General features: G+C 37.9%; 7 protein-coding genes across 8 annotated transcripts; 2 read left to right on the forward strand and 5 right to left on the reverse strand.

The window, feature by feature from the left end:
• Positions 1-458: 458 nt before the first annotated feature.
• On the reverse strand, positions 459-4,280 carry LOC306877994 (interferon-stimulated 20 kDa exonuclease-like 2). Of its 2 annotated transcripts, none has more exons than XM_079430071.1 (4): positions 4,189-4,280; positions 2,797-3,451; positions 1,819-2,019; positions 459-1,564 (listed from the first exon to the last, which is right to left on the reverse strand). In XM_079430071.1, the coding sequence occupies exons 2-4, from the start codon at positions 3,406-3,408 to the stop codon at positions 1,460-1,462; spliced, it is 918 nt and encodes a 305-aa protein (XP_079286197.1). In that variant the 5' UTR covers positions 3,409-3,451; positions 4,189-4,280; the 3' UTR covers positions 459-1,459. The 2 variants fall into 2 exon arrangements, with proteins under 2 accessions (XP_079286197.1, XP_079286198.1); XM_079430072.1 differs by having other exon boundaries at positions 522-1,560; positions 4,189-4,277.
• A 281-nt stretch (positions 4,281-4,561) lies between these two features.
• LOC306877612 (methyltransferase-like protein 25B) lies at positions 4,562-13,746 on the forward strand. The gene is made up of 8 exons (XM_079429472.1): positions 4,562-4,824; positions 4,972-5,090; positions 7,628-7,844; positions 7,983-8,045; positions 8,121-8,255; positions 9,915-10,732; positions 12,489-12,673; positions 13,100-13,746. Exons 1-8 carry the CDS (start codon positions 4,723-4,725, stop codon positions 13,192-13,194), a joined length of 1,734 nt encoding a protein of 577 aa, XP_079285598.1. The 5' UTR covers positions 4,562-4,722; the 3' UTR covers positions 13,195-13,746.
• Positions 13,747-14,647: 901 nt separating this feature from the next.
• On the reverse strand, positions 14,648-15,009 carry LOC306877550 (protein S100-A1; the record flags this gene model as incomplete). Its single annotated transcript, XM_079429381.1, has 2 exons — positions 14,648-14,797; positions 14,869-15,009. 2 exons carry the CDS (start codon positions 15,007-15,009, stop codon positions 14,648-14,650), a joined length of 291 nt encoding a protein of 96 aa, XP_079285507.1.
• Positions 15,010-18,969: 3,960 nt separating this feature from the next.
• On the reverse strand, positions 18,970-23,496 carry LOC306878554 (toll-like receptor 2; the record flags this gene model as incomplete). Its single annotated transcript, XM_079430985.1, has 3 exons — positions 18,970-19,416; positions 20,582-21,758; positions 22,547-23,496. The coding sequence occupies 3 exons, from the start codon at positions 23,494-23,496 to the stop codon at positions 18,970-18,972; spliced, it is 2,574 nt and encodes an 857-aa protein (XP_079287111.1).
• Positions 23,497-29,620: 6,124 nt separating this feature from the next.
• Positions 29,621-33,617, forward strand: LOC306877938 (uncharacterized protein). Its single transcript, XM_079429992.1, has 2 exons — positions 29,621-29,740; positions 30,958-33,617. The coding sequence occupies exons 1-2, from the start codon at positions 29,657-29,659 to the stop codon at positions 32,815-32,817; spliced, it is 1,944 nt and encodes a 647-aa protein (XP_079286118.1). The 5' UTR covers positions 29,621-29,656; the 3' UTR covers positions 32,818-33,617.
• A 191-nt stretch (positions 33,618-33,808) lies between these two features.
• Positions 33,809-35,460, reverse strand: LOC306877571 (uncharacterized protein). The gene is made up of 2 exons (XM_079429410.1): positions 34,637-35,460; positions 33,809-34,296 (listed from the first exon to the last, which is right to left on the reverse strand). The coding sequence occupies exons 1-2, from the start codon at positions 35,186-35,188 to the stop codon at positions 33,967-33,969; spliced, it is 882 nt and encodes a 293-aa protein (XP_079285536.1). The 5' UTR covers positions 35,189-35,460; the 3' UTR covers positions 33,809-33,966.
• A 1,993-nt stretch (positions 35,461-37,453) lies between these two features.
• On the reverse strand, positions 37,454-57,066 carry LOC306878405 (semaphorin-7A-like; the record flags this gene model as incomplete). The annotated part of the gene is made up of 14 exons (XM_079430742.1): positions 37,454-40,510; positions 47,579-47,634; positions 47,733-47,905; positions 48,128-48,243; positions 48,799-49,000; positions 49,166-49,274; positions 50,284-50,459; positions 50,544-50,683; positions 51,529-51,636; positions 52,253-52,349; positions 53,141-53,236; positions 53,864-53,926; positions 54,287-54,426; positions 56,988-57,066. 14 exons carry the CDS (start codon positions 57,064-57,066, stop codon positions 40,164-40,166), a joined length of 1,902 nt encoding a protein of 633 aa, XP_079286868.1. The 3' UTR covers positions 37,454-40,163.
• Positions 57,067-58,651: the final 1,585 nt, after the last annotated feature.

The raw sequence follows: 58,651 nt of genomic DNA on the forward strand, positions 1-58,651 counted from the left end.
CAATGCAGATGACCTGAAGGCCGCTATCAAAGCAACCTGGGCTTCCATACCACCTGAGCAGTGCCACAGGCTGATTGCCTCCATGCCACGCCGCATTGATGCAGTAATTCATGCAAAAGGAGGCCCAACCAAGTATTGAGTGCATATAGAAATGAACATACTTTTCAGAAGCCTGACATTTCTGTTTAAAATATCCATTTTATTGATCTTATGTAATATTCAAATTTTCTGAGACACTGAATTTTGGGTTTTCATCATCTGTATGCCATAATCATCAAAATTTAAAGAAATAAAGGCTTGAAATATTTCACTCTATGTGTAATGAATCTATATAATATATGGGTTTCACTTTCTGAAATGAGTGACAAAACATATTGACCTTTTTCACGATATTCTAATTTTTGAGATGTACCTGTATATGTTTAATACTCCAACATTTCAATTACATGTTAAAATCTGATGGCAATCCAATTTATTTTTTAATGTGGTGTCACAATCAAACTTAACATTGGTATGAGAGATAAACAAGAAAAATGACAAATTTGGCACTGTCAAAAACACCCATTCTTTAGAATAAGGCTGAGGCAAACCTCATGGATAATATAACAGTAGTCACCAAGTGAGCCCTTTGGGACTGCACTAAGGATTAATACAGCCATTCTAAATGTGTGGTCCTAAATGATATATGTTGAATCAGTTTTGCATATTTTAAAGAATACTTATCCTTAATCACACAAAAAAGAAGCAAAAAGTGAGATTACTTTATGTGATGCAAGTATCAGACTGTGTTCTACAGTATGTTAGATTGAACCTTTCTGCAAAAGAGAATCCCAAATAAGGCTAAAAATCAGTCCATCATGAGCTTGTTCAACTGCTGGGAAACTGGTGGGCAAGGAACATCCAGCTGCTTCCCAAACATCACCAAAGTGGTGCAACTGGACTCTTAAAAACCGACTGACTGATGATTGAGTGGGTTTGGAAGGAAAAGAGCTTCGACTGTAATCTCAAGGATAACAGTAGAGGCCCTGTTCATTTGGACAGTTAAATACAGGAGGAGCTTTACTTCATGTGGCGGTGTTGAATTCAGAGTAGAAGAGGAATGCTGACTCGTCCTGTTCGTCAGACATCAGAAAGACAGACAACCAGAGAGCAGTGAGTTTTTTTTTTTTTTTTTTACTTTCTGTAAAGGTTCTGAACAGAACTCAAAACATCATGTGGACAGTTTATCATAATGTCCAATTATTTGCAACTTAGTTGCTTTAAACAGCCAACACAGCCAATATAGTTAACTTGAAATACTTTTTTCTTTCTTTTTTTTAAATATAGAAATTGAAGAGCCCCCTAGTGGTATTTAAACCCAAGCATAGCTGAGATGTTTAGCTGATAAAAAAGGCGGGAAGTAAAAATCCTATCTTTAAAAAGCTTCTATGTTTTTTGATTCAGAGCTAGATCCATTGCTTTAGCTGAAAGCTGAGAGTTTTTGCTCCCACATGCTTTCCACTACTTTGAACAGTTCCATGGTGGCTTTGGCATCTTCTACTGATGAGTGGCCTCCCTTCCCTGTCTGAAAATATAAGAAGAGAGAGAGTTTTTCAGTGGAAAAAATTCAAAGCCATGCCCGTCTTTATTTTCTTTATAAAAAATAGTCTGACTCGTCGTCTCTCAATCCTAAGATCCAAGGGCTGCTTTGAACTGACTCCATATATATCGTCTTCAATATCTGAGAGCTGAACTCCTCTAAGCACTCTGATCTCTGGCACAGGTGAAACTGACATCCGCTGAGCCACGTTACAACGTTTTGTGCGGAGTTAAACCCACCTGTATGTCCTTTTTGAGAACAGCCTTAGTGAGCCTCTTCAGAGACACCATTTCATTCACAGGCAGTCCAGCTTTCTGGTTTAGCAGCGGAATCCGCGCTGTATCTCGTGTTTGGCAAGCAGGATGGAAATATTTTAAGGCCTTGAAGTCATTATGGATGGCATGGCCCACAACCACTTTCCCTGTTATTATCTTCACAATCTGTGGACAAAATGTATAATAACGCTTAGTAGACTTACAAAATCAATCTGTCTATTACTGGTTTATCATTACTTGGTTTATTTTGAGCACAATGAATAAATGGATTATATTTTTGTTGAAATAATTAAAAATAAATCAATAAAATTATACAAAACAATAAAATCTAAAATCAGTCATTTTAAATGCTGTGAATTTAGGCAGAAAACTTGGCTGATAACTGATAAGATATTGTTCTACCAATATATACTGCATCCAAATTTTTAAAAAGATTTGAAAAGATGATTTGATGTTTCTATGGTGATATTTTTACTGATCCACTAGGAATGTTATATATTATGTTACATATTATTAAGTAATATGTCCACAAACAAATTATAACATTATGTGATCTTATGTGATCTGAAAAAACTAAAAACTACCCAAGCCTTAAAGCCTTCATAAAATGTAATGGATATGCAATGTTTTAAAAATATTTTAGCATTTTCCATTTTCATTAAAGGTTTAGTAATTAAGTTTTTTTATTCATTTTTATTTTTTATATGTCTATATAATTTGTAATCATTTTTATTCCAGTTTTAGTTATTTTATGACATCAAGTTAAACTAAATGGAAATGGGAAAGAATGCTCTGACAACTAGCTGAAGTAAAAAACATTTCAGTTAACATTCATTTCAAGTGACAACAATAAAAACAGCTGATTTGCTAGATAAAAGTGTCTTCTATACATATAAATGCAATATATAACATGATCACTTAAGTAGAGAAGCTCTTTCATACCTCTTTCTGTGCCTGATCAAAGGGTATGGCATGGAGTAGGTCCTGCCTCCTGATTCCACTCCAGGGAGTGCGGAAATCTGTCACAGGATCGATGGGTTTGATATATTTATCATAAATCACATCACCCTCGTAGGTGACGATACTGCAGCGGGCGAGTTCATTGCGACACCCCTTCGGTCCTGTGCCCACCATCTCACAGTCCATCGCTACATATTTTAAAGGTCCGAGAGTGCGGGGTGCCGCTTGGTGTGTCGGATGCCACTGAGATGTGGAGGCAGTGGATGGAAATGAAAATGTGGATTTCCTTGAAAACATCTGTGCAGAACTAGAAAGCTCATTGGTCTTATTAGGCAGATAAGAGGTAAATTTAGGAAAAATAGCACCTGGTTTTGATTGGTCACCTCCATTGAGCTGCGTGTTTCTTGACGTGTTTTTATTTTTCTGCTTGTTCTTTTTGTTTCGCTTTTTATTTTGTTTCTCTTTTAACAAACCCTTGTGCTCCAGGTAATGTCTCTTTCCAAGGAAACGTTCATGCTTGGCATTTCCTCTGGATTTAACTGATTTATCTCCTCGACTAGGCTCACAAACCAGGTTCAACATAAGCCCTGACATTCTTGTACACAGATTACAGCAGTCTTCTTGATGTTCATTTACTCTTAAATAGAAACAAAGGAAAAGAAAACTGTTAAGACAAAGAACTAACGTGACCACACACAATGATTGTGATAATCATTCTGAAGAAAAGTGTAAAAAATGTTTAAATAATAAATTATTAACATAAGATAAATCTATTCAAAAATTGACTCAATAAATAATTGACTAAACAATTTAAAAAACAATTAAATAATTTTAAAAAAGCATTACAATAACTAATAAAAATCTTAAATAAATACAGTACAATACTACAATGAATAGTAAAAAAAATAACTAAATATTTTACACATCTTTATAATAACGTTTCACTGTATAAAATGGGTCTTTATACATTGAAATATATAGATGCCTTTTAAAATAAGCTCAGACGACGAATCATATTGGTTGAACGAGGCATGTAAAAGTTTGAAACCACCTTCATAAACAATGTTTTTAAAGCTATGCAAAGACAAGACATCTATTCACAATATAGTGAGAGTTAACAGTTTTACTAGTTTAGACCTGACATTTTCAGTTTTGTTACAGTTCCCGAGTCTTGTTAGAGTTGGATAAAAATATCAGGTCTTTTAAATAACTGATTATGAACATTGCATATCAGAGCACATTTCTATGATGGACAAGTCAAGCTATCTAACGTAACGTTAGCCAATTCTCTGAGTATTACACTGTGCATAGAGAAATAAATTGTGCGATTGTATTACATATCGACATCAACTTTCAAAATTGCCGAACACATACCATTATTTGCTCCAAAACCTCGACCATTGATATTTTTTTTCCTATTATTGTGTTCAAAACAAGCATGTCGGACGTGTGACTGCATATGTACTTCCGGGTTGGAGTTTAACGGTCATGGGATGTTCGACTCTTTCGAACAGTTCATTTCAAAGAACCGGTTCAAAACATGCTTCAGTAAAGGTTCCTGTTTACTGTTTATTAAGTTTTCAGTGCCGTAACGTGATTATGGTATATCGTAATTTTAGTACAAAAAAACATACACAACTGCATTGTTCGTCACCAAGTAAGAGTCAACTCCCAATCGTGAATGAATCGTTTAGGTCGGTTTTGTGAATCAGTTCAACCGAGTCATTGATTTGTTCACGAATCGGACATATCTAGTAGGCGGCGCACCTGCGAACACGTGTGGAAGGATTGTTACATGTAAACACCAAAGAATTAATACGTTCCCAATTAAGTTTCTATATTAAATGACTACTCGGAATATTGAGGGGCACCCAGTTGAACCTGCATGGTGTTTTTAGTGCCGAAGAGATGTTTGTGGCGGCTTTTTCAGAGCAGGAGCAGCGAGAACTAGCTGAGAAGCTGACTTCGCTCCTGTCAGCCTACAGACACATATCAGACTCCTACATAATAGTAATATATCAACAACCTATTGTACTATTTCAGTGTGTGTGAGTGTACCAGTAAACGGATAATCCCGTGTGTTAAACCATGGGGTTTCTGTCAACTGAAATATTTATGTACATGTGAAAGTGCATCTGTGTTTGTGCGTCCACGCAGGAGTTCTTCAGTGAGAGTTTGTGGGACACTCTACCTGTGAGCTGGCAGGACGCCCTCGGTGATCTTACACCCCCACAGATCGCTGATCTGCTGCTGGATAAAGAGATTAAGGACAGGCGGTAAATGAGTTTATTCTTTGTATCTGTCTCTGGTTGCCTTAAATTAAGATAATGTTACAAAGCCAGAACATTGCTCAAAATTCAAAAAAGCTTTGAGATAAATAGATGAAGAGTTCAGATGCAAAAGCCTCTAAGTGCCGTCTGAAATTTTCTTCTAGAATGAGCATTTTTTTTTATCAGGCTCCTATATTTAGTTATTCCACTTTAATTGCATAGAAAAATGACCTATGCATTGCCATTAGAGTAAAATTACTGAACCTAAACATAGGAGCCTGATAATGCTCATTTATGAAAATTTAAGACAGCACTTAGAGGCTTTTACATCTGAACTCTTCAGATAGAAATGCATGAAGTGATCAAATATATACTTAGAATGCAAGGAAATTTCTTGTCTGCAAAAAACCTTTTTGCATTGGGACCAATATTTTACATTGGACATCAAGTGGTGATCGAACACAATACCAAAATTGCTTATTGTACCAGTGTTATTTTAGTATCATTGTGATGCTTTCTTTGATTTTATTATTATTTTAAATTATGTTATGTTTCTCTTATCATTTTAAATTAGTTTAAAATTGTAGTATTTTTTTTTTTTATTAGTGTTTTTTCAATAATTTTTTATTATAAGTTTTTGTGTATTTTATTTCAGTTAACATTTTGTTTCTTTCTTGGCTTTCGTTTGTTAGCTATAATAAAACTATTATAAAATTCTTTGAAATCAAATGTATATTCCTTCATAATCAAACACTCATTAATATACCATGAACTACATGCGTAAAATATTCACAGGCACATACAGTGCCCTCCAAAAGTATTGGAACAGTAAGGCCAATTCCTTTATTTTTTGCTGTAGACTGAAAACATTTGGGTTTGACATCAAAAGATGAATATGAGATGAGAGATTAACAGTTCAGCTTTTATTTACAGGTATTTTCATCTGGATCTGATACACAACTTAGAAGATAGCACCTTTTGTTTGAGCCCACCCATTTTTCATGTTACCAAAAGTACTGGAACAGATAGAATTAACAGATTAAAGTGAAAAAGACGTAATATTTAGTTGCAAATCCTTTGCTTTCAATAACTGCATCAAGCCTGTGACCCACTGACATCACCAAACTTTTGCATTCTTCTTTTGTGATGCTTTTCCAGGCTTTCACCGCAGCCTCTTTCAGTTTTGGGGGGTTACTCCCTTCAGTCTCTTCTTTAGCAGGTAAAATGCATACTCTACAGGGTTTAAGTGTGGAGATTGACTTGGCCAGTCTAAAACCTTCCACTTCTTGCCCCTGATGAACTCCTTTGTTGTTTTGGCACTATATTTTGGGTCATTATCTTGCTGCATGATGAAGGATCTCTCAATCAGTTTGGTTGCATCTTTCTGTAAATTGTCAGACAAAATATTTCTGTAGTCTTCTGAGTTAATTTTGCTGCTGCCATCATGTGTTACATCATTAATGAAGATTAATGAGCCTGTCCCAGAAGAAGTGATGAAAGCCCAAGCCATTACATTACTTGTGTAATGTGTACTATAATGTACACCTGTGTACACTGTGTTTCAGATGAGCTTGTATGTTTGGGATCATGAGCAGATCCTTTCTTTCTCCAAGCTTTAGCCTTTCCATCACTTTGGACCATAAAATCAGTCCATGAAACAGAATTTTTGAGGCTCGTTTCCTATTCTTCTTGCTAATGAGTGGTTTTCATCTTCTGGTGTAGCCTCTGTACTTTTGTTCATGAAGTCTTCTGCGAACAGTAGATTGTGATACCTTCACTCCTGCCCTCTGGAGGTTGTTGTTGATGTCACTAACAGTTGTTTTAGGGTCTTTCTTTACAGCTGTCACAATGTTTCTGTCATCAACTGCAGATGTTTTCCTTGATCTACCCGTTTGAGGTGTGTTACTTAGTACACCAGTGGTTTCTTTCCTCCTCAGGAGATTCCAAATGGTTGTACTTGCTATTGCCAGTGTTTGTGCAATGGTTTGATTGATTTTTCATCTTCTCTCAGCTTCACAATTGCTTGTTTTTTCACCCATAGACACCTCTCTGGTTTTCATGTTGCTTACACGTCTAACTAACTATAAATGCATTCTGCATGGATCTGAAACTGAGCGCAGACATTCAGTGCTATTTATTGTTTTAATAATCAATTAATAGGACACACCAGGGCAACAAAACACACCTGTCAGTCACATGTTCCAATACTTTTGGTAACATGAAAAATGGGTGGGTTCAAACAAAAGGTGCTATCTTCTAAGTTGTGTATCAGATCCAGATGAAAATACCTGTAAATAAAATCTGAAATGTTAATCTCTCATCTGATATTCATCTTTTCATGTCAAACCCAAATGTTTACAGTCTACAGCAAAAATAAAGGAATTTGCCTTACTGTTCCAATACTTTTGGAGGGCACTGTATGTGTTTCTGTGTGTCTTTCTTTTAAAAGGTTCAACATACGATATATATTTTGAAACTATTTAATATAGTAAACATATAAATGAAAGTAAATTCAAAGGTGTTGTATTTATTCTGTCTTTTAGGTACCCATCTGTGTGGCCTCTGTCCTTACTGGCACTGCGGACAGCAGCACATGCGCTGTCGTTTCCACGTAAAGCACCAGGTGGGCACAGTCAGGACACAGGTGCAGCAGTGCCAGAAGAGTTTCAGTCAAACCAGAGTCAGAGTTCTTTGTTAGAACACATTTTCCGTAAACACGTCAAGCCCAAGAAGCAGCACGAAATCCGACGACTAGGCACGGTATGGGTACATTATACTGCATGTAATGTCAATGGGGAAAGATTCTAAATGCCATTATTTAAAAATTAAGACTAGTTGATAATCTAAAAATCATTTAAAATGTTGTTTTTTTTTCTTCTGCCGAACTGTATCTCCTAGCTGGTCAAGAAGTTGTGTGATCAGACTAACTGTAGCTGTGTGGTTGATGTTGGGTCTGGACAGGTACAGTAATGTCTTGTTCAATTTTCTTATTCTAAATATGCATATTACTCACTTTAATTTGATCCATTCCTCCAGGGCCATTTGACAAGGTTTCTGTCTTTTGGACTCGGCCTAGATGTCACTGGAATCGAGGCTGACCCTAACCTTGTTTCCATGGCTACCAAATTTGATAGACAGTTTGTACTGACACTTGCCAAAGAGAATCAAAAGGTATGATCTTCACAAATTATTCTGTTATATAATCTATTAATATTATCCTTTACGTTATGCATTTTCTATTTCGTAACCATCTTTTGATATTACATTATGATTGATAAATTTTTAAGCTTGTATTATCGCTCTGACCAAGTTTTTTTTAAGTAATTTTTATTTTATTTCGTATTATTATTATTATTATTATTGTTGTTGTTGTTGTTGTTGTATTTTTAGTGTTTTTTTGTTTTGTTTTTTTAGTTGGAAAAAATAAATAAAAATTATATTTTATATATATATATATATATATATATATATATACACACACACACACACACACACTCACCGGCCACTTTATTAGGTACACCTGTTCAATTGCTTGGTAACACAAATTGCGAATCAGCCAATCACATGGCAGCAACTCAATGCATTTAGGCATCTAGATGTGGTGAAGACGACTTGCTGAAGTTCAAACCGAGCATCAGAATGGGGAAGAAAAAGGATTTAAGTGACTTTGAACGTGGAATGGTTGTTGGTGCCAGACGGGCTGGTCTGAGTATTTCAAAAACTGCTGATCTACTGGGATTTTCACGGACAACTATCTCTAGGGTTTACAGAGAATGGTCAGAGAAAGAGAAAATATCCAGCGAGCGGCAGTTGTGTGGACGAAAATGCCTTGATGTCAGAGGTCAGAGGAGAATGGGCAGACTGATTAGAGATGATAGAAAGGCAACAGTAACTCAAATAACCACTCATTACAACCAAGGTATGCAGAATACCATCTCTGTACGCACAACAGGAGAGAGTGTCGGTGGAGAGGAGAGAGTCGATGTTAATTCTTCCCTTGTGACAGTCGAACCCTGAAGCAGATGGGCTACAGCAGCAGAAGACCACACCGGGTGCCGCTCCTGTCAGCTAAGAACAGGAAACGAAGGTTACAATTCGCACAGGCTCACCAAAATTGGACAATAGAAGATTGGAAAAACGTTGCCTGGTCTGATGAGTCTTGATTTCTGCTGCGACACTCAGATGGTAGGGTCAGAATTTGGCGTAAAGAACATGAAAGCATGTATCCATCCTGCCTTGTCTCAACGGTTCAGGCTGGTGGTGGTGGTGTAATGGTGTGGGGGATATTTTCTTGGCATACTTTGGGCCCCTTAGTACCAATTGAGCATCGTTTAAACGCCACAGCCTACCTGAGTATTGTTGCTGACCATGTCCACCTCTTTATGACTACAGTGTATCCATCTTCTGATGGCTACTTCCAGCTGGATAATGCACCATGTCACAAAGCTCAAATCATCTCAGACTGGTTTCTTGAACATGACAATGAGTTCACTTTACTCAAATGGCCTCCACAGTCACCAGATCTCAATCCAATAGAGCACCTTTGGGATGTGGTGGAACGGGAGATTTGCATCATGGATGTGCAGCCAACAAATCTGCAGCAACTGCATGACGCTATCATGTCAATATGGACCAAAATCTCTGAGGAATGTTTCCAACACCTTGTTGAATCTATGACACGAAGAATTAAGGCAGTTCTGAAGGCAAAAGGGGGTCCAACCCGGTACTAGCAAGGTGTACCTAATAAAGTGGCCAGTAAGTGTATAACTGTATAAACCACAGTTTCTTTTGTACGTGCAGTGATAATTATCATCAGTGTTTCTGTTGTAGTCTGGAAATTCTCAAAGTCTTCATTCTGCACCTGGTCCTTCTCCTCGTCATGTGGTGGGCTGGGTCAACCCAAAGGCTTCATGGGATGTCTTCATTCAACAGCTTGGTGTGACAGCAACTGAAAGTGACAGTATTGGAGCAACCACTGGGCCATATGAAAAGAAACAGCGGGTGAAGGAGCTGAATCTAGAGCCGCATTCATGCCAAATCAAAGCAGAAGACTTACAAAATACACTGCCGACTCAAAAAACTGACATCAATACTTCAGACTCTGTAGCCCAAATAAACACGGGGGTTTTTCCATCAGGGATGGCGACCGAAATTCTTACCAGTAAAACCATACCAGTTACCGATTGTGGTGCCAAAAAACCTGGTCGTTTTGTGCTCACAGGTCTTCATGCTTGTGGAGACCTTAGCTCTACACTTCTGCGTCATTTCGCCAACTGCCCTCACGTTCAGGTCATCACATCGGTTGCTTGCTGCTACATGAAAATCTCAACCCAGGAGAACCCAAACCCTCCAGGTGTTTTCCAGCCCCCGTTTTCTGCAGACACAGTTGTGGATTCCTCTTCAGAATATGGTTATCCGATGAGTGACTGGGTACATGGATTACCAGGGCACCAGTTGTCGTATAAGGCACGTGAGGGAGCGTGTCATGCAATAGAGGACTATCTCCACCGACTGAGAGAGGAGAGCAGCTTACTGAGGACACACTGCTACAGAGCCATCTTAGAAAGCATCATCAGAGCGGAAAGGCCCGATATGCGCAGACCAGGAGTTCAGACTGTTAGGAAAGCCCACGCACTGTCATTTTCTGAGTTAGTGCCTTTATTTTTATATTTGAGAATAATAATATCTTTAAAGGGGGTCATGAACTGCCTCTGTTTATTATTTTGTACTGTTCTCTGAGGTCCACTTATAGTGTTATCAAGATTTTTACATCAAAAAACATCAAAATTATGTAGTAATTGGCAATTTTCTGTACTGTTTTTGACCCCCCCCATCAGAACACTGTTTGAATAGGCGTGGCGGATTGTTGACTCGGAAGTAAAAGCCCACAGCTATGATTGGCTAACACTTGTGTATGTTTGACAGTCTACATCCTTCATAGATGGACGCTATTGTGTTTTAGGTTAAAACCGCATAAATACTCATATCAAACAATCTGTTTAATAGATAAAGCAATAGTGATCATGTAATAAAAACAATTACTCACACTTGTTTGTTGCGATAGTAATATAGTTGGCACAGCATGGTCTTGTAGTTTCAGTTTTTCTGAAAATTCTTGTGCCTTGTTTGTAAACGAACCCGCGATAAAATGAAGAGAACAAAAGACAAAAGAGTTCTTACTGACATGGTCTAGAACTGACATGGTCTAGAACACTTTTTCCTAATGTTGGGATCAGAAGGAAAGCAATGTAAAGACTATTTTTTCCACAACTTGGCACTGCACAGCATCTTGTTGTCTTTAGAACCATGTTTATCATTTAGTTTCTGTGTAGACCTACGCGCTCGACGCTACAAATCGGTGGGGGGGCTAAACAGGCATCGATGTACAAGCAGGTGTTGATCTTCTTCTGCTTATCCACACTATTACATCATACAGTATGTTTACATGGACAACAATAATCCGATTTGAACACGATTAAGACAATACTCTGATTAAGAATCTACCATGTAAACAGAGATTTTTGATTACCTTAATCCGGTTAAAGTCATACTCGAAGTAAACACAAATCGAATTAAGACGTGGATTATTCCTATTTTAGTCGCATTAACAAAGTGCAGTATATACATGTACACACCTTAATCACATTATTACTGTTGTGTAGGACTTTTTGCCACATTATGCGACAGGATACAGTCACGGCAGTGGTCAACCATTTGATGGCAAATAAAAGAGCATGGCTTCAACAATGCTGGCTTCTGTTTGCACGTATAGCATGACAAATAATTAACTGCATTTGAAGCTTTTGTAAAATTAAAAATGAACCATCCAAAACTGTATATGGCAACATAATGAAGACAAACTGTATGTTTATGCGTGAAATTCTGGAGGGGACGTCAGATGGCATCACGTGGGGACATAATGACGCGTGCCATTAATCGATCTATGAACTATAACATGTAAAATGGGAACTTGAAAGGAATATTCTAAAAGCAGCTCATGTAAACACTTTAATCATAATGTCTTGTTTAGAATAAAGTAAATAATTAGATCATGGATGTCCATGTAAACGTAGCTGTAGAGTAGATCGTTCAAAAATCTGTCATTTTAGCAGACTGCCTTCAGTATACGTTGTTTGTAGACTGATGAGATTTGAGTTTTGAGTTCTGAAACTTACAGGATGTTTTTATAGTACAGTGACCTTTTATCTGTGAAATGACCCCTTTAAAGAACTGCCGTATCTGTGACTCACCCCTGAGCTTCAGTTCCTAGAACAGGAAGGACTTGAGAAACTAGTTCAGTAAACCTAAATGAAATAATCAAAATCTCTATGACGTGTTAAACTGTCAAGTACATCTGAGATACTAGACAACTGCATTATAATATTATCTTTTGTTTTATCACAGGTATGCTCGTTTGGCATTGCCACGGGTGGGCCTACCTGCTGATCTCCCATTTGACACTGTCGCTGTGGATGCAATGCTAGCGCACCAGGGTAAAGTGGTGGTGTACTTCAGCCTGGTTCTTCTCCTCACACCTGTGGTGGAAACTCTAGTGTTACTGGACAGAATGATTTTCCTGCAGGAGAGAGGTAAATAGAGCAGAGCCAGTCACTCATATGAAGAAATGAAAATGACCAAATGAGCTTTTTTCTTTTGCCATTTTTTTTTTTTTTACATGTTTGGTTGTTCATTTTTTATTATTTTAGTAATATTATTAATCATCTTTATAATTTGTGTTTTTTGTAGAGATAGAAGTCTCATAGAAGTTCGATTAACTTAATGATTAATTTATTCCTATTTATAATTGATTTACATGAGTTTTCTAGTAATTGATTACAGCTATTTATTTACTCAAAAATATCAGTATCTACAAAATAAAATATTTTAGAACTTACATTCATCCAAGTTTCCATGACCTTTTTCTATGATCACTTTTCCAGGTGTAGAAATTTTAGTAGTCTTTCAAAATTCCCTTATTGTATAATTATAATTCATCTTTGTATTTTCATATTTAGGTTTCCAGAGTAAACTCATCCCACTCTTTGATGCTGCATTTTCCTCACGAAACCTGGTACTGGTGGCCGTCAAGCCCAAAGAAGCACAGAGCTGAATGAAATAACATACACCAAGATATTTGAATCCAAATTCTGAATCACAACCACATAATTAGATTAACAGTAACATTTTATAAATAAAATGCCCTTAAATGAACCGTCACACAAACCATCTGACATTTGGAAACTGAAATTAGAGGTCTGATTTTCCAGAGTGTCCCATTAATGGCTCATTGCCAGTCATTTGTTTTCCCCTGTCATGCTTGCCTTCACTTAGAAGCAAAAACTCTCTCACATTTTAAGTGAGATTTTGTCTGAATTGGAGAGAGGGAAATTCTTCTTTTAAATTCAAAAATGTTAATATAGGATTTAAATTTTTAACTAATAAAAAGACAAGTTAAAACTTTTTTTCATAGTTGTCAGACTGGATTTATTGCATAACATTTTCTCTAATTATTGTTTTTAAAGCACAGGATTTATATTACACTGTGTAAAGTTGCTATCGTCTACGGTTCATCTCTATTACAAAAGACATATTCAGACCCAGAATCTACTGGCCGCAGGTGTATGAATGTTCTATTTGTAAATAAAAACAAAACAGTTTAATGAAAAGGCTGACATGTCTTTTTTAACCTATAGCTGGCACTCTTATTATAAAATCAGGTCAAACCTTCAAAGACAGTATTTTAAAGCCCCAATGATATTTCTAGTAAGTAAAGTATGCTGCAGTCACAAAGAGACTAATTTCTTTGCTCATTTCGACTTTATAGAAACTAAAGTGTTTATGTATTAATTAAGTTAAATTACTTTATTGAACCTAATTCTATTTTATGCCATAATACATTAACATTGTTTTTCAGGATTTACATCAATTAATTTGCATGACTTTACTAAATCACTTGTGATTACAGGGTTTAAACCTTTTTTTACCTAATAAAATATTTTAAATGTCAGTTTCTAAATTAAGATCTTTTAAGATTTGATAATTTCCATGACTTTTTCCAGGTCTGGAAATCACTTTCAAAATTCCCTCATATTTAGTTTTGTTTTTCCAAGACCGTGGGAACAATAGAAGAAATATGCCAGTTTAAATCAAGGGCGTCAAACTCAGTTCCTGGAGGGCTGCAGCCCTACAGTTTTGTTCCAACACACAAACCATGTAGTTTTCAAATAAGTCGATTAGCTGGATCAGGTGTATATAATTAGGGTTGCATCTAAACTCTGCAAGGCTCCAGCCCTCCAGGAACTGAGTTTGACACTCCTGGTTTAAATCTTGATAAAGTGTTTTAGCTCATTTTATGCTTATTTTGTCTTATTGTAAATCATTAAGTAATACTGCACCCTTCAGCTGCGAACCTCTGGCTCCAGACAAAACATCTTGTGCACACTTGACAGTTCACTTCCACAACTGTACTTTCCAACACACATTGTTTGCACATCAATAGAGTCTTTATTTCTGATAAATAACATTTACAAAATGTCACAGCTGAAGGGAGACATGGAAAAACATTAATTCTTCATGCTCTCGACAAAGAATTCATTACATGCCACTGTGAGAGCAGCCACCAGCACAACAAACTCCTGAAAGTCCACTTCTCCATCCTTGTTCTCATCCAAATCAGACATGATCTTTTCCACAACCATGGGGTCTTTACTCGCCTGCAAAAGGACACAGTTATTCTTTTATGCATACGGGATAGTTACTGCTACTTAATTGGTTTAAAACTTACTGCTAAAAAGTCACCGAGTTCTCCCTGAAGTAAACTCTTGAGCTCGGCTTTGCTTAGCTTGTACTTGTCTCCTTCTTTAGAAGAGTATGTGTGGAACACTTTAATCAGGCCTTCCATTGCGTCTTCCAGTTTTGAAACCATTTTTTTCTCTTTAGAAAATATACTCTGGAAAAAAAAGAAAAACACGTTGCAATCTCCAAGTCTAACCATCCACATGTGAACACCTGAGAATCTACGTTGGTTTTTTTGAGGACTACATGCTCATTCATTTGAATGCATAAATGCGTGTTTTGTGAAATTGCCCTTTTCGATTCTTAAAATCATGTAGTTTGCACAGACACCTGCTGACCCCAGGGGCCCCACCATCCCCCTAAGAATGGGGTTACACAGCCACGGAGGAATCTAATATCTGTGAGGGAACAGGCCTTTTGGCACTGGCAGGCTGATGACAATCATGAGGGAGATTGAAGACAGGTATACATCAATTATTCAATTAGTCTTTTGTATGAACTAAAGGCTCTGAGACCATTTATCCACCATGTAGGTCTTTTTTAAAAAAAAAAATATATATATATATATATATATATATATATATATATATATTCATATTCCATGGCTATTAAATCTAAAGTCTCATGTAGAAGAAATGAACATTGAATGAGAAATTAACATCAAAACATTTACACTGTAAAACGACCCACAAATGCGCTTATGAACAATAACTTTCCATCATCGCTATTAAAGTGAGTTTAATTAAAGTTAGTAGACTACAAGAATCACTCATATTGGTAACAAGATGCAAGTATGTAATAAAAACGGCCTTATTCGTATTACATGGAGAGTTATCGTGCCGAGTAATATTCTTAAATGAAAGGGTCTCATTACATGCATTAACCTTTGACATCATTAAATAATTATATTAAAGTGGCGTTTATTCTTAAACCATTGTCAACTTTGTTTACAAATAACGGCGTATAGACTAGATTTCCAGAAAATTATCAGTATAACATCAGTAAGTCTACAAAAACAAATAGCATTTTCAACTTACCCAGACAAAGAAGTGGTAACTAGTGCTTGAAAAGTTACCTGTGCTCATTCATTAAATAGCGTCCATTCACCTGTGCGGAGGAAATAGCCAAGTGGGCGGAGCTTCTTCCAACGACAGCACGCACGTCCAATGACGTCATCACGCACACTCACACAGTCCAAGATCTCTAATAATGTGCTCAAATTCATTAAATGCTATCTCGTTTAAGTAGTTTTTGTAGGTTCACAATAGTGCACAGGTGAATGCTTATATTTACATTTTGAAACGATTTTACTAGTACACTAATCAAGGCAAAGATAAAATTAATTCACCTCACATATAGCTTTGATTTTGATTATTGTTTTTTTTTTTGTTTTTTTGTCAGGAAAGGCTCAATGTGAAGCTTTGCTATGTTTACCCATGTGCGGGAACTTGAAGCATGGCTCTCTTGAGGCCAACAAGAATTCTTGGCATCATTCTATCTTATTAAAACATTTTTGTTTCAGTCTAAGGTTTAAACCAGGTCAAATGATATCTGTGTCAGACTACAGGAATCTTATATTGCGCAATGTTATGAGGTGGAGTGAGTTTGTGGCAGCTCAAGTTGGTGTTTCATTATCAGTAATAAGTGTGACTAGAATTAATCTATTAATGGCATATACAATTTGTGGGGGAGAAAATGTAATTGTTATTATCAGGGTTATTATTGTTAACTAAACTTAAAATATTTCCATTACTTTAAGGAAAATAAATATTAATTAAAATACATTTAAATATAAAAAATATACATTATATTTCAACTAGTTGCCTTAACCAAGTACTAACATAACTAAAACTAAATCTATAAATAACAATAAATAAAGACTATATAGACATTTTATAAAAAAAAACTAAACAAAAACCAACAAAATTACTCAAAAGCACAACCAGAAAATATTAAAATAAAAACTAATACAAGATATTAACAAAAACTGTACTACTAAAGCAGTACCACCCACACAAACACACAAAACGGTGATGACTAAACATCCGCCACATTTAATGTTTCCACGTGAGAACATACAAGGCTGCAAATCGGATAACATGATGCGTCATAGCTTCTCGTTTATTTGCAAGGATCCATCTGTTCAGGGAAATAAATTTGATGATTCATGGCTTACAACTAAAGAGAGCAGACATAAAAACATCATTACTGGAGTCAAATGTGAAGTTAGCTGTGGGGATATCGAATCAGAGTGAGGGGCACAGGCTATGCTTAATTCAGATCATAAAGAATAATGGAATGACAGTGAAATGATATTTAAACTGCCTTGAGATAGAACATTGTGGTTCCAGTCATTAATAAGATATATTTTAAAGAGGCACAGTATAATATGCAAGGCAAGGCAAGTTTATTTATATAGCACATTTCATACACAGTGGTAATTCAAAGTGCTTTACATAAAAGAAAGTGAAATAGTCTTTAAAAATAATCACAGCAATAAAAACAGGGAATTAAAAAAACAACAAAAAAAGGAATTTTAAAATATGGCGATTGATTTAAAATGAATTTAAAACAGTTAAGAATAGAAAATGACTGCATAAAATACAGTGGTCAGACTCAGCTCGGACGTAGCACAGTGCTTATTCAACAAATACACAGCTAAACAGATGAGTTTAGAGTCTGGATTTAAATGTGGCTAATGTTTTAGCACATCTGATCTCTTCTGGAAGCTGGTTCCAACTGTGGGCAGCATAATAGCTAAAACAGACTCCCCTTGTTTTGTGTGAACCCTTGCTATTTCTAACTGACTCGATCCTAATGATCGGAGTGGTCTGTTAGGTTTATATTCAGAGAGCATATCTACAATGTATTTAGGTCCTAGGCCATTGAGTGACTTATAAATGAGTCAAAGTACTTTAAAAACAATCCTACATGTATCTGGAAGCCAGTGTAAGGACCTGAGGACTGGTGTGATATGCTCAGATTTTCTGGTTCTAGTCAGAATCCTGGCAGCAGCGTTCTGGATGAGCTGCAGTTGTCTAATTGTCTTCTTGGGAAGGCCGGTGAGGAGACCATTACAATAATGCACCCTGCTGGTGATAAAGGCATGAAAAAGTTTTTCGAAGTCTTGACTGGAAACAAAACATCTAATTCTTGCAATGTTTTTGAGATGATAGTATGCTGATTTAGTTACTGCTTTGACATGACTACTGAAACTAAGGTCTGTCTCCAGACTCACCCCAAGATCTTTGACTTGATTTGTAGTTGTTTGACCCCTAGAGTCAAGGTATGCATTCACCTTGAGAACTTCATCTTTGTTTCCAAATGCAATGCTGAGTATTAAATGTAATAATCTGCACTGGCAGAGGGAGTCAATGGGGCTATAGTCATTTGGAGATGGATTTTTTTTTTTTTTTTTACAAGAATTATACTTTGTGGTAGCCATGGCAACTTATGATTTTCTCCTCAAAAAAAAAAAAAAAATCAATCAAGCACATCTGTTTCTACAGCTACATCTATTCATAGTCCTGCCATTACCATTAATCAAAAAATAACAATACAAAAATAAAAGGTATCACATTTTTCAATCTCAAATTCACAGATACAATATACATTTGTATACAACAAAATAGATACATTTAAAAGTCTGGCAAAGAAAGGTAGAAAATGAATGTATAAAATCTGAAGAGTCTGTTTATACAAAATTTTAAATGACACTTTAATTTAAATATTTTAAAACATTAATGACAATTATATACATAATTTGTGGGAACAGTATTGCAGTTCACTACCCTAATTAAGATAAGTATATACTTGCATACTAAAGTAAATAGAGCTGTATTGATTGTCAGAGCGAGCATGTGTGTTGTTGAGCATGTGGTTTGTCTACTCGTTTTTGCTCAATGGCTGAACATAGGAGTCAGAATGAACTTTTTCCAGTCCTTCTGCAACCAGTGAGTCAGACAAACTGGTTTAGACTAATCCAAGCCTAACATCATTGCAGATCAGTTACCACAATGCATGTCATATTCTGAATGTTGGGAAAACAACAGCTGCATGTTCTTTCCGGTCATCTCTGCCACTGATAACCTTATTTATGTCCTTCAAGCAAGTTCTCTAAAGTTTGCTGACATCTATTAGAAGGCTCATCACTGATTTGGTGGCCATCTTCATCTGTACCTGCAGAACTCTGGTCCTGTGGTAGCTCAATCAAGGAAACAGACCTCACTGAAGACAGGCGGCTATGCCGGCTGGTCGTACGCGGTCTTATGATGTTTGGTTTGCCCAGAACACTCCTCAGCTGGACCCAGAAAAAGCTCTGTTCTGTTGGTTGCTGGGGCCACTCTAGGTAGGTTTTGGTATTGAGCATCCTTTTGAGCTTGCAGAATTTGCTGGGAAGAGAAGAGGGGTCTATGGGTTCCTTCACAATCAGGATGACATCACTGAACGTCTTGCCAATAGCCCGCTGTTGGGCAAAGTAGAGCTCGTAGTTGCACCACTCGCTGTTCACGAAGTTCCGCGACAACACGAAGATTACCTTAATAAGAAAACATTTTAGGATACGGTTTGGGAATTTATAAAATATTTCAGAACTTTGCTCTTTCGTTTACTTATAGGGGTTATCTTTTTATGAAAGTCCATTTCCAGCTCAGATTAAAATAAAATAATTGAATAATAAAAATTTACAATAAGAAAGTCACACTGTGTAATATAAAGTTAAGAATATAAATAAAGCAGCAATTGCGACATAAAATTACACTGTGATATAAAGTTACAAGTGTCAGATGTGTTGAATGTTGCGAAATAGTCACACTGTGAAAGTTTCAGTTGTGAAATACACAACTGTTCAAATGTTTAAGTTTTTTTTAAAGGAAGTTAATACTTTTAAAGCAGCAAGAATCAGTTGATCAAAAGTTACATTAAAACTTTTACATTCGTGTACAAATGATTTCTATTTCAAATAAATTCCATTCAAAGTATCCTGAAAAAATAAATGAATAAAAAAACAAAACAAATATCACGGTTTCCATAATGTTAAACAGTAAAATTGTTTTTACCATTAATAATAATAAATATGTTTTATGAGCATTAAATTAGCATATTAGAATAATTGAAAAGCTACATTTTAAAATATAAAATACGAATCAGTTATTTAAAATAATTTTTTTTATCAAATACATGCAACCTTGGTGAAGATAAGAGGCTTATCCTACCTACCCAAACTTTTGAATGGTAATGTAGTTGAATGCAGTCGTAGTTATGGGAAATAGTGTTGCAATTCTGACATACATAAATCAACATTTAATTTTTTTACTCTAAGATGGAAATAGACTTCTATAATTTGAAGGCTTAGATCAGGGATCATCAAACTTGATCCTGGAGGGCCGGTGTCCCGCAGAGTTTAGCTCCAACTTGCCTGAACACACCTGCCTGGAAGTTTCAAGTATACCTAGTAAGACCTTGATTAGCTGCTTCAGGTGTTTTATTAGGGTTGGAGCTAAACTCTACAGGACACCGGCCCTCCAGGACCAAACTTGGTGACCCCTGGCTTTGATATTTCCATCCACACTACACTTTGGTGATGAAAGTCTTCATTAAATAAGATTTTGCAGAATCCTTTCCAATAATTTTAAGAATGGTGACATTGCATGTTTCTTTTGTAAATAGGCATCTTTGAAGAACATAAATGTGTGTGGACACACCTTGCGACTATCTTCAATGTTCTCAATGATGTTGTCAATGATCCACTTCCCTGGAGTGAAGTCTCTTTCATGGATGCAGAGGCGGTAAGGTGGATTAGAATTCTCTAGACAAGGGAGCAGCTGGTTTCGAACCCAGTCTGCATCCGCATGGCTGTAAGAGATGAAAGCATGAAAGGTGTAGTCCACAGCCTGGCCTGAACCTTCTTTATGGGCCCTGTACTTGGCTCTGATGATCTGGTATGTAGCTTTAATGTACCATGGCATGTGAAAAATGTAGCACAGAAGCATCAGACCAAGGACAACGACCGCCGTTGTTGACACGCAGATGATGATAACGAGTGTAATATTACAGGCTAAATGACCAGGGAAGTATCGTGATACCATTGTGTTGAGAAGACGCTCTGGATGGTAACACTTGTAGTTGTTTGGCCAGTCTGTGATGGTCACTTTGCCCTTGCTTGTGGTTTCCTGTATGAAGATATAGAGATCACAAGTACAGTGGTAAGGGTTGTTCCCTGCGGTCAAGATATGTAGGCTAGGCATGTCCTTAAAAGATGTCATGCTAACAAGTCCAAAGGAGTTCCCATCTAAAGCGAGCATCCTCAAGTATGGATTCCTCCAGCCGGAAGGGATGAACTTGATCTTGTTGCCGCTGAGGAGGAGCTCGGTCAGATTGGATGCCTTATTAAAATAGTCCATGTCAAGCTGGTCTAGGCTGCTGTATGAAAGATCGAGGAAGCTTACAGAAGTGGGAAGGCATTTAAAACTGTAACTAGTTAGACTATTATGATGTGCTATTACTTTGATAATGGTCGGTCTCCAGGAACAGTCACGGTTTCCCATATATCGCAGCTGGTTGTGGCTCATATCAATTGTAGTCAGCTTGACAATGTCTTTGGTCAGAGATGCCAAGTCACTGAGGCTGGCAAGTCGATTATGACTGACGTTGAAGGTTTCAAGCTTGTGCAGTGCGTTTCTAGTGTCACATAGTGGGTTATAAATATAACTGTCCCTCAGCTGGTTGTTCGAGATGTCCAGAAGCTCAACACTTTTCATCTCCGGCCACGAGTCGCATGGCACGCTGTTGAAGTTCACATTCTGTACAATGAATTGGCGGACATGATTGAGCCAGGTAAAGCTCCAGTCAAAGCGCATGATATCTGGATTACTGATGTCTCTGTAGAACAACGAGCAAGATCAAAATTAAGACGACTTTTCCTTTAAGATAAATACATACAGGGAAATGAGAATCAACTATGCCAATTCCCCTTAATGATTCGGATTCCTTGATAGTTCCATTAACAAATATTTTTGTACTTTAAAGAAATAATTATAATAAAATAATTGTTGGGCAAAGTAGAGTTCGTAGTTGCACCACTCGCTGTGTAAGAAGTTCTGCAACATGTAGATTACCTTAATAACGTAAAAACATGTTAGGATGCTGTTTGTTTGTTTAGTAATCCTGATGGTTATGGGAATAATATAATAAATAAAAATATATTTAAGTAAATAAAAAGAAGTGCAATTCCGCTACCAAATGATGAGCTAATTTCAATAATAAATACATTTAAAACATTTCTTGCAAAAGGAGTGTTTTTACAACTTTTAAAACTATGTGGTAACATTTCATTAATTTATTTTTAATAAATGACACTGTAGTTAAAGATATACATTGTTGTTTTTATCACTTTGTTTGAACAACCAGTCAGTGACTTCACTGATTTACTGTAAGTCTCTCAGTTAGTTGTAAGCTACATGTATGAGATTTACTAAAAAACAACAACGTAGCATCTTATTAGAGTATATTAGTACAACGTAATGGTAAAAGCAACGTCATTTAATCCGGAAAAATAATGTATGAAATTGCATACATAAAAAAAAAAAAAAACAGTAACATTAGGATAAATAAGCGTAAACCCCCCCCCAAAAAAAAAAAAACCAACATTGAAAAATATAGTAACTTACGAGAGCACCAGCTTTTCCAAAGTCAAGTTTGTTACACTGGATCCCTGTGTTCTATTCTGTGAACGAGCAAAGTCGATGAGCAGCAGTTCCAGGCCTTTGATTGAACTGATTTCCAAGTTTACCAGAGCCATTCTCATAACTTCCTCATTGAATTTACCTCGATAGAAGGTTAGGAGTTGAGTCTTTACATACTGCAGGCCATTAAAAATATCCTGTTTACCAGTGTAGTACTGAAATTCAAATAGGTTTCGGAAACGTAGCACATCAAAAGTCTTGTTTGCCAGATCTTTCAATATCATAGGAAGCATTTCTGTTTTTTTGTCAAAAGCTATATCGAACCACAAGTTTTTTGTGTTGAGGTTGCTGAAATACCCAGGTTCATAACTTTTAAAACCAGTGCCAGTTTTAATAGCAAACTTGTCCAATGAGATGTTCTTCAACACATAAATGTCACGGCTTCCCAGACGACTGACCAGCGATCCACCAATAGACAGCTCTTTTAACTGGGTGAAATTTAAAAAAGCAGCATCCAGAAATGCTTGTGCATACAAATTATTGGACATTTCTAAAACCTTTAAATTTGTGAGCGGCTCAAGAGCTTTGAATGGAATTTCTGTCAGAGAGTTATTAAATAAGTTTAGATTCTCCAAAAAAATGTTTCCCTGAAAGGCATCATCCACAATCAGAGAGATGTTGTTGAAATTAAGCTTGAGGACTCGCAGATGACTAAGTTTGAACAGATCCTGTTTGCTGATGACCTGTATGATATTGAAAGACAGGTCGAGCTCTTCCAGAGAGGCGGGCAGATTTGTTATAGGCACATGGTGCAGCCGTAGACCTTTACAGTCTGCTGAACGCATATCAGATGTTATTGTACAGGACTGATTGGCTTTAGCTGGTTTAATGTGCACAACTGCCTGGAGGCTGAGAAGAGCCAGTAAAATAATCATTCTCATGGGCTCTGCTTAGATCTGAAACACAGAATAGGGAAAAATATTTCCGTTATTAGCAACCCAACCTTTCAGTTTCAGCATTTCAATTTATGTTACAATAGTAGATGCTTAATGACATGGACGAGGTCCACAAGCAAATCAAGGTCAGAATTTACTTAAATATGCCATGTTTACAGGAAAACATGGCACATTTTCAAGTTTCACAAGTTTATGTTTGTGAAGTGTCGACCGTTCTATCTGCCGCGGGAGTTCACGGTCATTGTTGTTGTTGCAGTTTACACCCCCCCGTGTGCAAACGCTAAGGACGCACTTCGTGAACTGTATAGCGCCATCAGCGAACAACAAACAAATAACCCTGACGGCTTTTTCATCATAGCCGGTGACTTCAACCACGCAAACTTAAAGACAGTTTTGCCAAAAGTTCTACCAACATGTGAACTTTGCAACAAGGGGAAACAACACACTGGACTTGGTTTACACAACAGTAAAGAACTCTTACAAGGCTGTACACCGCCCCCACCTCGGGTACTCAGACCACATCACTGTTATGCTAATCCCAGCATATAGACCACTTCTCAAACTCGCCAAACCGGTTCAAAAGCAGATCCCCGTATGGCCAGACAATGCCACCTCAGCACTGCTTCCAGGACACAGACTGGAACATGTTTAAAGAGGCAGCCACCTACAACAACCACACAGACCTGCATGAGTACACTGAAACTGTGACTGCTTACATCAAAAAGTGCACTGACGATGTGACAGTCACCAAGACCATCACCACACGTGCAAACCAGAAGCCATGGATGACAGCAGAGGTTCGTGAGCTGCTAAAGACCAGAGATGAAGCATTCAGATCAGGAGATAAAGCAGCCCTCAAAACAGCAAGAGTCAGTCTGTCCTGTGGCATCAAAAATGCAAAACGGTCATACGCTCAAAAAATAAATAAAAATAAAATAAAAAAAATCACTTCACAGACAGCAGAGACACACGGAGCCTGTGGCAAGCCATTCAGACCATCACTGACTACAAGCCCCCGCAACAGGCCTGTGATGAGGACACATCCCTCCCGATACACTCAACCACTTTTATTCACGATTTGAAATGCAGAATGACACACCTGCACAAAAACTGCCCACACCTCCCAATGACCGGGCACTCGGTCTGTCTCCAGCCGACATAAGGAAGACCCTATCTAGGATTAACCCACGCAAGGCTGCGGGACCTGACAGCATACCTGGCCGTTTTCTGAGAGACTGTGCTGCACTGCTGACAGATGTCCTAACAGATATCTTCAACACCTCGCTGAGCCAGGCAGTCGTCCCCACGCGTTTCAAATCACCTGTGTCCTGTCTAAATGACTACCGTCCCATAGCACTGACTCCAATCATGATGAAGTGCTTTGAGAGGTTAGTCATGCACAACATCAAAACCATCCTCCCCAACACACTCGACCCGCTCCAGTTTGCATACCGTCCAAACCGCTCTACGGACGATGCAATTTCCTCCACCCGGCTCTTACCCACCTAGAAAATAAAGACTCCTATGTTAGAATGCTGTTCATTGACTTCAGCTCGGCATTCAACACAATAATCCCACAACAGCTCATAAATAAACTGGGCCTTAACAATTCCCTGTGTAATTGGATCCTGGACTTTCTAACCGGAAGACCTCAGTCAGTCCGTGACGGCCACAACACCTCGAGCTCTACCACACTGAGCACAGGGGCCCCTCAAGGCTGTGTGCTCAGCCCGCTGCTCTTCACACTGCTGACCCACGACTGCACTGCCAAGTTCAGCTCCAACCACATCATCAAGTTTGCTGATGACACAACAGTGGTAGGTCTCATCAGCAACAATGATGAAACGCACTACAGAGAGGAAGTGGCACAGCTGGCTGAATGGTGTGGCACTAACAATCTGTCCCTCAATGTGGAGAAGACAAAGGAGGTTGTGATGGACTTCAGAAGAAACTCCGTTGACCACCCCCCACTGACCATCGACAGCTCGACTGTGGAGAGAGTCAGCAGCACTAAATTCCTGGGGGTGCACATCACAGAGGATCTCACCTGGACCACCAACACCATGTCACTCCAAAAAGGCACAACAGCGCCTACACTTTCTACGCCGGCTGAAAAGAGCAAGTCTCCCTCCACACATCCTCACCACATTCTACAGAGGCACCATTGAGAGTGTGCTGACCAGCTGCATCACTGTCTGGTACGGGAACTGCAGTGCTGCTGACCGCAAGACTCTCCAGCGGACAGTGAACACAGCTGCAAAGATCATCGGTGCCCCTCTCCCCTCCATCCTGGACATTTTCCTTACACGATGCTCCAGCAAAACCAACAGCATCGTGAAGGACTCCACCCATCCCTCCCACAGTCTCTTCCAGCTCCTACCATCAGGAAGATGGTACCGGAGCATCAGAGGCCGCTCCGCCAAACTGCTCAACAGCTTTTTCCCCCAGGCTGTGAGAGCCCTGAACTCAAACCACCCCGCCCCCCTCTAAAACCCCATGCAAACCCCTACCTGCTGAAACATGGACCACGCCCCACCCCAAACACCCCCCCCCCCCAACCTTACCACACCAAAGAAAAACAACACATACATAGAAGACTACTTTTAATTTTTTTCATAGTAGGCATGTTAGTGTATTTAGTATTTAGTCTGTAGCCTATGTCTTATCTGCAGTATGTCTATTAGTAAGTCTGCCCGTTTAATAGCTTGCAGCCACAGATGCTGTCTTTTTTTTTTTTTTTTTTTAAATGGATGAGATCCTGCAGGAATCCTGAAAAACTTGACTCCAGAACTGGTGTTATTTTCACAGTCCACAACGCAACAAGTATTTTTTTCTTGACGAGAAATTCTCTGGTAAACACACAATTCTGACCCCGACATGCGCACTGCAAATTTTCCTGTGACGTGAACCGTGAAGGGGTCTATACAACGAGCTCTTAACAATACACATACCTGAGAGGCGAACAGTCATCAAATCCACTATGCAGCACGAAAGGGCACCAGCACCAAAATATAAAGCTGCACTATGATTAACAAAAACGATTTCAAGTTATGCACACCCCAACAATTTCCAAATTACCGCCTATTAAAACATAGCACGCTTACCTACAGCCACCATCAACACAGGCAAAACAAAGGGGGAAAACGGACGTGACGCATGCAGGTAACAGCCAATTGGCCTTTAAATAGAAGATACTACTCGCTGATAGGCAAACACTGCTGTCAACCACCTAATCCCGTTAAAAATAGTTATAGAGTTTATTTTACATTATTTCTTCACGCTATAAAAAAAAAAAAAAAAAAAATCATTTTGCATGCCATAAATTAAAAAAAAGAAATAAAATTAAGCACATTTTACTTTTTACATGAGAATCTGTAGATTTTCAAAGTCTGGGTTTGTGGAAGAAGCAGGAATCCACAATAAACCCTCCAACTTCATCTGCTAGAAAGAGTGATTAATCATTCAAAATGTCTTAAAGAGTCCTAATGAGAGTGCAATCCTCATCCACAGTAATAATTAAACACCTTTTTGCCATGTGACTTACTGCGCAAATCAATTTCTGCCAAGGACAGAAAGAGGAAATTATTAACCTAAAAGTAGCTCTGCCCTATTGTCTTTAGTTCCTTGCCAAAAAATAAAAAAGTTCCATGCCGAGTTCCATTAAGTGATTCACTGTTTTATCGGCAAAGCAGGATTTTCATTTTTTTTTTTTCTTAGTTATTTTTTTACCTACAATTTTTCTGTGCAACAAGGGGCAGTTGCCACATGGCTTATTACATCAATCAGGAATGAGCTACAGAGGGAATATTCAAACGGTACATGCTCAATTAGCCCTTCATTCTTTCTGGAAAAAAGCAGCCACGTGTGACCATTCCTTCTACAAAGAATAATTTTCATGGTAAAAATTTGTTAATCAGATTTGTCATTTATGTGACGCATTGTAAAGTCATAATTGTAATCAATGTTTCCTTTGCTTCTAATAGTCATAGCTAGCATGTGTTAAAGATATTGTGCCAAGCTAGTACAGGAAGTTTTATCACGACTGTCAGTGTAGGGACAATTGTAACACATTGTTGCCATAACATTACAAAAAAGCTTGCCATAATTGCAATTTTATGGATTAATTAAAAACCGCTTTCAATAGTCAGGTATTTTCTCCTTCAAGTAAATAGGTTTTCAAAAATCAGTCTAATGTGGACTAATTTCTTTCTCACCCTCTCTGTCTCACACACACACACACACACTAAAGTCAGTTTCATAAAATGGTAGATTTGTAAGACTGATTTCCAATTGGTTAACTGCTTGTTGGTCAATCTAGTTCTTAAGACACAGTCAGTGGCTACTGTATTTATGCAACTACAAATCTCTGAGAAAAAGGAAATGCAAAGCATGCAACCGTCTCCACGCTCCCCTACCTACAATATACTCAGCTATACTCAGGCAAACACCTGGGAAAAAGCACATCTGAGGGGCGCAAGAGTTCAAGAGTCCTTCGGCAGTGAACAAGTATTTAGGGATGTGAAACTCGCGAAAATTCAGCGTTATAGGGTAAAGTTAGGTCATATCGCACTGACACTAGAATAGTGTCAATAAATAAATAACGAGCAGGAGGTAGAAACGGTGTTTATAAAGTTGCTTCCGTTGGTACACGAGTCTACGCTTTAAGGTTTGATTAATTCGATAAACGTTTAAAGACAAACAACCGCACACGGGTAACTTTAGCAAACAGGTGGATTTTAGTTATGGACCACATGGTTTAAAGTCGGTAGCTAACGTTAAGTTAATTTTGCACAAGGCAGATTTTTACGATTTTCATCGTTCTGTTGGAATTATTTGTGAATAATCGTTGTGGGGCAAAAGACATAACGTGTTTCTTTTATTTTATAATAAGACAAATTAATGCTCACCTTTCACCGAGCTCCTTCCTTCAGTCCGTGCTGTCTGTGGCGCTCCGCCCCATTAATTCTTCAGTTATTCAACTGTGGTGAGTGAAACTACGACGGCGTTTTAGTGCCACCTTAAAAAATAAAAAAAATCTAAGATTACGAGATTAAAGTCGTAATATTTCGAGAATAAAGTCGAAACTACGAGAATAAAGTCGAAATGTTACGAGAATAAAGTCGAAACTACCAGAATAAAGTCGAAATGTTACGAGAATAAAGTCGTAATATTTCGAGAATAAAGTCGAAACTACGAGAATAAAGTCGAAATGTTACGAGAATAAAGTCGAAACACTATGAGAATAAAGTCGTCTTTTTTTTTCTTTTTCTTTTTTTTTTTCGTGAATGTTGTAGTTTGTTATGTTTAAGCACGTCATCTGAGCCAGTTAGTTCTTAGTTCTACGGAAGGCCTTGCAAACACCAGCGGTCATTTAAAAGGTAAGCTTAATTAAAAACTCTATAGTACACATTTGTTAATGCGTTTGATGGAATTGAATAGATAGGCTATACAATAACGTTGCAGTTAAAACCGAGAGTATTGCATTTTTAATGCTAGCAATCGAGTTTTTTTTAACTATCTTAACTGACCATATACAGTAAATATCATAACCAGTGGAAAACACTGGCAGTGAAATTTAGTACTCAAGTTAGCGGAGCTGAATTTGTGAACGTTTGTGCGAGCTCTGTTCACGAAACATGGATTTTTTTTCTATCCTCTGATAATGCGTCAAAGCGCAGAACTGTTAACATATGTGCGTGTCATATGTTACAACAGTTGTTTGATTTAGTGTCCTCTGTCTCTTAATGTAATCCCAGACTTGCTCAATGAAGCTGACATCAGATCTCTGTGTGGACCTGTTATCGGACAGCTGTTTCATACAAAATGTCCCTGGAATATTACACCTAATGAATATTTGGACATATTAAACATGTTAAAGCTAAAGTTTTTTTTAAGGATCCACCCCCCCCTTTAGCAAAGTCTAACATTCCAAACACTTTGCACAGTACTGTACTGTATATCATTTTCAGGATTTGTTGAAGGTTTAAAAAAATAAAAGGGTAAATACATGCAGAAGGCATAACGATTAATTTTGTCCAAAGATGCATTATCACTGTTTCTTCCCACTAGTCTTATAAATTATATTAAAGTTATCCAATTTAAATTTAACACTCCTGTGCACTACTTTGCAGCCCCAAGAATGGAGGAAAATAGTGATATTTTCAATTTCCTAAGAGATCGAGGCATCCCTGAGGAAGAAATTACAGCAATGAAGCAGCAAAAGGTATGGTGTTTTGGTTAATTTGATTAAGTTATTAGGCACATTGAATATGGTTCAACTAACTAATAAAATATGGTTCAACTAAAATAAAATATGAACACATAACAAATAATAAGAATACAATTTTTTTTCAATTTTCTTTTATCCTTCTGTTAAAAGACACAGAAATCTTTTCATAGTACCTGAACTAACTGTGGAACTACCCACTTTTTGGCATGTTCGCACCGCAGGAACTAGGAACGGTTTTAGTTCCATGAACTCCGTTTGGAGGAACTAAATTAGCTTCTACTTCAGAGTAGGGTCTAAAACAGTTCTAGGAACTATTTGTCACTTCCTAGTACCCACTGTCGGTGCAAATGCAACCCTTTAAATGGTACTGTGAAATAGTTTGCGCAAAATCGTCCGAGTACTTTAGTACTGTACTTTTAGTTCTGGAACTAAAGCAGTGCGAAAGTCCCTCCTGTCATGTAAACAATAACAGTACTTCTAAACTTCTAACTAAACTTCTCTGCCCTGTCACAACCTAATATCCCTTTAAACATGCACCTACTGCAGGGATGGGCAGCATCAGTCCTGGAGGGCACTGTCCTGCAGAGTTTACCTCCATCATACCTAATTAAGGGGCAGTCACACTACACTTTTCATTCCATTAACTTACATTTCATAATGCAAATCCGAGAGAGTGGAAACCATAAGTTTGGTGAACTCTAACCTGCAAATTCATATGAAACCGTGTGACCAGTAGAAGATTGATACATCACAGCATGACCTTGTAGCCAAATTTAAAGAACATAAGTCTAAACTGTAGCACTGCAGGAAAGTGGTGCAGATTGTTTTTACATTTTGGATTTCAGTTTTTAAAAAGACACTGCAGTGCATGACGTCATATCACAACGGTCATATCACAACCATTACAGCGTACAAAGAAATTTTGCATGCTGTTCTTAATAATTCTTAATAAATTTCGCAAGTCTAGCACACTTAACATTTTCAAGCAATCCTGATGATTTTTCAGATGTGTTTGATTAGGGATTGAGCTAAACACTGCATAACATTGGCCCTGCAGGACCGGATTTGTCCTGACAGTTGCATCAAATCTGAGTGACCAGATTTTACATTTGGTTCTTCTTTTTAATAACATGTCCTTTTAGCTGTTATGAAACAGTATGATTGATTTTCTTGTTCCAAAAGTTAACGTGCATGTCCCTCTTCTTTCACAGATTGACAGAGAAGTCATCCTGCTTATGGAAGATGCAGACCTGGCCAAGTACCTTCCCTCATATGGAGACAGGATTGCCCTGATACATTTTTGCAGGCGTCAGACCCCATCTGCAAAGCGAAAGCTGGGTCTTTTTGACAAATTGAGAGAAAAAATGAAGATTAGAAAGGCGGCAAATGAGGATGAAGAGGAGCCACAAACATCAAACAAAAAAGCAAACTGCAAAGCAAAATCATGCAAACGAAATATTGAAATTGGGTGGCTTCATGATGAAAATGGTGTAATAAAACAGGTTCGAGCAAGGCAAGGTGGGGGGACCAGAAAACTACAGATAAATGCTGAGGCAAGATATGATGATATACTAAAAGAAGGAAAGGCATTATTCTTTCAGAATGGAAACTCCACCAAAGGCGAAGAGTCTGATTTTGAATTTGAAGTTTGGGATTTCAAGCAAAATCCACTCCCCAAGGATGTCTCAGTTGGAATGATTTACAACACTGTCAAACTCCCCATTTTGCGTTTCTATGTAGCAACTCATTCAAAAATGAGCTTGACTGAGGAGTCTAGTGATGAATCTGACCAGGCTAGTGACATCTCCAATTCAGATTCAACAAAAGTTAATGACTGTTCTCAGAATGAAAATGAGCAACTAGAGATATATGAGCCTCAGGATACCCTTCCTGATGTTTTTTTTATTTCTGATGAAGACGTTGGCCTACATTCCTCACAAGACCATCTTGCTGGCATGGTGCTCAATGTCAGCAGTGACCCAGAGATCACATTTGGTCCGCAACAGCCTATTGAGGATGATTCTCTCAGTGACACAGTGGTCCATGACCCTTGTAACTCACCACAAAATGTTCCTAATGATTTACCGAACAGGAATTTGACCATACACTACTCACATAGCTTCAACGACATGATTGAGGCATTTTCTGACCACGAAATTGTCGCCCAGTCCTTGAGAGTAAGACGTATACTTCCCAACAACTCAGAGGAAGCAGGTAGTGGGCCAGGCGTCCTTCGTGATGTGTACAGTAACTTCTGGTCTGATTTCTATGAACATTGCACTGTTGGAACATCTGTAAAAGTGCCCTTCCTCAGGCATGACTTCAGCAGTGACAAGTGGAAAGCTGTGGGGCGAGTCCTTCTTAAAGGGTTTAAAGACTGCAAATACATGCCCATCAAGCTTGCTCCACCATTGCTTGAGGAGATGCTCTTTGGGGCTGTATATACAGACCTAAAGGCAGCTTTCATGAAGTTTGTCAGCTGCCAGGAGCGAGATGTTCTCAATCAAGCACTCAACGACTTTTCCTCTGTCGACATGGATGAGCTTCTGGACATCATGAACACTTATGAGTGCAGGAGGAGGGTCACTGCTTCCTCTCTACCAGGAATAATTGATGAAATTGCTCACAAGGAACTCATTCAGAAACCAATGTTCGTTATTGACTGCTGGAGGGAGGTCACAAAAGGCCTGATCTCTCTCAGCTGTGAAGAAATTCAACAGCTATACAAAGACTTGAAGCCTACACAAAAAAAGGTGACTGGGCTGTTGAAGTTCCCACCAGAAATGTCAGAAAATCAAACAGAGGTTGCCAATCACTTGAAAAGGTACATCAGGGAAACTGACGAAGACAAACTCGGCAGATTTTTGAGATTCTGTACCGGTTCCGATTTGGTGGTTACAGAGGCTATTCATGTAGAGTTCACCTTCCAGACAGATTTCACTAGAAGGCCAATTGGACATACCTGTGGAATGGTCCTAGAACTCTCCGACTCCTATGATAATTTCCCACAATTCCGTGCTGAATTTAACTGTGTTCTGGAAAGCAACATCTGGGTCATGGACATTGTGTAGCTGGACATTTTTCTAAACACACACATCACACACAGACACAGACACACACACACACACACACATATACCTTCAATGTCTGTAAATGTAGAATTCTGAAGAAATAGCAGGTTCATACTTAAAAAACATAACAACGTTAAATGTATTACACTGAAGCTCTGCATATGATAACTGGAAATACACTGTATGTGTTGTGTTTACATCTTAGGTTTACATATTGATTAAAAAGACTATACCCATTGAATTTGTGAAAAAAAAAAACTGTATCAAATTTAAGGTCAAGCATAGGAACATTACAGATCCTGAGGTTTTGCACATTCTCTGTGTGCATACATTTTGTTGTTTGCATTATGGTTAAATACTGATTTATATCTATACTCACTGAATGTAAGAAAACCAGGTTTATACTTGAAAATGTATCTTGAAACGGTATACTTGAAAAGTTATTTGATATCAAGAACTGCTGGAGGTTTTGCATATATTCTCTGGTTAAATGTTTAAATACATTTTTATGTTGTGTTTACGTTATGGTTAAATACTGATTTATATTGCTATACTCATGGAATGTAGAATTCTGAAGAAAACCAGGTTTATACTTGAAATGGTATACTTGAAAAGTTATTTGAGATCAAGCTTAGGAGTGTCACAGCATGTAATGCAAAAACAACTGTTGGAGGGTTTACATATTCTCTGTGAAAATACATTGTTTAGTTTCCATGTTTTGTTTACATATTGATTCATATGCTCATATTAAATGTTATAAAAATGTTCAAGTATAGTTGAGGTAAATACCACTTCAAAAGGCACATCAGAGAGTTCTTAGCAAGTTATTGAAATGCTTTATGCAGTCACTGTGAGGGTTATGCTTGTTGCTCATAGATATTTTCATGATGTTTTAAAAATTTATTAAATATTTTGCATGTATTACGTTGATTATGGTTAGTTATTGGTGTACTGTAATTTCTTGTTTGTATAAGAATACACCACAACTGTTCATTAAAAATATTTATTACACTTAGCTTAAAATAATAAAATATATTAGCATAACACTGTAATACACATACTATTGTAATAGGTCTCTAATGTAATATAGATCTGAGTTCAAATTTAATTATGCTTTCATTAAAATACAAACATGTAAAGTTTTTCTTTCTAGATATTCTCTAGTATCTCATTTCTTAACAGAGTGTACAGTTCAGCTGCATGGTATGGGTCCACAGGAACAATTAATCCTTTTTCTTCCATAAGAAGAACACAGAGCTCAAATACAGTCTTGTCACAGGGGTACTGCCCCTTTGGGGTGCACTCCTCTTTGCAAGCAGCCACTTCTTGAGGAAGAACAGATTTAAGTTTGTCTTCTGTTGCACCATGAATTTCTGGCAAAGAGAACATCAGAACTGGGCGAACTGCGGGCAATCCCTGGCCTGGTCGTGGTCTTATTTGGTGGGTGTTCCAAGTTCTCACAACTTCATCTATCTCATTCTGCATGGCAAATAAAGACATTCATTATTAAAACTGGATGTAGACTGAGCTGCAGAATCACCATCATACATATACATATAACCCCCCCAAAAAATTCATGAATATTGTTCATGAATTTTGACACTAAAAATGTCATTAAGATTCACCATTTTATCTATAACTATTTACTGCACAACTTATATGCACAAAATACATCCTTGCATAAACAACACTTTGAACTTCACATAATAGTTAAATCCAGTTGTTTATCTAGTATTTGAACTTCAGTTCAAAGTGGATATTACTGTATGATTAGCCTTTAGACGTAATCGTAATAAATACCTAATAAATTGTTACATACCTGGACAAGGTTCAAGAAGCAGAACTGTATAAGATTTTTGTCCAAGAAATCACCAGAGAAATGCCCATCGTCTTTGAGGGTCTGAAAGATGTCCATCCAAAGTTGTCCACTTTGTTTACGCAGTATGCCCCACCATGCCTCTATGCGTTGATTTGCCGTGCTGCATCCATACATAAAACTTTTCTCTCCTGCGTAACTGTCCGTGTGGTTTCTGCGCAGGAAAACCTGCATGTCTTTGACGTGTCCATTTTCTGTTCCTGGGTCGGCGCGCAGTCGCTCGGGACAACCCCCAATGCGGGTTACAGTGGAAATGTAGTAGTCTGCAATTACTTTGGGGTCACTGTTTGTATTGTACGCTTCCATCCACAACACAAACCGACTGAAGCCGTCAATGCAACCATTAATTGCAATGCCGTACGGCTTCAGCTTATCATATGAATCCATATGCCACAACGCATTGGGACCTCGGCTGAAGTACTGGCGACGTCGGAGACGTCGAGCGCGCCGATGTTCAACTCCTTCAGGGTCGATTTCTTTGATCACCATCCTCATAGTCTCTTGAGAAAGAACATATCCTCTTCGAATAGCACGCAGATGTAACCATCGATATCCTTGGAGTCGACCACTGGTCGCGATTTCAGACTGCACAAAAGAGGCAATTTCCTCAAAGTCTGTCTGATTTTTTCTTCTGAATAAATTAAGTTTCCTACATACCCGCTGCAGTGTCCTTTTACTAATTATAACTCCGTGCTGATGCGCCAAAAGACAAAGAACTTCCTTATTGCTAAATCCTAATCTAAAGTAGGATTTAACCAAATCCTCCACATCCATTGTTTCTAGCAATTCTGTGATTTTTCTCAAAATATTACGAGTTTATTCTCATAATTTCGACTTTATTCTCGTAGTTTCGACTTTATTCTCGAAATATTACGACTTTATTCTCGTAACATTTCGACTTTATTCTCGTAGTGTTTCGACTTTATTCTCGTAGTTTCGACTTTATTCTCGTAACATTTCGACTTTATTCTCGTAACATTTCGACTTTATTCTCGTAACATTTCGACTTTATTCTCGTAACATTTCGACTTTATTCTCGTAACATTTCGACTTTATTCTCGTAACATTTCGACTTTATTCTCGTAGTTTCGACTTTATTCTCGTAGTGTTTCGACTTTATTCTCGTAGTGTTTCGACTTTATTCTCGTAGTTTCGACTTTATTCTCGAAATATTACGACTTTAATCTCGTAATCTTAGATTTTTTTTATTTTTTAAGGTGGCACTAAAACGCCGTCGTATGAAACAGAACCGGCCGTTCTGGAAAAAAAAAAACAATCTCATTATAGGGGTAACGTTAATCCACCCAATGAAAATTTTTTCAGCATTCACTCACCCTTATGTCGTTCCAGATCCGGTATGATTTCCTTCTTCTGTTTAACACAAAAGCGGATATTTTGAAGAATGTTGAATGACCAAACAGTTTTGGTTACGCTTTGACTTCCATTATATGAAAAAGTATGAGGCATCTCTCAAATATCTACGTTTTATGTTTCACAGACGAAAAAAAGTAATAAAATGACATGAGAGTGAGTAAATGATGACAGAATTCCCATTTTGGGGTGAGCTATCCCTTTCAGTTTAAGCTCTAGAGGAGGGGTGCCCAACCCTGTTCCTGGCGATCGACTGTCCTGCAAAGTTTAGCTCCAACTCTAATCAAACACACCTGGCTTTAATTTTCACGCGATCCTGAAGACCTTAATTAGTTGCTTCATGTGTGTTTGATTAGAGTTGGAGTTAAACTTTGCAGGACAGTCGATCGCCAGGAGCAGGGTTGGGCACCCCTCCTCTAGAGTATAATGTGATTTTTAGAATATAGTAAATTAAAATCACATGAGATTCAGATTACGTTATCAGATTGTTTGTTTAACCTTTTTTTTGTGTTTTTGCAAACTTAGTTACCTATTCAGTTTAGACTGATTTATAGGGTTTTGCTTAAGTTTGGTTCTTCTCTCAGCATATAGGTTTGGAACAACATGAGGTTTAAAAGTCCACCCAAAAATCCTGTCATTAGTCACCCTCATGTTATTCCAACACTGTCTAATTTCTTTCTTAATTTTTTTTTTTTTTTTTTTTCTGTGGTGGAACATATTTTGAATAGAACAAAAAGAAGTTGTTTGGTTACAGTGGTAACCAAAACTGTAAGGTTGCCAACTATCTCCAAATATCTTTTGTGTGTGTGTGTGTGTGTGTGTGTGTGTTTAAAAGCGGAAAAAAGTGTAAATATAAGCATTTAAATGTGGAACAGATTTAACTTTTCATGAGCTATTCCTCAATAAACTATTTCATAAATTTCATTTTGGGTGAACTGTTCTTTTAAAGATCTGGGCTGCTATAAAGATTGCAGGGTTGATCCCACAGCCCTGCACACCCTCGGGGTGTTCTAGAAGTCATTACAATTAGTGCACTATTTGCCTTTGCCAGAGACATCTGCTAAATTAACATGTGACCACATGTTGAATGCTTATTGCCAAGGAAATTCCCTTGTTCAGTTGCTTCTACATTGTGTAATAGCAACATTTTTGTGCCATGTTACAGCTTTTTAATTGTTTTAATGTACACTTTTACAGATCATTGGTGCATTTTTTGTTTGTGCATGCTGCCTAATGTTTGAACATGTTCTGTTGACTTGAAAAGCAACATTTAACCACAAATTGCACAACAGCTTTTTGTACCATATACATGTCAAAATAGTAAAAGCATAAACAAAAAAATATTAATAACAATAAAAACAAATACAGTATTTTTTGGTTATTTATTTTAATGCACATTTTCAGGGAAACATTTAATGTATAATGATATGTTTATGTATTTTACAATGTCTTCAATCCCTTTAGAAAAAATTGCTATGACTTTTGGTAACCAGTTATAAATATGAATTATTAAATTCAAGCTTACACAACTGCAAGATGCTTTTGAGCAGTAAACCGTGCTGAGCATCCCTACATGATAAAACGCTCCCTGCCACAAGTCTCGGGCGAAAAAACACTAGGCATAGCAGATGACAGACAGACAATAAAAACACAATGGTCTTAAACTATCTTTGCAACACCAGTTACAGAGTAAAAAATTAATTCAAAAACAACATGTAACAGTTGTTTACAGTTGTTATTTTGTGTCATCTACATTGAAGGACCCTGTGTCACTTACACTGCCAGAAGTATTTTAAAGTGTGTGTCGTGTGCATCTAGATACTGCTATATGTGTCAGAAAGGTAAACGTTTGGCTTCGAAGCACAGTGGAAAAGTTAAAAAAGCTCTTTGACGAAAATGACACAACATTGGTTTAGCACTACAACGTTCCTTCATTTAGTGGAGTGTAGCACATTAGGCCAAGAGACAGAGGTACGAGTACACAGAGAGGGCAACGGTGCTGTGGCATTCAGCATGCATGCAAACAGAAGGTTAGCACACGCTACCATAAATATCTAATGCACTAATGTGTAAAGCAACACTGCAGTCAGTCCCTGTACTATTTACATAGCTATTTTATGACACTTAAATTTGCCCGAACATCAATCCAGAGATTCAAATGTAAGGGGGAAAAAAACGGCTCCTTTAGTTTAGGATTGGCAGATTATGTCACCAGCAGAGCAAGAAGCAGAGCGACACAAGACGTAACTACATAACTAAATACAAAAATAAGGTCACAACATCCATCATCTGAAAACACAATGCACTTCTGGTTAATTAGTGATCAATTCGCTCATAACACCATTGTCCTGCTCCCAAAATATAGTGAGGAAAGAACAAGGTTAAAGACAAAATTGGTATTTGGGGTCAGTTGCTCTGAGGGAGAGCGAGAGAGCACAACAGAAATAGTGGTGGGGTGCAGATGATGATTAGAAGTGTGCTAGAATGTTCTTGTATGAGTGTTTTTATTTGTTCCTTTTTGTAATGTGTATGAGATAACCACCCTAAAGTTTTATTGTCTGAAGTCATGATCAACTGAAACGTTATGAAGTAAAATGCTGACAGATTTACACTCTGAGCACCTTAGTGCAGGATGACTGTTTAGATCCATCAGGAATACTTCATATTCCCATAGGCAGCAGTGGTGAAGAACAGCATATGCAGAGCATTACAATTAAAACAACATGTTAAGCCTCTGTACACTGTGACTACAAAATGCAACTCCATGTTACATGTACTGAATCTTATTGACCGCGAAATGTAAAATTGTATTTCATGAGCATGAAAAGTACAGGCATCAAGGATGCAAGAGTGTTTATGTCTGTTAACTGTAAAATCAGGTTATTATGAATTCTGGTTATTATTCCTGTCCACCCGCTGAGCAAAAGCAGTTGAATCTGTCAGTTTTGTATGGATTTGTTTGTCAGTTCACATTTCTAATTGTGGTTGGTGAGTGATTTGTCAAAACAGGCGCAAACAAATCAGCTGTATGTACTCCTGAAATCGTGCTGAAATAACATTCTGTGTCTGGTTGAAATGACTCAATGGAAAGACAAAGCCAGCAGATTCTGCAGGTTCTGCTCAGTTTGCAAGTTGTGCTTAGGACGTGACCCTTAAAGCTTAAAAGGGACTCATCCTTGTTTTAAGGCTTCAGTACTGTCCTAATGGCACACAATGGAAAAATCGAATTTATAACAGTGTATTCATGATTCAGCATGTATCACATCTGTACCAATTCTACATACCAACAAAAGAGTAACACTTTAAAATAAGGTTAATTTTAGTTAAATCATTAGGTAACATGAACCAAAAAATGAACAGCATAAATAAAATTTTAATTTCTGCATACACTAATGCATTTTAGCATCTCAAGTTGTTTAAATGAAGAAATGTTGTTTTACTTTTTTCAGCTTTATATAGTGTGCATTCTGTCTAAATGAATATTAGTTAATGTATTATGAACAAACATAAATTGACAACAAATAGAATATTAAATAATAGTAAATTAACCTTGGTTGCTAAATGCTGTAAAAATTGTTCATAGTTAGTTCATGATACCGTATTCTTAACTAATGTAAATTAACCTTTCTGAAAAGTGGTGTTACTAAGAGAAAACAAACCAAGAACTGATCTGGATTCCATGTCTGAGTGTAGTGAGCAAAGCAGTCTTCTGAAACATCTGAATGATGGCACTAACATTTTGCAAGCAATGTATTATGCAGTACAAATCGCATCTATTAGATATTGAATATACAGTATGCAAGTCTAAATGCTTACAGGCTGATGGCATGAAATAGTTCACTTACGTAAGTTCATGTTTTACATAACACAGAAGTTTGGTATGATAAAGCATTTTGCAAAATGAGACAATTTCAGGCATTTTCTCAGCGCTTTAAAGAAAAGAATAAAATTGTGATTTCTCTGAATAAGAAACAAGAAACACAGTTTATACAGGGACCAGGTGCTCCCCTACAGTTTAGTCGGACCGGCCTTGGTACTCATGCTCTTCTGACCTTAGTATTAAACTTGTTTCCTTTTGAGCCCCCAGGATTCATTGGATCTACAGCAGCCACTGTGCTGCGGCAGCCAGCAGCAGAGCCGACCCCAGGGTGGAGGCTAGCGAGGTGGAGAGGGGCCCACCATTGAACACCAGCTTGTAGGACACCACTTCCTGCTGCAGGCCGCTCTCCTCCACCATGCAGCGGAACACGCCCTCCTTCAGAGGCAGGTCAGGGGTGGGCGCCAGCACACAGGAGGAGCCAGAGATGGTGCAAGGATATTGCTTGATGCAGTTGTCTTTCTTCCAGCGGTAAGTGGCATGATAGGAATGCACGGGGCACGGTAGCAGGATGGGTCCATCTTTATCCACTAAAACCTGTTTAGGGATGGTGCTACGTGCCTTAGGAGCTGTAGCCCAGGATGACAGGAAATATTTTAGTGTGATTAAGTAATTTTGAAAAAAAAAATACTTTGAAGGGGTCATATGATGTTTTTTTTAAAGATCATTATTTTGTGTATTTGGTGTAACAGAATATGTTGACATGCTTTAATGTTCAAAAACACATAATTTTTCAAATACTGTACATTATTGTAGTTCCTCTATGCCCCGCCTTTCTCAAACGAGTCGTTTTCTACAAAACCCCTCCTTCCGACAAGCACAGTCTGCTCTGATTGGCCAACTGACCCAGTGCATTGTGATTGGCCGAACACCACAAGCACGTGTCGGAAATGTAACGCCCCTTACAATAATCGCGAGCTTCAGCTTTCAAAGTAAATATAAAGACAGTTAATAATGTCCTTAGTTTTACCATCAGTTCAAGCTCTAGAGGGGAACAGAGTCACGTGACAGACACAGTAATGATGCTCGTATGTATTTGCACACAAGCCACGATTAAGAAAGCCTTATTCCACTGTGATGTGACCCTGTCTCTCTCACACACGCACACACACACACAGGCGTGCAAGACTCTGCATTTGGACAGTCGATAGCAAAAACTTAAACTATTAACAAAACATACTTAGTTGCTGTTTCAGAAGCGCCAGATTGTCATAGCAAAGCCAGAATTATGTCCTCTCCAAAGTTCACGAAACGGTCATCCATAAAATGCGTTGCACAAATTTGAACATTTGGGTTGTGCTGTTGTGTTGTAACTTAACTAATGATTCCTAAATGCATCTACTTTCGGAAGGCCAAATAAAGTGCTTTTGCTTTCACCTAGAAACACACAGGAGAAGCACCCGGCTGCAGCCTGCAGATTGAGGCGGGGCTGCACCTGGGGCGGGGCTGCACGTGTCGCCCCGCCCACAATGCTTCTCATTGGTTAGTGGCAAAGTAATGACGTAGATCGAGGCGGAGCTGCAACTGGGGCGGGGCTGCACATCTCGTCCCACCTACAAGGGTTCTCATTGGTTAGTGGCGTCAAGTCATTACGTCGATTCTAGCGGTTTTTCATTTACGTTCTTCTTGGCTGCATGGTGAGTACAGGCGAGCTACGTCTCTTGTCTAATTTGTTTAATTACAATTTTTAATTCTGAAGTGCCGTTTAGTGTGTTGTTAAAAGGAAATGTAAAGTAGTTTCAAAATAAAATCGCATAACTTTACTCACTCAGCCATGTCACGCAAGGTGTAAAGGTCTGCTTTTAAATAACCAGGTCTGCGTTTCCCAAAAGCATGGCATAATGCTGCCTTCACGTTCTATCGGAAATTTTATAATTCTCACTATTGAAGTTGTAATTACGAGCTCATCCCATTAAGGTTTTGGAATGGGAGGGCGTTCATGTGCAATATTTACGAGAGCACTTGAAGGCAGCATTAGAAAGTTAGTGTGTGGTTTTAGTGGGATTATGAATTTGATATAGTGTTCCCAAAATAAGCCCCTTAAAAATAAATACAGTGGCAAAACTGAACCAGCAGAAGTAATATAGGACAAGTTCAAATTAACAATGGCTATACAAATTTATTGTTTTTCTGTGAATAAAATGATTAAATGTTAATTATTTAGATATTATTATAATAATATCTAAATAATATCTAATACTGATTCTCTGTATTTCCTTCTGTTTGCAGATCCTTGTCATTGTCATCCCCACCCCTCCATCTCTCCTCTTTTTTTGTTGTTCCTCAATTTATAACCCAAAGGCTCTTTTAAGATCCATTACCCCTTGCAAAAATGCACAAAACGGTGTTAAGCAAGGGGGAATGTGAGCAGTATTTAAAAAGCTGCACTAGTGAGTGCCCATTCTGCAGTTACTCCAGTATGCCAGAACTGATGTATTATCACATCAAAAATCACTTTCAGTGGGCAGTTCAACATCATGGTGAGTTTAACTGTCTTTTGCTTATCTCACTTTATTTAAAGTATAATATGGTGCTGAACCAGCCAGCAATGCACTGTGCATGCTTCGGATTTAATTGCTTGTGAATTTGTAGAAGAATATTTAATTTTAAGGTTCAGGTAAACTTAATTTTCTGCATTGCGCGCATTGACCATGGGTCTTTGTTGCTGAAATCACAAATAAATGTGCTTGCACATGGATGGTGCTGATGAAAATTCTGTCTTGCGACTGTCCACTGTCCAGAGCAAAATGCAAACAAGTGAAGGTTAAATTTAGGCAATTTTCAACAAACTTATTTTCTTTTGTTTGCCCTTTCAGATTTCACCATTTTAAAATGTCGGGCAAAGTCCCACTTTCACTGCTGCTATTGTTCAGCGACTGTAATAACTCGGGCAAATTTGCTGAAGCACATTGCCACCCATGCTTCACCACCAACCCAGCCTCGGTCTTCCTCGGCCCAGCAGACGCCGCCTCAGTCCTCCTCGGTCCAGCAGACGCAGCCTCAGTCCTCCTCGGTCCAGCAGATGCCGCAGACGCAGCCTCAGTCCTCCTCGGTCCAGCAGAGGCCGCCTCAGTCCTCCTCGGTCCAGCAGAGGCCGCCTCAGTCCTCCTTGGTCCAGCAGATGCCGCAGACGCAGCCTCAGTCTTCCTCGGTCCAGCAGACGCAGCCCCAGTCTTCCTCGGTCCAGCAGACGCAGCCCCAGTCTTCCTCGGTCCATAAGGCCTCATGAGTATAAGGTTGACTTTAAGTAATCTTGCTTCTTGCTTTTTCTAAAGCACTGGCATGGCTAACATAATCTTAGATGTGCATATGAAAGAGTTCTGTTTTGTGTGTGTTTTTGGATACAGGTGTTGTGAACTGGGGAAAATGGAGTGAAACATCAAAGGCTGAATTGCGGGTGCCTTTTGAAAATAAAGAGTGTAACACCTGTAAAACCTTGTTCAAATCCTGCTCAGGTTTTAAAGGTAATGGGAAGCGTGGTTACCTGAGAGGATGCTACGACAGCATAGAGGACCCAGACTGCTGTTTCATGTGCCAGTAAAGTGTATTAAGAAGGAAGGTTTAATGATTAAAGGAGATTAAGTAATAAAGGAAGAAAGTGTGTAAAGGGTGTTCATGTTTAACCAGACATTTATATGTACAAAAAGATGTGTTATATACAAATGTACAAATTTCACCTTTCTTTATCAGAATTAAACCGTTTCATACCTAAATAAATAATTGTCTTGGCATGTTATTCATATACAAACAATGCTGATATTTTTACCATAAGATTTTCATTATCAAGTAAATCCATAAATTATTAATTTGGTAACAATATGGTTCATTAGTTAACATGAACTAATAATGAACTGCACTTATACAGTTAACTAACATGAACAAACAATAAACAACAGTATTTTCAATAACTAATGTAAACAAAGATTAGTAAATACAATAACAATTGTATTGCTCATGGTTATAGTTCATGTTAGTTAATACATTACTGTTTAATGAACCTTATTGTAAAGTGTTACCATTAATTTTAATAACATCTTAAGGCATGACACTTGCTGAGAATATTTAACTTTTATTTAAATGTTAATAATACATGTAACAGTAAAGCATATACTGAAATTAAAATAAAAAACGACCATAAATAACTTGTAAGTGGTAAATGACCAATACACATGAATAGAAATAACTTAAACTTAAGTTGTAAATAAACTATATTTGTTGACATTGCGACTGCAATGAAGTCAAAAGCAGTAATTGGATTCTTGCTTGGAAATGTACATAAAATGAAATGTTTTCCAAAGATTAACAAATTTACAATGTATTGTTTAATACTATATAAATTTACCAGGTATAAGTAATTAACGGGTTCACAGGTTTGTTTTATATAATTATGTATTGCTACCAATTATGTTTCAACCGCATTTCCTGTTTACCGCGGCGTCGACGTCATTACTTTGCCACTAACCAATGAGAAGCATTGTGGGCGGGGCGACACGTGCAGCCCCGCCCCAGGTGCAGCCCCGCCTCGATCTGCAGGCTGCAGCCGGGTGTACTTGGAACATTTGGGCAGCATTACGCAAATATTTCCACACCGTGACGTAGACGTGGGGGTGTGTTTGAATGAGCCGTTTTAGGGGGGCATGGCAGAGTCTTAACTTTGATACAGAATATCTCTTTGGTTTTGAGACTTTAGTCTTTGTAACTTCAGGGATCTTATCTACAGTGGTGTGAAAAAGTGTTGATGTTAATTTTTTTTGCATGTTTGTCACACTTTAATGTTTCAGATCATCAAAAAAATTTTAATATTAATCAAAGATAACAAAAATAAACACAACATGCAGTTTTTAAATGAAGTGTTTTTTTTTATGAAGGGAAAACAAAATCCAAACCCACATGGCCCTGTGTGAAAAAACACAAAAAAAACATAACTGTGGTCACACCTGAGTTCAGTTTCTCCAGCCACACCCAGGCCTGATTACTGCCACACCTGTTCGCAATCAAGAAATCAATTAAATAGGACCTGCCTGACAAAGTGAAGTAGACCAAAAGATCCTCAAAAGCTACACATCATGTTGAGATCCAAAGAAATTCAGGAGCAAATGAGAAAGAAAGTAATTGAGATCTGTCAGTCTGGAAAAGGTTATAAAGCCATTTCTAAAGCTTTGGGACTCCAGTGAACCACAGTGAGAGCCATTATCCACAAATGGCGAAAACATGGAACAGTGGTGAACCTTCCCAGGAGTGGCCAGCCGACCAAAATTACCCCAAGAGCGCATCGACGACTCATCCAAGAGGTCACAAAAGACCCCACAACAACATCTAAAGAACTGCAAGCCTCACTTACCTCAGTTAAGGTCAGTGTTCATGACTCCACCATAAGAAAGAGACTGAGCAAAAATGGCCTGCATGGCAGAGTTCCAAGAAGAAAACCGCTGCTGAGCAAAAAGAACATAAAGGCTCGTCTCAGTTTTGCCAGAAAACATCTTGATGATCCCCAAGACTTTTGGGAAAATACTCTGTGGACTGACGAGACAAAAGTTGAACTTTTTGGAAGGTGTGTGTCCCATTACATCTGGCGTAAAAGTAACACAGCATTTCAGAAAAAGAACATCATACCAACAGTAAAATATGGTGGTGGTAGTGTGATGGTCTGGGGCTGGAAGACTTGCTGTGATAAATGAAACCATGAATTCAGCTGTCTACCAAAAAATCCTGAAGGACAATGTCCAGCCATCTGTTCATGACCTCAAGCTGAAGCGAACTTGGGTTCTGCAGCAGGACAATGATCCAAAACACACCACCAAATCCACCTCTGAATGGCTGAAGAAAAACAAAATGGAGACTCTGGAGTGGCCTAGTCAAAGTCCTGACCTGAATCCTATTGAGATGCTGTGGCATGACCTTAAAAAGGCGGTTCATGCTCGAAAAGCCTCCAATGTGGCTGAATTACAACAATTCTGCCAAGATGAGTGGGCCAAAATTCCTCCACAGCGCTGTAACAGACTCATTGCAAGTTATCCCAAACGCTTAATTGCAGTTGTTGCTGCTAAGGGTGGCCCAACCAGTTATTAGGTTTAGGGGGCAAGCACTTTTTCACACCGGGCCATGTGGGTTTGGATTTTGTTTTCCCTTCATAATAAAAAACTTCATTCAAAAACTGCATGTTGTGTTTACTTGTGTTATCTTTGATTAATATTTAAATTTGTTTGATGATCTGAAAAATTAAGGTGTGACAAACATGTAAAAAAATCAGGAAGGGGGCCAACACTTTTTCACACCACTGTATGCACAATCAGCTTGTATCACTCCAAAGAGAAAGGAAAACATGAAATCGCATCATATGACCCCTTTAATTTTATACATAGACTACTGTTCAAAAGTTTTGGATCAGTAAGATTTTTTTTTTGGAAGAAGTCTCTTATGCTCACTGAGACTGAATTTATTTTACCAAAAATACAGTAAAAACAGTAATATTCTGAAATATTTTTTAACATTTTTTAAATAACTGTGTACTATTTTAACATTTTTAATCATAACTTTTTCCTGTAATGGCAAAGCTGAATTTTAGAAGCCATTATTTCAGTCTTCAGTGTCATATGATCCTGTCATATGATGTCATATGAAAGCCAAGAAACTTTATTATTATTATTATTATTATCATTGTCGGAAACAGTTGTGAGCTTTTTTGTAGCAACAATTTTATATATATATATATATATATATATATATTTTCAGGATTCTTTGATTAATATAAAGTTTAAAAGAACAGCATTTTTTTTTAAGTACAATTTTTGTAACAATGTAAAAGTCTTTATTTTAAATTACTATATTTAATTTATTTTAAATGCTATTTTTGCAGACATGATATGACTATTAATGTCTATGTCTCTTCTGAACACAGAACACTTGCTCTTCATTTTAGGTGTGTATTGTTCTGTCATTTGTAAATGAGATTTTCAAAAATAATTTTCAATGACATTAAACCCTGTTAGGTCAGCAAACTCCAGAACAAATATTCTGGTCACACATTTTAAGGTCCAATTCTTGCTATTAACAACCATTATCTATGACTTTTTCCTCAATAAACTCCTAATTTGTTGTATAGCTAGTAAGGCAGTTGTTAAGTTTAGGGATGTAGAATATGGTCGTGCAGAATCTTTATAAGTACTAATAAACAGCCAATATGTTAATAATAGGCATGCTAATAAGCACCTAGTTAATAGTGAGAATTGGTCGGCACCAATAGCCTAGTGGTTAGTGTGCTGACATACAGCACAAACTGCTCACGGTGACCCGAGTTTGATTCCCGTTCCTAGGTCCTTTGCTGATCCCGCCCCCCACTTTCCTGTCTGCACTCCACTGTCCTATCTAATAATAAAAGACATAATCCCCCAAAATAAAAAAAATACATATATAGTGAGAATTGGTCCCTATACTAAAGTGTTACCAATATTTTTATGTCAAGCAAAAGAAAAATGCAAACTATATATAGAATAAATGCAAAACTGGGTTTCAGTGGGAATTTGGGAAGAAGAAAAATCTGAAACTGTTTGGAAATATTTCAAATTCTTCATTGCTATAAAGTTTTTAGAGCTACAACCAGACAACCACATGTTTAGAAGTCTTTTTGAACAACCTACCTGTAGCATAGCCACAGACCGAGGCATTGGAGTGGTCAAGGGTCTGAACAAGGGTTCTGATTTCAAAAAGGGAGAATAGAAAAATACAATTTTACCTCAACAGGAAAAACAGTAATGCATTATTGTTTTGGGATATTTTTAAGTCCATATGTACCCAGTGCTAATGTTGTAGTTTGGTGGGATTGCAGTACATTTCTTCTTGGACACATCCCACGCACAATATGGATCTCGTGAAAGGATGCATTCCTGGCAGTTGGCTCCGTAACGACCACAGTCAGCCAGGGGGATGCGCTGCACCTCAAGCTCTGTGCCAATATAGAGATGACCCTGGCACAAAGTAGAATACAGAGGTGAAAGGTGCCACCTGGCTCCAATCAAAAACACTTTGAAATATCTATGTGAACAGCCTTTAAAATTACTTTCTGATTGTAAAGTTAAAATAGTGATTGAAAGCTAAATATATTACAGTGGAATAATATGTCCTACCACTGCAGGGTAAAATTGGCCTATTTTAAAGTGATTTAGCTTATTTAAAATGTGGGCCTCTACCTTTTTAGAGTCAATGGCCATGTTGATGATGGGACTATCATCGTGGAATAAAGAGTACTGTGCAATGATAAAGGCTCCTTCTATGGCATGCAGCACCTTCAGCACTTTTCCCTTCTCTATACAAAAAAGGAAAAGACACAAAAAGAATAACAGAATGAGATTAAAATATATGGGATGCAAGATATTTGTGCCATATATAATATTTTTTGATAGTAGAGATTCTTTTATTTTTTTATTTATTGGTATCACTTAGTATAATAATATATAATATAATCCATATTATCCATATAATATATAATAATGGATATTTAATTGTGCTGCTCATTTCCTCTATTTTTACATTTTGATTACCTTTGCTACATCTAACACATATTAATCTTCAAAAATACTAATAATTTAATAACACTGTTAAATGTAATCTTAGCAAATCTTAAAATGATTATCCATTTTCTATACTATACATGCATATATTGTAATGCCTAAATTCCCTTGTAGCATTTAAAACTGATGATTTTAGTTTGTCATGTTTTATTTTTATTTATTTAGGCAAAATAGAATAGTATATTAAAATCAGCTATTTGTCTGTCAATAAAAATTCCAATATTGGTGTAGCTTGCACAAATATACTATTTTAGTGCTATTTTAAAGCAATTCTCTGCAATTCACAGTACCTGTGCCCAGATAAATGATGCTGTAGTGTTCATCATTGACAGCCAAGACGGTGTCTGCCACAATATGTGTGAAGTGATCTTGAACTGGCAGGTCTAGAGGAGCTTCGTCGACCGGGATGATCATGTCCTCAATCTCAGGGTGATCCTTGATCACAGTCAGGATCTTCTGGTTATGAGCCTGAGTGTTATTCCTAAAAGCACACTGGATAAAGGTGAACCATACAATTTAAGAATCAGGCTGTGCCTTTGCTTTGTAGATAGATAATTTAATAAATGTTCAGAATGTAATCATACTGTATGTATAACAACATGACTGTCTGTTGGCACATAATTTTGCCTTTGACTGGTTAATGTTTCAGTGTTGTACCGTTCCAGGACGGGGAGTTGACAAAGGTGAGTTGTAGCCCTTCAGTTTGGATGTAGAAAAGGCTTGGTCAATGTCTTCAATGGAGTAGGCACACACTACGGTGGTGTTCCTGTGGAAAGACATAAATGTGGAAATGGATCTTAAAGGAATAATTCAAGACAATTTTTGCAAGCGTTGTTATGGATGATGGACTTATATTTTGGCCAGAAGTGAATGATGGATTTGTTTTTAACGGGATCCTCTGGTGAGCAAGTGATGTAATACTAAATTTCTCCAAATCTGTTTTTGATAAAGAAACAAACATATTGGATTTTAATTTTTTTGTGAATTATTACTTTAATCGGTTACAGATAAATGTAATGAGTCAAGTACAGCAGCAAAGCACAGACATAAAAATTCTGGTTAATATAGTTAAAAAATAATATTTTTTATCTTTTGACCAATAACTATTTATTCTACTTAAAAATAAATAAATAAAATTAAACACTAAATATAAATTTGTTTGTTTCAAATGCAACAAGTGTATTTAAGATCCTCAAAATTATAATGAAGAGTATAAAAAATGTCCAGATATGAATTCAGATATTAATTCGGAGATCTGCTAAAGATTACGTTTACCAGTGTTATTAAGTGAGTGTTAATATAAAAATTGTGAAAAATGAGTGTGCACTAAACATGCATTAATTTTACAATATCAAACCAATACTGATAAATAAAAAAATAAAAACTGTAATATTGATTGATATGGTACCAATATTTGTATATACACTGTAAAACTGCTGGGTTAAATACAACCCAGCGCTGGGTAAAATATGGATGTACCCAGCGATTAGGTTGTTTAGACCCAGTGGTTGGGTTACTGCCCAGAAGGTTGGGTTAATTTAACCCAACTGTTGGTTGAAAACAACCCAGCATGTGTTATGTCCAGTATTTACCCAGCACTGGGTTGTATTTAACCCAGCATTTTTTAGAGTAAAAAAGTGAGCACAATTGACATTGTTTATATAAATCTATAGGGATTTATTTTTTGGTGCATAATGTAGTCTTGCTGGAGGCATCATTCAGCAGCCTGATGTCAAATGTCTTCCTACTCACTTTTAGACTTTACATCTGCTTACCAAGCATTGGAGAAGATGCCATATATCAACCCAGTGCGTTGATGAGAAGACAGAACGAAAGCCTGCTTGAAGTTGTTGTACTGTACAGGAGTTCCAGCTTTCCCACACATCACACGTGCCTTCAGGAACGTAGTCCAAGAGTTCGGCAGCATGTTCTGAAGCCCTCCCTCATCAACCTGAGCCACAGATTCAAAGGTTAACAGAAACCTAGAGCCCGCAAAGCAGTGTATATTAAGCAAGAATGCATAAAAGATTGTTACCATGCAAACTCGCCCTATGCGAGCCCTGAATGGCTCTTCATCTAGACTGGCTGTCCTGTTGACCTCAGTGACGAAGAAATAGATCTCATCTTTGAGTTTCTCTGTGTGTGGTATCACAGCGGCTCCTGCAAACTGGGGATCTGAGAGAGATGGTGAGAGCAAATTTATTATTTTCAAAGACTCAAACTTACATTAGTCTTTGAACCTATACCTTGGTTGAAATTAGATTTTTTTTATGTTTAAAATGTCTTCTCCTATCCCTTGTTAATATGCAGAGATTTAATTTGTCATTTGTGTGTTTAGTTCACCAAAAATGTAAACACTGTTGTGCTGCTATCAACATTGGTGTTTGAAAGGCATATCATGCAACATTTACTCATCCTGAATGACATAAGGCTGGGGTTGGACTAATGGTAAAATTCAAATTAATAATTCATAATATATATTTTTTGTATACTACTATTCAGAAGTCTTTCATTCATTGAATTGTTCAAAAGTGACATTAACGGCTTTTTAAAATGATCACAAAAAAATTGTTTCAAATAAATGCTGCTCTTTTATTTCATCAAAGATCACGATTTCCAAAAAAATATTATGACACTGAAGACTGGAGTAATGGTTGAAATGTTAGCTTTGACATCGCAAGAATAAATTATATAGAAATAGAATAGAAACTCTTATTTTAAAATGTAATATTTCACAATATTGTTTTTTTTTTTTCTCTCTCTCTATTTTTATTTTTGATAAATTAAATCCAACCTAGGTGAACATAAGTGACTTGTTTTGAAACATTAAAAAAAATCAATATATTTATGCATTGGGGGGGGGGGGGGGTGTCACTCCACAATATTCAAACAAACTCTGTTTTACAGTACTGTACTGTATCAGATTAAATAATAAGCTGATATAGCACAGGTTAATCCATTAGTTCAGTCCTTCATGAAAATCTTTGCTAATGCAGTTTAGATAACAACTGTCAACTCACTCTGTAACCATTTATTCTCTGTCTTCAGCTGCTTTTTGGAGCCATATGTGCGACGGATAGAGCCAGTCTGTCCTGCAACCGCTGACAGAGCAGAGTACAGATTCCCATCTAAATGAGGAGAGAGAGATAAGTATATCCATCAGCCAAACCTCTGTGACTACAGTTCTGTCAAATCAAAGATTCCCTTAAACTTTGATTCAAGTTTAGCAATGTTTGCAATACTTTGAAACTCATACTAAAAAAGAGGCCTGTGAATGCACACACAAAGCAATTTCATGGCAGCGCTGCTTCTACATCCGTCTAACTGACAGTTAGAGACATCGTTGAGACATGCTACTTCTTTCAGAATCAGTGTTGACCTTTCAGCTCTGCTAAACTCACATGGCATATAAAATACTAAATTTTCTCTTTGTCATATACGATAGGGATTGTTGTTCTGTAATTTCATCCGCTACACTGTATATTTTCAGTAGAGACCTGTCAAGATTTGATTCCCTGAGCCTATAATGCATTATTTATAACAAATGGATCTCTGTTCTCTGAGGGATGTAATTTATGTCAGGTCAGAGAATAAAATTCATTAAAAGTTACATTACAGTCTGATGTACTTAAATACCTATCAAAATGAAGGAGCTAAATGAATGAAACAAATAACATTCTCTCTCGTCTTTCTTGCATTATATCCTTTCTTTTCCCTTTCTCCATTCCCCTCCTCTCTCTGTACCTGCTGACAGACTGATGGAGCGCTGAGAAGGGAAAGGTGCCAAGATGTTAGATGCTGCTGTTTCCTCTGGCATGTCCGTCAATACACTGTCATTTACCTGGGTGAGAGAGATGATGTGATTATTCACTACTTCTTAGGCTTTTCATAAAAAAAGCAGCCTAGGCACTGCAGCAATTCGAGAAATCAGGACACTTTTTAGCAGAAAAAATGCTGAAAACTTTTTTCCATAATCTTATTTATACACTAAATGTGCGTCCCACATTTTTTTGTATAGCTTTCCGTTCTGTCCCTAGGTTTTCATCCTAGGGAAACTGTTAAATGGTTGGGTTATAAATCACACCCACGGCAGAGACACACTAAGGTTATGAAAATGTGCACAATCATACAGAAGCAGTTAAATAAATAGCCTGAATTCTACCAAAGCAGCTGAGCTCGCAGGGAAAACTAGTCTCATTTTCCTTTGCTCTTTCCTGCTATCCACAGAAAATGCTGAAGCGACTTATATTCGATAAGTGTCTTCACAACAATTTGTGATATTAAAGGAATGTGAAATATCTGCATTGAGCAGTTGTGGTGTGCATGCTTTTTATTTTATTTCTTCAATTACAGAATAGATAGATAATTTGGCCTTACTGTGTCTCAAACAGTAGAGCATTGCACTGGAAACACCAAAGTCAAGGGTTTGATTCTCAAGGAAAGCAAGAATTGATTAAATGTGTACTCTGAATGCAATCTAAGTTGCTTTGCCAAATGCATACATGCAAATATAGACACTAACAAAGAAAGACATCTTAATCTTAAACATTTTTGTGGTTTGCTTACAGATGGAGTTTAAATTGCTTCAGGACTGTGATAGTCACATATATAATGGCAGGTAAGGCATCTTACCAGGAGCCAACATTTAGGAGCACCTGCTCTTGTCCCACACACCACGAATGAATCACCAACTCTCTCAATTACTGTGATGAAATTATCACACTCTTGCTACAGAAAAATGAAAGAACACAATATGTGTCAATGCAAAACATATAGACAACATATATTATAAATTACAGAAATAGAGTTGCTAAACACAGTATGTCAACTAGTGTGGGACTTTTTTCTATACTAAACTGGATTTTGAGGACATAATCAAGTTTGTTTTTCAGAATAATCCACTTAACAACTCCTAACCACCATCTTTATTTAAATATTTAAAGAAGCTCATCACTCATCAGTTGGCTGTCTGTGCCATTACCCTTAAAGAATAGCCTCATTCAGTCAACTCTGAATGATGACCTGCTCGTCATGGATGACTATTTCTGTATTTCTTGAACCAGGGCAGTGAATCCAGCCAGGCTCCAGCTTGCATAATGGGGAGCGTGTTGGAAACATGGTCGCAAAAATTCTGATTACAGTTTTAGAATTCTAATCCAGCTAAACCTGATGGGTGTAATTCAGTCAGAGGGTTTATGAGAAATGGATAACTGGACACTAGTCATTTCTTGTGGTTAGATTTGTGAGTGCACTGAATCATTAGGCTTAAATGAGTCAAGATAATGTTATTCTCACAAGCAACTGGAGGTCTGAATTGACTGAATATTGGGAGATTGAGAATATTGTTTCTCTTACCTTCCACGCTGGTGATTTAGAGAAACACGTCTCTTTTGCATTCTCATCCATTACCGCCTGGATCTGTGAGCACATCAAAAATATACTAATCATGCCGCCTTACATACATAACAATGTAGCAATGAATTGTTCTCATCATGTTATTGCTAGATTCTATAATTACAGTGAGAAACAGGTCATAAAGTGTTATGGTGACAGTAAAAGGATAAGAAATCATAACTATCCCTCCCTGGCAAGAAATGCTTGCTTTTATACAACCACCAGTAATCGTTTCAGAGAGCCTCCATTATAAAGCATTGTTCTGCTCCATAAATAATAGCACGTTTTTGCTACTTACTGAGTACCAGCTATCTAGGTCAGACTCAGGATTTAGAGCAGTGATAGATCTACTTTGGCTCCAGGTTATTGTGTCAGCCCCCCTACCTGCTTGTCATGCACTCCTTTATTACTGAAGGTGAGCTTATAGATGACCCCTTGGCCCCCCAAATACAGGACATCAGTTTCCTGTTGGTGGTAAACCGTTGTGTAGTTCTCCGGTTTCATGAAGCGAAACCGAGGTGACTCTATAGGGAAATTGACAGAAATGCAGTGTATAAAATTGTTCTGGCAGTCTTTAAATGTATATATTCACATACTTCATGAATAAATAATTTGTGACTACGAAAATAGTGGTTCTGAACAGGAGGGTTGCAATTCAAAAATGGGTCACAGGGAAGAACTATGCAAATAATAAAATACAACTAGACATAAAAATATGTATAGTTAGGATAGCAAAATAAGTTTTTTTTTATATGAGATCATTTAAATGCATTAAATGCTTCATGTGTCTTTTATTGTTGAGATAAAAAGCTGTGCATCCAAACTCCATGATGATATTAACTGAATATTTGAAACAGTGTTGCAACCAACTTCATCAGAACAGATTTGGAAAAATTTAGCATTACATCACTTGCTCGCCAATGGATCCTCTGGGTGCCGTCAGAATGAGAGTTCAAACAGTTGATAAAAACATCACAACGATCCACAAGTAATCCAGTCCATCAGTTATCAAAGTGAGTCTATTGTGAATCGAAAAGTTGCATGTTTGTAAAAAAACAAATCCATCATTAAGATGCTTCTTGCGAAATACTAGTCCATAATCCATAATAATGCTTCATCCAGTGAAAAAATTAATCACCTGTTGTTCCCTCAAATTAAAATCCTCCAACATCTTTGTTTAGAATTGTTTTGGACTGTTTACATTTGATCTGTGCATATTTCAGCCTGATTCAGACAAGACCATTTTTCCTCACTGGAGAAAGCAATATTATGGATTACGGACTCATATTTTAGCTGGAAGCAATGGTATTTAAATTAAAAATGTCTTAAAGATGGATTAAAATATGCAGCTTTTTACTTCACAAAATGTTAATTTATGTTGTGTGCATTACTTGTGGATTATTGTGATGCTTATTAGCTATTTGTACTCTTATTCTGACGGCACCCATTCACTGCAGAGGAACTATTGGTGATTAGTGATGTAATGCAAAATTGATCCAAATCTGTTCAGTTGAAGAAAACTCATGAGTTGATTTTCACTGTTAAATGGGTTTTTGGAGCAAAACCATTTGAGATCGGAATGATCTAAATGATTAATTAAAATGCCTAAGCCACTTTCATGGGTGTTTTTCATCTGACCTAAATGGAGAAAACGGTCAAGGGTAACAGCTATGTAAAACTAAATTATTTCCACTACATTGTATAAAGCGGGGATTTGTGATTATTTCATAAAACTAACATGTTGCAACAGGTGTTTGTCTCGGTCTGCGCTGGTAGAGATTTCATCTTAATAACTGGCTATTCGAAGCGGGGGCTGCGAGGTCGAAAAAGCCTGCAGACCAGTCTGATCCGGTTTCTATTTGCATACGAAGGTGTCGTTTTCCATAGCACAGTACTTTAGTTGATGAGATTACTTGTCTCGCCATCGCATTCTTCGTGATTTCAGGGAAGACGTGCGCTGAATTGAGGATTCGGGGAAGCGTCGTTGTCCATGGTGCTGAAGTGGGCGGTCAAACACAAGCTCATTGGAGACACATATTGGTCTTTCTCGTTACTTTCTCATATCTGTAATTGTGAGTGGTTGTAGTATCACGTAACTGAGGGCGATGACCGTGAGACATGTTGATGTTTTCAAATAAACATTTGTGAATCGTATGACCCATATCGGCTGTATCGACATAGATCACTGTGAACGTGCTCGGAATAGCTAGATAATAGTGGTAGGTTTCGCGGAATTTTCCATGGGCTATTCTCTTCTGCGAGTGTGCTTTTCCGTGCATCGCATGTTGTGCCCTGAGTCTTGGAAATGCATCAGTTGCTGCAGTGCCATCATTCCCGTTAGCTCGCGCACCTGCATTGCAGCTCTGTAGATTGCGTCCTATGAATTTCTTAAATCAAAACAGAATTCTACACGAAAACTGCTTTAAAAACCAGCAACGTCATTCAATGCATTTACAAGTTTATAGTTAGAAAGCGAATGATCGTTTCAGAAAATTACTTATTCCAGGACGATTCAGGAGCTTGTTTACTCATACATCCCAAGCAGGCTACTCGCTCTTGATAGCCTATGTTACTATGGATACACAGTCAAAAATCCTTCCAGCATCCTTGTATGAACCTTTGGTTCTTAGATATGTTAGATATGTTGGATCCATCACTATCTGCTTAATTTTTTATACAATGTAAGTACTTCAGGCTTTGCGTTTTACTGTATTTTTTCACTGTAGTCTCATATATATGCTTATGAACTCTTAACCATGATTAATACCACATACGTCATAAAGTGAAGTCATGACGTGCATATGAGCCTCAATCGGTTTTTGTTTTCAAAACAACAATGTTAAGCTGTCAGTGCCTAATCTTGGCCTGCTTCCATTTACTAACAATGTGATCTGACTTCTTTCTTACATACTAGTGGAATTGGAAGTCTTGTTACGCAGCAGCTTTTGTTTTCCCGAGGGGAAAAAAATACAAGCAATTTTAGTAAGGATAAACAACAGAGACTGAGAACGAGAAAATTCCAGAACTATCCACCGGATCCATTTGCAGACTAAAACTATTGCACCGAAGAAAAATAAAGTCTTACCCATTACGGTGAATTTCAGCCGAGGTGATTTTTCGGCCAAAACCATTGAGAAAAGAGTCGCCAGTATGAGCAGATTCATGTTGTTCCGCGATGCTTTAATTGGAGTGACGGCACGTTAATAAAAGTCTCGTCTTAGATTAAGACCGGTGTTGTTTTGTAGGAGTGCGCGTGTGATAAGCGTCCCTCACCAGACCTCTCTGAGAATCTGAGGGCTAATTGCCTTCTCGTCGCACCTTCTGAAAGAGCAGTGAAAGAGAGAGAATGGAGCGAGCAGACATGCGCTTACAACAGCGATCACGCGTATTGACATCTTTAGATAAAGCTAAACACTTTTTCATTTATTTATTTACATGCGATGCCTTGTATTAAATATGTCTTACAGTTTATATCATAGTTAAAGTTATCATAGTTTACATGTAGGGGTGTAAATAATTGTAAATAATTTTTCATTTAAATAATTCAGTTATTATTCATTTAAATAATTATAAATGTATGTATTGTTATATATTGGGGGCCAGCGTTGGGGGATTTTTTTAAACTCCTAGATGTGACCGTGAGTCTATCATTCGGATACCATCCTCAGACCAACGGGCAGACGGAGAGAGGAAGATCCAAGAAATCGGCCGCTTCCTGCAAACCTTCTGCCATGCACAGCCACCATGGAATCCTGGAACCAGTTCATTGGCTGGGCCGAGTACGTCCCCAGAATTCCTTACGTCAGGCCTCAACTGGACTCACTCCCTTCCAGTGTGTAATTGGGTACCAGCCACCACTCTTCCCCTGGTCTGGAGAACCATCTGAAGTACCTGCGGTAGACTACTGGTTCCGGGAAAGCGAGAGGGTCTGGGACGATGCTCACCATCAGCTCCAACATGCAGTGTGCAGGCGCAAAATGACAGCCGACCTTCGTAGATCCGAAGCTCCGCAATATCAACCAGGACAGAAGGGCTGGCTGTCCACCAGAGATGCGCCTGCTCTGCAAAAAGCTAAGTCCCAGATTTGTTGGTCCCTTCACCATCCTCAGTCAGGTCAACCCAGTCACTTTTAAGCTTCAATTACCCCCACAGTACCGTATCCATCCTACCTTTCATGTGTTGTTGAAACGCTACCACTCACCTGTCTCTCCCTCCACAGAGCCTGGTCCGAACGTCGAGCCCCCTCTCCCGCTAATCCTGGAAGACGGAGCCGTCTACAGAGTGAAGGAAATCCTGGATTCCCGGCGCCGTGGTGGTCAGCTGGAGTACCTAGTGGACTGGGAGGACTACGGTCCGGAAGAGAGATCTTGGGTCTCTAGGGATGACATCCTGGACCCCTCCTTACTAGAGGAATTCCATACCACTCATCCGACTCGACCAGCACCCAAAGGAAGAGGAAGACCACCACGTCGTCGAGGTTTCCGGCCCTCTGGAGCGGGCCGTGGAGAGGGGGGTAATGTCACAGATCGACCAGGCTCTCTCAGTCCACCCAATCACAGCGAGCACCCTCACCAGAGTACTAATGAGCACACCTGCACTGAATCATCACCTCATCACCAGTCACCATAAAACCACACACCTCACAGCCATCAGACGTCCGATCTCGTTCCAACGAAGTGGACTCACGTATGCTATCTCAGCTATTGATCTGTTACCTACCCAAGTGTGTACTTACCTCTTGTATTCCTT

This window comes from Barbus barbus (genome assembly GCF_936440315.1).
Source record: "Barbus barbus genome assembly, chromosome: 12".
In the NCBI taxonomy this organism is placed as follows: domain Eukaryota; kingdom Metazoa; phylum Chordata; class Actinopteri; order Cypriniformes; family Cyprinidae; genus Barbus; species Barbus barbus.

Coding starts and splice junctions, on each gene's coding strand:
- LOC306877994 (XM_079430071.1), bottom strand. CDS start 3,408: ATGTCAGGGCTTATGTTGAACCTGGTTTGTGAGCCTAGTCGAGGAGAT. Junction 2,020..2,796: donor TTGATCAGGCACAGAAAGAG/GTATGAAAGAGC, acceptor TTTTGTCCACAG/ATTGTGAAGATAATAACAGG. Junction 1,565..1,818: donor TTCTCAAAAAGGACATACAG/GTGGGTTTAACT, acceptor TTATATTTTCAG/ACAGGGAAGGGAGGCCACTC.
- LOC306877612 (XM_079429472.1), top strand. CDS start 4,723: ATGTTTGTGGCGGCTTTTTCAGAGCAGGAGCAGCGAGAACTAGCTGAG. Junction 8,046..8,120: donor TTGATGTTGGGTCTGGACAG/GTACAGTAATGT, acceptor CCATTCCTCCAG/GGCCATTTGACAAGGTTTCT. Junction 8,256..9,914: donor TTGCCAAAGAGAATCAAAAG/GTATGATCTTCA, acceptor TTTCTGTTGTAG/TCTGGAAATTCTCAAAGTCT.
- LOC306877938 (XM_079429992.1), top strand. CDS start 29,657: ATGGAGGAAAATAGTGATATTTTCAATTTCCTAAGAGATCGAGGCATC. Junction 29,741..30,957: donor CAGCAATGAAGCAGCAAAAG/GTATGGTGTTTT, acceptor CTTCTTTCACAG/ATTGACAGAGAAGTCATCCT.
- LOC306877571 (XM_079429410.1), bottom strand. CDS start 35,188: ATGAGGATGGTGATCAAAGAAATCGACCCTGAAGGAGTTGAACATCGG. Junction 34,297..34,636: donor GCTTCTTGAACCTTGTCCAG/GTATGTAACAAT, acceptor TTTGCCATGCAG/AATGAGATAGATGAAGTTGT.